Source organism: Calidris pugnax, unplaced genomic scaffold (assembly GCF_001431845.1).
Source record: "Calidris pugnax isolate Ruff unplaced genomic scaffold, ASM143184v1 scaffold36, whole genome shotgun sequence".
NCBI lineage: Eukaryota > Metazoa > Chordata > Aves > Charadriiformes > Scolopacidae > Calidris > Calidris pugnax.
In genome coordinates this window covers 78278-140718 of record NW_015090825.1, presented here as the reverse complement: position 1 = coordinate 140718, position 62441 = coordinate 78278, and the positions used below count along the sequence as shown (strand labels likewise).

At 43.3% G+C, this 62441-nt stretch overlaps 2 protein-coding genes across 6 annotated transcripts; both read left to right on the top strand.

Annotated features, from left to right (window-relative positions):
• Positions 1-24514: 24514 nt before the first annotated feature.
• On the top strand, positions 24515-35288 carry LOC106886895 (C-type lectin domain family 2 member L-like). Of its 5 annotated transcripts, none has more exons than XM_014940168.1 (6): positions 24515-24653; positions 25935-26025; positions 26876-26929; positions 29760-29938; positions 32032-32135; positions 34826-35288. In XM_014940168.1, the coding sequence occupies exons 2-6, from the start codon at positions 25941-25943 to the stop codon at positions 34932-34934; spliced, it is 531 nt and encodes a 176-aa protein (XP_014795654.1). In that variant the 5' UTR covers positions 24515-24653; positions 25935-25940; the 3' UTR covers positions 34935-35288. The 5 variants fall into 5 exon arrangements, with proteins under 5 accessions (XP_014795654.1, XP_014795657.1, XP_014795656.1 ...); XM_014940171.1 differs by having other exon boundaries at positions 24575-24699; XM_014940170.1 differs by lacking the exon at positions 24515-24653 and adding an exon at positions 24723-24824.
• Positions 35289-36969: 1681 nt separating this feature from the next.
• LOC106886818 (killer cell lectin-like receptor subfamily F member 1) lies at positions 36970-54285 on the top strand. The gene is made up of 8 exons (XM_014940052.1): positions 36970-37763; positions 42575-43950; positions 48167-48265; positions 49826-49957; positions 50555-50706; positions 51765-51880; positions 53680-53801; positions 54147-54285. The coding sequence occupies exons 2-8, from the start codon at positions 43887-43889 to the stop codon at positions 54266-54268; spliced, it is 807 nt and encodes a 268-aa protein (XP_014795538.1). The 5' UTR covers positions 36970-37763; positions 42575-43886; the 3' UTR covers positions 54269-54285.
• The last annotated feature ends 8156 nt before the right edge of the window (positions 54286-62441 follow it).

Genomic DNA, 62441 nt, shown 5'->3' with positions numbered 1-62441 from the left:
CTACCATGAAGTGATGAATTTTCTTGGAGTAAAAGCATTGAAGCCCAATACTTCGTCTGGCAGGCGGTTTGGCCAAAGCTGCTGGGTATTCAAACGTGCTCCACTGAAGTGCAGCATGCATCAGCCACAGGGACCTCAATGGTTCACAGCCACCCAACCAGGGTGGCTGTGAGTTGCTGGCTGGTTGAATTTGTGGTGGTGACTTTCTCAGTTGGTTTGGGACCCTTCCCTGCACCTCCCCTGATAAACGCAAACGTATTGGATGAAAATGCAAACATGGCAAAAAATGGCTTACCCAGCAGGATGTCAGGGTCCACCTCGGAGCTGGGGACATTTCACTGCCATGAGGATGACAGTGATGAGCAGAATCATGGCAGTGAAGCACAGGGCAACAGCAACGTAACACCAGGGTGAATTCTTGAAGCAGGTGGCTGCCAAAAGGACAAGGGAGAGGGATCTCACTACAGGCAGCAACAAGTCAACTTGTGTTTTGTTTTATGGGGGGTATGCAAAGTCATATCCTTCAGTAGGAAAGTGTTAGGCTGTGTGCTATAGATCTAGCACCTGTGGAAAGTAAAGAGCAAGTTTATGAGGATGTCCATGGTGTGCTGCAGCTGATGGCAGCTGAAAACATTTCTTCTTTATTTTTTTTTTTCAGCTAAGTGTACCTGTAGAAGCTAAACCTTGCATTGTTTTCTCAACCAAAAAAAAAAAAAAAAAATCCTGAAAACTGAAGAGCCGTGAGTCCTAACATTTTGGTTAGTAAGCAAAAAAAAAAAAAAAAATCTTTATATGTCTATATATGTATATAGGTTTTACATATATAAACCTTTATGTATGTTTATATGTGAAATCACATTTTCAGGGTCACAGAATCACGGAATTGTCAGAGTTGGAAGGGACCTTCTAGAGATCATCCAGTCCAACTCCCCTGCCAAAGCAGGGTTGCCCAGAGCACATCACTCAGGAGCATCCAGGTGGGGCTTGAAGATCTCCAGAGAAGGGGACTCCACACCCTCCCTGGGCAGCCTCTTCCAGGGCTCTGGCACCCTCACCCAAAAGAAGTTCTTCCTCAGAATTGAGTAAAAAAAGACCCCGTATTTGGGTCAGAAGAACTCTTTTCCAGGCCAGTCCCATCATAGCTATTGAGAAAATGCCTAAAAATGTGACCCCTCACCCTCTGTGGGAGTGCACAGCGTTGCCAACACTGCTGTGTCAACACTTTGCTGTGTAGTTTATCTGCAACTCCCCTGTCAGTGCTTCTGGCTCTGGAACATACCCTGCCTTTGCCTTGGAGAACGGCTCGCAATGGTTGTGGTTTCATGGTTTTTTTTTTCTGAGGTTATACAATTGAAGACCCACAAGGAAATCCCAAAGTTCACTTACAGGATTTAAAACAGGCTTGCCCAGGGAGGGTGTGGAGTCCCCTTCCTTGGAGATTTTCAAGACCCGCCTGGATGCTCCTGAGTAACATGCTCTAGCTCTAGGCAATCCTGCTTCAGCAGGGGAGTTGGACTAGATGATCTCTATGGTCCCTTCCAACTCTAGAAATTCAGTGAAATTCAGTGAAAATTCAGTGAAAAAATGTGACCTCTCACCCTCTGTGGGAGTGCACAGCGTTGCCAACACTGCTGTGTCAACACTTTGCTGTGTAGTTTATCTGCAACTCCCCTGTCAGTGCTTCTGGCTCTGGAACATACCCTGCCTTTGCCTTGGAGAACGGCTCGCAATGGTTGTGGTTTCATGGTTTTTTTTTTCTGAGGTTATACAATTGAAGACCCACAAGGAAATCCCAAAGTTCACTTACAGGATTTAAAACAGGCTTTAGAGGTAATTTGAAATTCTAGAGACTCTTTTTTTCCAGATTATCATCCTTTTTAAGCACAACAAAGAAAGACATGTTTAATTAGCCATTCAATCTCTGCCTCTATCATTTTCTGCTCCAACTGTAATCCTGTCCAGGATCTCTGTGTTGTTTTCATCCCTGTGTTATTTTGATCCCCATTCCTTAACACTTTCCAGGCTGATATGTATGGCAAAAACCCCCCCAATCTAAACCAGAATTAGAACAAATGCCTGACTTCTATGTTTTTAAAGAGGTTTCAGTGAAGAATGTGAAGGACCTGAGCTTAGGTATTGCATTTATCCATATATAGCATATATGAATTTTGATATTCCAAGAATAAAATTCTGAAAACCTGGAAATAGGGGCAGCGTAGGCAGAATCAGAGAAAGAAAGGAGGAAGTGAGGATTGGGGTATAAAAAGTAGTCAACAAACAGAGGGGCTGATGGCGATATATCAAAGCTGCATTACTGACAATACTTTCCAGGCTGCATTCCAATCTCCATTTCACTGGCATAAAATCAGAGGGCATTTAAATGAAGCCAGTAAATTTCACTGAATTTCACTGAATTGGTTTTGCCTTTGTAACAGCGGGACCAAGGTCTCCATTTGGCCCACTCCCTTATCTGCCCAACTGCCACTTTTAATCAGAAAGGGTATCTGAAGCTTTCAGTTTCTTTTCCCGTGTGGTAAGGCCAAATTTACCCACCAGTGGAAACATTTGTTCTCACTAGCATTTTCTGCAGCTGATTTTTTTTTTTTTCTATAAATATCCAAATTGTTCATATGCATTGCCTGAGTGCATTGTTTTCTTTCCTTCTCTTCTTCATTTTCACCTTATACAGAGAGTCAAAACTCATTTCCAATATATTATTTCACTTTGCAAAAGAAAATGTACTTTAAGGGTTGGTTACGGATTTTTTTTTTTTTCTATAAATATCCAAATTGTTCATATGCATTGCCCGAGTGCATTGTTTTCTTTCCTTCTCTTCTTCATTTTCACCTCATACAGAGAGTTAAAACTCATTTCCAATATATTATTTCACTTTGCGAAAGAAAATATACTTCAAGGGTTGGTTACACAGTTTGAGCAAATAGTTCAATGTATGTTAAAATTTTCACTTTAGATAGACTTAAATAATCTGAACTTATCAAATAACTGTTCAAAAGCTAACTTTTGCTCCCTAGCCATTACTTTCTAAAAAGAACTGGGTTCCTGTGCTTTAAATACTATTGCTAACTTGCTCATTCACCCTAAATGCATTTGTAAATGAAAAACAGTACACCTAAATTGTCACTGAAAAGAACAGACGAGTTTGCGAGTGTCTCCACTGCAAAATAAATTTTAATTACATGTACTGAGCATCCCCTCAGGGGTGGGGAGCATGGGAAAACGGATCGAAATCACCTGCAGCAAAGGTAGAAAGTGACAGTGTCCCATACCCTGGAAAAGTGTGCTGTTTGGCTGCTGAGATGGTGGGGAGTTGCTGTGTTTTGTGTGATCTGCTCACTAGAGATACGGAGTGGCAGTTTGTCTTGCTACCAGGTTCTGGTCCTCCTGTGGACCACACTGCTGCCACGGTGCACGTTCATTTGCTTCTGCAAGGAACTAACTCAGAAGATAGCTGGTTGTGTTTCAGAGGGGCAATCCCTTCCAGCAGCGCGGACATGGGCAGTGCCAACTTTTACTCCTTCTGCTCGGAAATGTTCTCCAGCAGCATCCCCAGTGGACATTCTTGTGGTCTACTCGAGACCCCTTCCCAGCAGGATATTGCAATGCCATCTGCGACATGCTTTTAAGGAACAGGTACTCTGGTGAAGTGCAACACAGTGGGCAGTGCCAACTTTTACTCCTTCTGCTCGGAAATGTTCTCCAGCAGCATCCCCAGTGGACATTCTTGTGGTCTACTCGAGACCCCTTCCCAGCAGGATATTGCAATGCCATCTGCGACATGCTTTTAAGGAACAGGTACTTTGGTGAAGTGCAACACAGCCTTTTAAATTCAGGCATTTCTGCACCAGGACACCACAAATGACCAGGTCTCAGGGGGCCCCAAGGAGGTAAGCAGCCAGGGACTGTGCTGTGCAGAAGCAGCCAGTTTGCTCTGAGGAGCTGGGACACAAATCCATCTGCACCCGTGGGCCCTGGGGCCACCCTTTGCTCCCAGATGCACAGACATAACCCAAAGGTTCACTAGACTGACCCCAGAGGCAAGGGACACCAATGCTCTGCGTCCTCACAGGCTGAGGGACAAAAAGCTTAGTCTAATGCAAACCTGGGGGCTTGTTACTCTACCTTCACTTTGAAAACCCTGTCACCAGCAGCCCTCAGGCACCCCCAGGGAAAAGGAGCAGTTGGGAAAGGTTTTGAAGGCCTTTTGATTTGCCAAGATCACATCAACATCTCTTTGGGCATCTAGCCCTAAGCGACTCCTCCACTATATGTAAATATGTAATTACTATGGCGTACAAAAAGGATAAAATATAGTGAGAAATAATCATAGAATCATCTAGGTTGGAAGGGACCTTAAAAGTGTCCTGCAGCATTGCAGTACCTGTGTGTGTAGTCTTGGGTGTCCTGTCAGGGCTGTCAGGTTGCTGTTTCACATTCACCTCAGCGTATGTGATTGGATCACCTGTAGGAACAAAAAGTGTTAGAAATAAATAGAGAACATGCCCGAGGCCAGCCCTTAACCACTGTCATGGCATCCAGTAGTCTGCAGCATTAGAACCTTCTCCAAGAAAGCATGAAGAGCAAGAACACGTAAGAGAGGTTGTTTTCATATTTTTTTTCTGATAAGACTTACGTGTCTCTGAATGAATGTGCCAAAAAGAAATTATTAGAAGAATGCATGCAAATAATTGACCTGCTGTGCAGTTTCCCCCAAAATAGAAAAAATGTTATTCAGTTATTAATTTTTAGAAAAAAAATTTAAATACCCAAACCTCTGGGTGACCGTAGGTTATCACACACCAAACTACTGTATTATTAATTCTATTTTTTTATTATTCCATATCTTATGTATACATTCTCTACGCGTAAGTTAATCAATGGCATTTTTTGGGGCTATTTTTTTTTTCTATTTATTTGACAATAAACTTTTTATTATACATGTCTGTTTTCTACTGTTGCTTCTTTGGCAAAGAGGAGCACAGTTTCTATAAGAACGAAGTAACACGTGCACAGAGCAGAGACAAGCTATTTTTCAATCAGTTATGAATTAAACATTAGTTTTAACAAATCAGAGTGAACCACCAAATGTAAAACATTATGCAAAATATAAACATACTATTTTCATTTCATCCACAGGTTTTTCTTCCTCAAGTTCACTCTTCCAAGTATTTAAATGAGGTTTTAATTAATGGTTGGTAGGCAGCACTGCAGACAGAGCATGGATATTTTTTTCAGTACAAACCATTAATTCAACTTACTCTATAAAAATTGGAAGGAAAGCCTGTCTGTGGTTAATTCTCAGCCAGAATACTCCAAAAGCACCTTCCTCTCCAACCTCCACCTCACAGCGGAGTTAGTCACAGAAGAACTTATCTGAATCTTTATTGTCTTGCTGATTTATGACTATTCACATTTGCCAGCAGAAGAGGAGCTCTCCACTCTTACATCAATGCCCTAGGCACATTCTATGATTAAAAAACATTTGCAAGGGAAGCTTTCAATATTCGGTGCAGAGTTGGGATCACTGCTCAAACTGCAGCAGCTTTCCTCTCCATTGAAGGGAGACACTCATTCCTCCGGGCTTGGAAATCCCCGTCTCACAAACCAAATAAATGCAGGAGGGCTTTCTCTCATTGTGAATGTTTGTGCTGTTTGTTGTAATGAGATCTAGAAACCACAAGGAACAATTGCCCTTCCTCCAGTCGCTCCTTTCTTCTCTGTTTCTTCTTGTCACACTCCTTCCTGAATTTTTTTCCCATTTGTCAACTGCATCAGGATAACAACCTTCCCAATTCCATCCGTATTCCCAGATATCTTTTTTAAGGATTTATTTTGCAAAATAAAAGCTCCTCTGCCCTTACTCTTGATTTGACTGCCTTCATGCACATCAGGAAGAAATCTTTGTCAGATGCTCGTGCCTCAGAGCGTACACCTATTCCCTCTGAAAACTACCTGGCATCTCCAGACCGCTTGGAGATACTGGCCCACATAAATTATACTGGACTAAGACATGGCTGCACTGAAAGAACCTATTCCCTATCTGGTGGTCAATCTGTAGAAAACCCTCATATGCCCTGGGAGCCATTAGCATGGTCGTGACGCTCACTGCTACAACCATTAAAACAAATGTTTACACCATCTGTTGCTACAAGATTTTTACAACCAATGGAGAATGTGAGAAACGTTGCTAAGGGTGGGTTTCCCCAAAGGTGTGGGATTGCCTGGCAAACTGCACGTTCCCTGCCTTCCTGGCCTCCACAGGGAAGGAATTCCTGTCTGCTGCACTATCAGGAGGGCTTGAACACTGGGGTGGCTTCACCGACAATCACAGGAGCTGGGCTGGAAAAGGAATTGGCAACAGGATTTTCAGCAGCAGCCATTCATTTTCCTAAGCAAGTGGGTGGTTTGCTGAGATCGCTTTGCTTTGGCACCAAGTTGCTCTCCTTATCTTTGTAGGCCTTGCCTACACTTGTCTGTTATTATGTATGGATGCTTACACTTCTCTGTCATTATGTATGGATGCTTACAGCGACAGATAGTTTCACTATCAACTGTAAAAGCAGCACATCCTTTGGCTATTTAGTAAAAGTAGTGCATCCTTTGGCTATTCAGTTCGGTGGCCAGTGCTAGATCTAAATCTCAAGGAAGGCAAAGATGATGTTGAAGCTCCTGACCTCTATTAAGTAGTCAAGCTGCATCACATAGGCAGTGCTTTCAAATTCATATAGTTAAAGGTATGCCCAGGAGACATCTCACTGCCCAGATGGTGTCTACAGGACTGCTGGCCCAAATCAGCAATATTGTACAATCAGAAAAGCTCATGGGATGAGGTGTAAGTAGAAAGACGACTGAGGGTCTAATGAGGTGGTGAACTGCCCTGTGGCATATTTTTTCTCCTCCATCTTGTGATATTAAATCTGCAGATGAACTGTTGGAGCAGGAGGGAGAAGGAAAGCAGTGGGTGGTGGGACATGCCTGACTGACCCCAGCAGTTTTTGGTAGGTGTGGCAGCGGAAAGAAGGAAGGAAGAAGCTGTATTTTTATATCAACTGTAGCACATCACCTTGTAGGTTGCCCGCTTTGCATGTTTTGCCTCATTTCCCAGGAGCTACTTACACCAAATTTGCTTCCTGACAGTGTATGAAATAAGACAGTTGTTTTCTTTTTTTTCCTTAAGGGACAAACCAAACAGATTTTTCTCTGAAGTGCCGTGGGGAAGACAAGCAAATACGAACTTCAGCGGCGCAAAATGTAGGAGGAGTCCAGCAACATAAAGATGAAAAGCTCTATCCCCCACGAGCAGAAACTCAAGGAAGCAGAAGGGGGCCAAAGGGAGAGGAGAAGCGGGGTGCAGACTAGCCAGGGGACAGGCATGGTGGCCATGGGGAAACAGGTAAGACAGCACAAAGAGTGAAGTCTGTAACTCCAAAAAAAAAGTAAAAATGCTGAGAGAAAGGGCAGTGTGAAACCCCTTTGCTGGCCTAGGCCGTTATTCCTGTCTCACAGGAGCAACTTTAGCCTTTCCAAGTCTTGCTGTATTAGTGTTTTAATGTAAAATATGCATGGAGGAAGTATTTCTTCATGCAGGATATTAGAATCAGCCTGCAGAAGTCACAAGTTTAGGATGTTATTAAAGCATTTTTTAGGACACCAAAAGGGATACAGGATTCATAAACGTGACAAGAATATAGGTATTGCAATTGAAAAGATTTTTAAAAAAGATTATGGAAGGATAAACACCATGCTGTCATGCAAGAAAAATTTTCTGCCTGAAATTTGGTTACTTAATTAGCCTCATAATCGGCCATCAAAATTTTTTAGCCACTGTCTTTCCAAGCACCTCATACTGTCAACTTTCAGAAGTATGTTATCGGGTTGGGGGTCTCTCAGGGTAATTTACAACAGCAATTTCTACACATAATTTACTGAAGTGTATTAGAGGCTTTGTAAAAGCAGTTAAAACTATAAAATATAACTGGAAATTGAAAGGATAGTCTCAAGTGAGGAAACAAAAAAAAATAAATAGGTGGAACATACTTCTGTGCTCTCAAATTCTGAAATATTTTGGACAGACACTTGTACTGGGCATGTGTGTGTGTCTCCAATAAGTACTTATAGTGGTTCTGCACTGGGGTACCAAAGATTGTCCTGGCAATACAGCTCTTCTATGGTGGACTGATCACACAATGTAAGCAGCAAACTGAGTTAACACATGAAAGACAAAGACATCATACCTGCACAGATGCTTTTACACTGTGTCCCAAGGAGCAAATAGAATAAATGTTGCTTTGCTAGCATATTCAGGACACATTTTGCTTTCATACTGTGGCCTCTGAACACTGTAATTTTAAATAATTTCTCCATGTTTAATTGTCTTATAACTAGCGAAGTTCTATTTTTTGATCAGAATCTAAAAAATAAAACTTGATACTTTTGTTTTAAAACATGAATTATTTCCTACTTATATATATTAATGGCTATCTTTTGTATTCATTTCTTGAAAATACATTTTTAAAGAAATGCAGTTTTATAGTTGAAGACATCATAGGTGATACACAAGTCGTAGGACTAAGAGTTTTCAAAATTATAGAAACCTCTGTTGATTCTTGACTTGTATTTTTCTCAACATAGAACATTTACAAAAGAATAATTGAGAGACAGAAAGAGAGAGAGAGAAGAAAGAAATGAAGGGAGAAATAAAGAGAGAAAGAGAAAGGAAAGAAGGATAAACAAACCTATCATTTTAAATTTAAAAATATTTCCGGTGTCTATGAAAATGTATCAAATTAAAATATAAAATGTAAACCTAGTGCAGGAGAGAGAAGTCCATTCAGTGCCATCAGTGCAGTGTAATTGTTATTAATATTTTCAATGTCTGATCGTTTTCTGAAACAATGTCGGTGTTTCAGAAACAGCACATTTTAGTCATACAGCTGAAATCCAGAATGGGATTTTAAAGGTCATTCTTTACTTCTGTTAGAATTCAGGATTCCTTCTATTAATAAACATGAATTTGCCAAGGAAATAAATATATAATAAACAGAAGTGGGTATGAATAGTTATAAAAATGCTTTCAGCATGACTTCAGCTTCTTCCGAATGCTTTGATTTCAGAAAGAAAGTTTTAAGAATGTGTCAGTAAGCAAAGGAAAAGTTAGTAATATTAAGATGACCATTGTTTACCTGTATCTGAAGTTAGTGAAGTAAAATGCACTCTTTCCTTGCGCGACACCTCTGCATAAAGAACCTCACTTGCCATTTTGAAAAGATGCTTTCAGGTCTGCAACCAAAACGGACTCATTGAAGAAGTAGTACCCTGTATTACATCCTTTCTGGCCTCCCCCACCCCATCACACCACATTAGGTCAAAAGAAATGTTTACATGAGTGTAAAACGGAAGGAAACTAGATATTTTTTTTTTTTTTTTAATGTAAATTCTCACCTTGTAGCTTTTGATGAAGATTTCTTAATTCTTAGCCCCTTCTGTTGGTGTATATTCTATTAAAAACAGCATAGCTGTTATTTTATTAAGTTCCTGGTAAAACGTGACCTTAAGTCCACACATAATTTGGAAACCTTATTTGGTAACACACCGAGTATGCACATATCCTTCTCAAACCAATTGGACGCTATTATGTGTTTCAACAGGGAACTCAGATCATGATTATTAAATTATTAGTGTAGAAAGGCTGCCAAGCCTGGCCCAGCCCCAGGAGAGGAAACCTGGCCCAGCCTTGTCCCAGGTAAGGATACCTCGCCCAGCTTTGTGCCAGATAAGGATACCTGGCCCAGCCTTGTCCCAGGTAAGGATACCTCGCCCAGCCTTGTCCCAGGTAAGGATACCTGGCCCAGCCTTGTCCCAGGTAAGGATACCTCGCCCAGCCTTGTCCCAGGTAAGGATACCTGGCCCAGCCTTGTCCCAGGTAAGGATACCTCGCCCAGCCTTGTCCCAGGTAAGGATACCTGGCCCAGCCTTGTCCCAGGTAAGGATACCTCGCCCAGCCTTGTCCCAGGTAAGGATACCTGGCCCAGCCTTGTCCCAGGTAAGGATACCTCGCCCAGCCTTGTGCCAGGTAAGGATACCTCGCCCAGCCTTGTCCCAGGTAAGGATACCTCGCCCAGCCTTGTGCCAGGTAAGGCACACCAGGGAAGGCAGCCAAGCCCCAGCCCAGCCCCAGATAACACAGCCCAGCCCCAGCCCAGCCCCAGATAACACAGCCCAGCTCCAGCCAAGCCCCAGGAGAGGCAGCCCAGCCCTAGGTAAGAAGTCCAGCCCCATATAAGACAGCCCAGCCCAGGTAGGGCAGCCCAACCCAGGCAAGGCAACCCAGACCAGCCAAGCGCCAGGAAAGGCATCCCAGTCCTTCTCAGCCCCAGGTAAGCCAGCCCAGCCCCATATAAGACAGCCCGGTCCCAGGTAAGGTAGCCAAGCCCTGCCCAGCCCCAGGAAATTTCCCCAGTGCACCCTCAGTAAGTTCGCAGACGACACTAAGTTGGGTGGCAGTGGCAACCTGCTGGAGGGTAGAAAGGCTCTGCAGAGGGATCTGGACAGGCTGGCTGGATGGGCCGAGACCAACGGGATGAGGTTCAACAAGGCCAAGTGCCAGGTCCTGCCCTTGGGTCCCACCAACCCCATGCAGGGGGCAGCGTGACGAGCTGCCTGGCAGAAAAGGACCTGGGGGTGTTGGTCGCCTGTCAGCTGAAGATGAGCCAGCAGTGTGCCCAGGTGGCCAAGAAAGCCAAGGAGACCTTATAGATCACTACAACTCACTGAAAAGAGGATGTAGCTGGGGGGGGGTCGGTCTCTTCTCCCAGGTCACAGGCAACAGGACAAGAGGAAATGGCCTCAAGTTACACCAGGGGAGGTTCAGGCTGGATATTAGGAAAAATTTTTTCACCAAAAGGGTTCTCAGCCATTGGAATGGGCTGCCCAGGGAGGTGGTTGAGGCACCATCCCTGGAGGTGTTCAAAAGACAGGTTGATGTAGTGCTGGGAGATATGGTTTAGTGATGGTGTTGCTTTTTTTTTTGTGGTGTGGGTGTTTATTTTTGTCAAAATTAGGTTGATGGTTGGACAAGATGGTCTTTAAGGTCCCTTCCAACCTAGAAGATTCTGTGTGATTCTGTGTGAAAGGCTGCCCAGCGTAGACCCAGGTCAGTTAGCCCAGTCTCAGGTAAGGGAACCCAACACTGCCCAACCCAAGGAAAGGCAGCCCAGCACTGCCCAGTCCCAAATAATGCAGCCCAGCATGGCCCAGCCCCAGGTAATGCTGACCTGCCCAGGTAGTAACCCTGCTAGTTATAGCAGCCCAGAAGAAGAAGAAGAAGACTTAGAAGTCTTCTTGACTTGGCTAAGAAGACTTAGCAGTAAACTTTTCCTAACTGATGCCAACACAGCATTGTAGAGATACTGGGATATAACAGCATGTAACTGGAGTATGAGCTTAATCAGTTTAAACTGATCCTGTTTGGGGGGCAGGAACGTGGGGGAAGCAGGAAGCCATTATGGTGGACAGACTTGCAACAGCCATATCCTATGACTAGTGATGATGGTGGCAGAGAGAGGGGAGGGTGTCGATGATCACAGTACGTATCTCAAGATCTTTGGCTAAACAGACCATGAAGGTGGTGTTGGGTGACAGGACTTTGGCGAGGCACACCAAGCAGAATGCTGGCAAAGCTCAGAGGGAGGAGGTGTCTTGCTCCGGTCAGCTCTCTCCCATGGGGACCAACTACCTAAGAGTGACCTGTTTGATTTCTTGAGTTTCTGCATATGAACCTGCTCTGTCCCAGGACCTGAAGCTTCACTATAACCCCTACTTAAAGGAAATCCCCTCGCTTAGGCTGAAAGAAACAGCTCGGTGTACCCCCCCGCCTTGAAATAGGTAATAGTGGGTTGTTGTTCCTGCGCTGGGGCAGAGTAGGAACTGGACAATCCATGGAAATACCTTCTCAACCTTTTCTTCTCACGATTTTTTAGATAGCTTTTTTCACGGTTTTGAACTCTTCATTACGGAGAATAAATTCATATCTTTTATATCCAAAACTTTCTTTTAAGCAACCCGTGTGAGATGGCAGATACAAACTTGATATGCCTGGGAAATAAACCCTGTATTTTCAGGAGGGTGGAGGCCCTGTCATCTGATCATTAGTCACCATCATCTCCCTTAAGGATTATATGTTTTCCTAGAAGGGGAACAGGAAAATACTTTTATTATTGCTTCTGACCAATATTCATCTTAAGAATGCATTCAAAAGTACTGGACACATTATAGACTGCAATTCGATTTTTGTCTCACACATGTACTTAGACTAAGACCAAGTGATACTGTACTGCAACACATTCAGGTAAAAGTAATTATTTTCATAGTAATCAGAGGCAAGAGAAGTGTTAGTGCATAGATCTTTATCTGTTCATTGCCTTAGCAGCTCCTGTTGACTTTTTGTAAGAGCAAAGAGTGTGGAGAGTATGCTTTGAGTGGATTCCAAATCTCCTTGGGAGGCTAGAGACACAACACTGTTTCCTTCTGTAGTTATCAGGCCAAAGCTTCAGGCAAGATTTCCTGTGACAGCCTTGTTTCAAACAGTTGGAGATCTGCCAGAGTAGAGCCGTCTGCACGTATTGCACGGTGTGTATCATAAATGGCACTCATAAACGAGGATGTGACACTGAAATGAAATTAATAATTAGCTACCTATTGCCAACAAGTAATGCGGTATTTTATGCACAATGTTTAAAGAAAAGCCTTGGTTTTAAAGGTTTTATGATGCATTAAAAAACTCAGAGCTGTTGTGAAACCCCATCAGAAGCCGTGGTACTTCAGGCAAAATTCCTCGAAAAATATACTAATGAAATTTTAAATACAGCATACTGAAAGCTCTAATACTGCTGTGTTATTCTTGCAGGAAACATCATAGCAGTTTATTCTTATTCTTATTCTTATTCTTATTCCATGCTGTCTTAGTTTAGATACAGGTTTAAAAGGGCAAACTGTTGAATTCTGATCTGTCCCTGGCTCAGCTCACCTAAACTACCATTTACAAGCTTGGATAACTTATTTTTAATTGCATAATTTTGAATGAGTATTATTTGCATATTAAGGAATTAGAAGAGATAAAAATTGTGATTCTACAATGAATAAAGCCCCCTATTGTTTCAGGGGTTGCTGCCCTTCTGCTTCAATCGATTAAAGCCTGAACAGCTCCAGTAGCTTAGAAGAAAGCACTAAGATAAGGATGGTAGTTATTCCATAAATAGATGCCAGGAAACACCAGAAGTGAACCTGCTGAGAACGACAGGTATTCCTACTTTGCCCTGTAGTTTCCTTCCTCTGCTAATGCTGGCCCAGACAGATATTTTCCTGTGGTATATGGAAAAACATACACAAAAGAGTTAAAGACACTGAGCAATCCCTTTCCTCCCTCTGTCCTCTGCTCTGAGGCCCGCCCTGGATGTGACATCCTTGGTCTGAACAGGTCCTTTCAGGAGCCCAAGTCACGGAGGGGGAAAACCTCATCTGACTGACTTGCACCTCCATTCTGCTTTGGTTGTCCAAGACAGACCCAGCAAAGCAGCCTTTCTGCATTAGTGCAACATCTCATCTCCTGGGACACAGCAAGGGGCACAGCAAGTGCTGTGTGAACCATAGCTGGTGATCAGCATCCAGCGCTTTTTAACGTCTTTGTTGGAGACATGGACAGTGGGATTGAGTGCACCCTCAGCAAGTTTGCCAACGACACCAAGCTGTGTGGCGCGGCCGACACGCTGGAGGGAAGGGATGCCGTCCAGAGGGACCTGGACGGACTTGAGAGGTGGGCCCGTGCAAACCTCATGAAGTTCAACCAAGCCAAGTGCAAGGTCCTGCACCTGGGACGTGGCAACCTCAGGCACAAGTACAGGCTGGGCGGAGAATGGCTGGAGAGCAGCCCTGAGGAGAAGGACTTGGGGGTGTTGGTGGATGAGAAGCTCAACATGAGCTGGCAGTGCACACTGGCAGCCCAGAAAGCCAACCCCATCCTGGGCTGCATCAAAAGAAGCGTGGCCAGCAGGGCCAGGGAGGGGATTCTACCTGTCTGCTCTGTGCTCTTGAGACCCCACCTGAAGTACTATGTCCAGCTTTGGAGTCCTCAACATAGAAAGGACATGGACCTGTTGGAACGGGTCCAGCAGAAGGCCATGAAGATGATCAGAGGGCTGGAGCACCTCTCCTACGAGGACAGGCTGAGAGAGCTGGGGTTGTTCAGCCTGGAGAAGAGAAGGCTCCGGGGAGACCTTAGAGCAGCCTTCCAATATCTGAAGGGGCTACAGGAGAGCTGGGGAGGGACTCTGTCAGGAAGGGTAGTGACAGGACAAGGGGTAATGGTTTTAAATAGGAAGAGGGAAGATTTAGGTTAGATACCAGAACGAAATTCTTTGCTGTGAGGGTGGTGAGACACTGGAACAGGTTGCCCAGAGAAGCTGTGGCTGCCCCATCCCTGGAGGGGTTCAAGGCCAGGCTGGATGGGGCTTGGAGCAACCTGGTCTGGTGGGAGGTGTCCCTGCCCATGGCAGGGGGGTTGGAACTCAATGGCATTTGGCACATCCAATGTGTCTGGCACATCCTTTCTCCATCAGTCTCAGCTGGAAGCAGCAAGTCCTTCACTATTTCACAGTCCCCTTCCTGTAATCCTTCCCTGTTGGACTGTGAAAACCTGTTCAATTCCTCTGACCTCCTCATCATCACTGGTGCTTCAGCCTTTTTTCCCTCCCCACAGCCTGGCAGTCTGAAAAAGGAAGCAGAACTGATTGGATGTGGTTGCTAAAGTGGTTAGTGTGAAAATGGCTGTGCAGCAGCAGGGACCAGCCTGTCTGGGGACAATGGAGAGGAGAAGTAGACTTCAACCAGCCTGATTTGGGGAATGGCCACGAGGAGTATGACTCCCCCCTGCCTAGAGGCAGCTGCATCACTGATATCTCCTGCCTTGTGGAGATACTGTGGAGCTTCCAAGGGTTCAAGAGCTGTCCTGGTCCAAAGGGCATCCAACCCAGCGGCTCTGCAGGTGGGACAGGCATGGCTGAAGCCAGGGGTGATTTTGGAGGGTAAAGCTCCACACTGCACATCTGCCTTGTGCATCCTGCTCTCTCCCTGCTTCCTTCTCCCCATTAAGGGCTAAGAAGAAGCAGCAGCAAGAGACGTACATTTTTCTGGGTGGTCTTCTGGCAGACTTCACACCCAATGGGGCATGTCCATGCCACAGCACCTCTCCACTGGGTTAGATTTTCTGCAGCGTGAAGCCAGCGTGAACATTTCTGCATGTGGTTCCCAACTTGAGAGGTATAAAAGCAGGTCCTTGTGCCTCGACCAAGACACAGTTATGCCAGGCGTGGTGAAATAACACAACAAACACCACCCATGCCAGTGCACACCTGCCCTTAACATCATGTGAAATCATGGTGTAACTGTTTTTGCAGGAGCAAAAGATAAATCCTGGGGGGAGGAGGATGGAGAACCTTCAAATTTCTGAAACTTGCAACCTAGCCGAGCTCAAATGGAGACGAATTTTATTTTAGCTTTACTGTTGGAAGAGGACACTGGTTTGCAGGGCAGGAGATTAACTTCCTACAAACTTCTGCTCTTCCCCTGGAGTTCAGCATTGCGCAGAACTTCAAACTGTTGATTATTTCTCACCAGCAGGGTTTACTTGTCTGTCCCAGTCACTTTTCCATCAGTTGCAGAACTAGGGGTAGCATGCACCCATTGGGAATTGACACTGTTAACAGCATCTCCGAGTGTGGTAGGGAATCCCAGGGGAACATCATACTGTAGGAGATGGAAAATGTTATTTGGTGAATTGGGAAACCACTTTTAAAAACTCGTGTAATTTAATTGTTACAACAAAATCTAATTCCTATTGTATTAATCGATCACAGACAAGTATGTTGGATTCTGTGCAGATCATGCAGTGAAAACTGATCTGCCTGCCAAAGAGCTCCCCACACATGAACTTTATAACCTAGAAGAGCAAGAAATAAAGTACCCATCCAGCCCATTTCGATTTTAACCACAATGGTTAAATAATCCAGGAAATGGACCCAGCGATTATATTTATCCAAATATTATTTTCAGCTTCTGTTTTTGTGGGTTACTGCTGCGATTGAAAGCTTAAAATGAAATTCCATTAAGCAACAACTCACCTGTTGGAATTGCATTACAAAATCACTTCTTTTATGACTGTTGCTATGTTCCTCGCCTAACTTTGCTTGGATTGCTCACAACACTGGTGAATATTGTGCAAGTTTTTCTTGGGGAAAAAAAAAAAAAGCAAGCTTCAAATGAGGGGAAGTTCCTGTGGGTTTTAGTTTTCTTAAAGCTATTCATGTTATCTATGAGCAATTATCTGCAATTTAGCTGCCACACGAGACTTTTAATGCAAGCAGGGAAGGTGCAGTCAGTAGCCTGCATCTGCCAAGCATCCAGATCATCAGGGCAGGTGCGAGGTCAAGCTGGAAAACTAATGGTTGGGTCGAGCCGAAATGGTGTCCTGCTGTTGGAAGAGGACACTGGTTTGCAGGGCAGGAGATTAACTTCCTACAAACTTCTGCTCTTCCCCTGGAGTTCAGCATTGCTCAGAACTTCAAACTGTTGATTATTTCTCACCAGCAGGGTTTACTTGTCTGTCCCAGTCACTTTTCCATCAGTTGCAGAACTAGGGGTAGCACGCACCCATTGGGAATTGACACTGTTAACAGCATCTCCGAGTGTGGTAGGGAATCCCAGGGGAACATCATACTGTAGGAGATGGAAAATGTTATTTGGTGAATTGGGAAACCACTTTTAAAAACTCGTGTAATTTAATTGTTACAACAAAATCTAATTCCTATTGTATTAATCGATCACAGACAAGTATGTTGGATTCTGTGCAGATCATGCAGTGAAAACTGATCTGCCTGCCAAAGAGCTCCCCACACATGAACTTTATAACCTAGAAGAGCAAGAAATAAAGTACCCATCCAGCCCATTTCGATTTTAACCACAATGGTTAAATAATCCAGGAAATGGACCCAGCGATTATATTTATCCAAATATTATTTTCAGCTTCTGTTTTTGTGGGTTACTGCTGCGATTGAAAGCTTAAAATGAAATTCCATTAAGCAACAACTCACCTGTTGGAATTGCATTACAAAATCACTTCTTTTATGACTGTTGCTATGTTCCTCGCCTAACTTTGCTTGGGTTGCTCACAACACTGGTGAATATTGTGCAAGTTTTTCTTGGGGAAAAAAAAAAAAAGCAAGCTTCAAATGAGGGGAAGTTCCACTGGTGAATATTGTGCAAGTTTTTCTTGGGAAAAAAAAAAAAAAGAAGCAATCTTCAAATGGGGGGAAGTTCATGTGGGTTTTAGTTTTCTTAAAGCTATTCATGTTATCTATGAGCAATTATCTGCAATTTAGCTGCCACATGAGACTTTTAATGCAGGCAGGGAAGCTGCAGTCAGTAGCCTGCATCTGCCAAGCATCCAGATCATCAGGGCAGGTGCGAGGTCAAGCTGGAAAACTAATGGTTGGGTCGAGCCGAAATGGTGTCCTGAGCCCCTGGGCCGGGTACTGAGAAGAGGGACCACCTGGAGGGTGGCCCTTTAGAGTCAGTCATGATGAATTCACAGACTTTGTCATGATCTTACACAGTTGGTGAATTTCCCTGTCCAAAAATATCCTGTGCCCACCTACCGACAACAAGCGCAAGGAAGCAGGTATCCTAAGCTAAACCAAACAGTCTTGGACCACCACAAACCTAAAGCAGGGGAGCAAGTTCAACCAAAAACAGAGATCCAAAGCATCGCTGGGAGCAACTACTGGAAGTATTTATTGGCATATTTATTATTGGCGTATTATGCTTTTTTGGGGAACTACCATGGATAATGAAGATACACTCCGGTCCAGTTTCTCATCTCACCTATTTCTTTCCCTCCAAACAAGTACAACTTCTGGATAAATCCCAAGTGCATTTATAGCAATTCAAAGTTTTGTCTTCCCATTTCTTTGAAGATCAATATGCCAAATTCTTCGTCTTCCCTGTGAGCTTCTCTGAGCTTAACGTGGTATTCTGTTTTCAAACTAGAACATTTTCCTAGCTTAAAAAGCCTGTCTTCTGGTTCACATCTTTAAAGACATGAACCACCCTTTGTAAATCATGTATCTTGGGAAGCAGTTGTTGTACAGGCATCTGCTAAATCTGAGGGTGAGCAGACAGGATCAAACCACAGATCTTCCAGGTGAGCCTCCCATGCCCCCAGTGCCCATTTTCAGGGCATCATACCAAAAATTTGAACAGATTAATGCAGGGTGCTATGCTATTTAGTTCTAGTGCATCTATCTCATGGGCTGTTAAACTATCCTTGCCTGCACAAGTCACTTGATAAAATAGCTGTGCTGGAGACAATAAAAGCTTTTTTTAAGCCTGCACAGGCAAACAGATGAATACCATAAGTACCTCACTTTAAGCTGCCCTAGAACCCTTTCCATGCGAGATAGACATGTCTCTCCCCTTCTAAATCCAGTTGACTTTGTCAGCCCTCCCAAAATGACAGTTGTGCGTGATTCAGTCTGGAAGCTTTCCTATTGCTGCTATGTATCCAGGGAAGTTTTGTGTAGTAGCAGCCATGTTTCCAGACCAGTCCAGAGGGATAGAGAAGATACCTGTATCTGTCCCGCTCTATATGTGCTTTAACAGCAGTGCCATTCACTGGAGGACCTAGTCATGATCTGCCTTCCCGAGTTACAAAGCTCCCATTTATATCCTTGGACATTACATCCCAATCACGTTTGAAAACCTGGAAAAACAAGGGGATGGAAGTCAAAACACCTTACGAAATTTCATCCATTAACCACAAAGACAAACTGGAAGTTCTCAGAGAACGAATTACTGAGTTCCACAGAGAAGAGGAAAAAACCACATCACCGTGAAAATTGCATTTTAACAAAAAACTTCATGTCCATCTAACAGTGCTTTTAACAGCCTTAAAATAATATGTTTTGCAATTGTGAAGAATTCTCAAGAACAGTATCCATTGCCATGTCCTTCAGCAGTTCAACAATGAAACTGTACTACCAAGAAGCAACTTCTGTTCTTTGCAACCACCGGGGTATCATCGTCTTCCCTCAGCACTGCCACTTCTTGGCCAATTACCTCTTTCTCACGGAGTCACTCCCCATATTGCTTCTCACTGAGAACTTTGGGTCTGACCCTCACCACAGCACAGCTTGCCCCCGTGGACCTTCTACAGCAAGGACTTCCAGTACTCTTGAGAATTCCAGCATCTCGTGGAGAAAGTCTCTGTATCTGCACCGCCAGCTGTTCCCTATTTAGAGCTTTTCTTGGGATTTAAACTGACCAATGGTGCAAACCCAGTTCCTGAGTGAGGAGCACTTTCTGGTAGAGATGAAGGTGGAATCTATATGGACACAGTCTCCGTCATTTGTTACATTGACGTGAAATCTAAAAAGCCAAGAGAAAATAAAAATTAGAGCAGAACTTTGAACTAAATATTAGAACACCTGTTTCTCATTCTTTGCAAAATTGGGTCTTAAAGACTGCAGAGAACAAACTACAAAATGATTTAAGATGAGCCCGGCTTCTCATTGGGAGGATCAGAATTCACATGCACATGAAATGCATGGTGATACCCTGATGCACCCACTATTAAAACAAGTTTCTTTGATCCCCACAGAGGTGTACCACGTGTACTTGTACTTCACAGTCTCCAATGTGTCGTGAGCATAAAAGACAGAACTCTCCAGGGCAGGAGAGAGTGGGTCCCAGTGGGACCCATGACAGCAGTACTTCTCCAGTAGAGAACGCAGCGATTTTGCTGAGTTTCTGTAGAATACACAGGATGTGGCTGCAAAGAAACCCAGTCTCCAGGATGTGGGCAAAAGTGATGCCTTCTGAGGCACAACCCCCCGGCCTCCACCTTCCAATGTGGACTTGAGCACTTCAGTTGGTCTTAGGAGGCCCCGTCTACACTGGCTGAGTGTTGAACTCTGCAAGTCCAACAGGGCAAGCTAATTCAAACAATTTATAATGCCTAACATCAGTTAGTTCTTCCTAATAAGACAAATGCTATCCATCTCATGTAGTGGGATTGTACAGAAACAAGTTACTCTAGGCACAACCCAACAGCTGCTATGCAACCACATGAAATACCAGGCAATGAGGCCCCTTCCTTACTTCTCTGGGGACATCATCAGTTTTAGCAGCATAGTATCAGCATTTTTAGAGCCATATGACAGCCCTCATTTGGTAAGATAAGCCAATTTATCTACAGTGGAATAGGTAACACAGAATAACTTTTCTACTTGGACAAAAAAGCTACTGCATCTCCTCCTGCATAGTGTATTGGAAAGAAAACTCACAAGTTTGTGTCAAATGGCTCTCCATTCACTCAGACAAATTCGTTTCCTTTCCTGTGCAGCCCAATCCAGAAGTCTGTTACCCGTATTCGATGCATTATAAAGTTCTAGACAAAACACAGAATAAAATGACTGTTAGATTTTTTTTTACGATCATGATTGTATAGCTTTTTGTATACAAAACACAGAATAAAATGACTGTTAGATTTATTTTTTTTTTACGATTATGATTGTATAGCTTTTTGTATGAACACTGCACAGGTATAATCTGTTTCACAGAATATACAACGGTGGACTTTTTTTTTCCCCACAATCATGATTGTATAGCTTTTTGTATAAACACTGCACAGGTATAATCTGTTTCACAGAATATACAATGGTGGACTTTTTTTTTTCCACAGGTCAGTGATGTTTTACTGCTAAATTTAATTAGATGAAATACTACAGGAAGCCCTAGGTCCATTATTAACAGTCGGTGAGGTCCCAGCTATTTAGGTGGTAGTCCTGCAGAGTGTTACTGCCCATCCACCTATACCCTGTCCCACCCTGCCATTGAAAACCTCCACATATGTCATTAGACACACCATATCACATGACACACTAGTAAAATAGTTTCACTGTTATCACCAGGAGAATGGCACTGCAGTACAAGGAGATGTATTTAGCAGAGGGACAGTGCCTGACTCTGCACAGGCTGCCTTGACTGTGTTATATCATCATAATTCCTCAGATGTCAGTTATGTTGCGTCGCTATCAAATTGAAGTCACATACTTAAAATCCCCCAAGTTCCCAATTTTCGCACTTTTACTCTTGATGCTAACAGCATAACATAAGTGTGTGAGTCTGCTCCGTTTTCCTGTTCCTTGTATTGGGCCCACCTAAACCCAAACCCCAGGACATTCGAGGGCACACATGCAGTTTACCGTCTGCAGTGTGAATAAAATAAAGACTTTCCTGATTCCTTCCCTATGATCCTATAATCGTTTCTGAAAACGCATTGGCTACAGTGCTATTTTCTTTTATCAGCCACACAGAACACCAAATTGGTGGGACACTACAGAAGCAAAAAGAAGAATGGTCTGAAAACAACAAAAAACACACATAGAAGCTACTACAGGAACCAGATGTTTTCAATACCATGGTCCCAGCATCACAGCTGGTCTCCCCCCTTTGTGGAAACAGAGAAATTGGCTATTTTGCATAGAACTAACAACACATTTCTGTTCCTCAGTTGGCGACTAAACCATTTGTAAAGAAAGCACCCTTTAAAAGAACCAGGTCCTTAAAAGAGTATCGAGGAAATAAAACACATAGGTGTACACCAGTGCTCTGTAAACTCAAAATTAGTTAAGAGGTTATATTTAGTGTGGGAATTGCTGTTGGCTGTATTTTGGGTTCCCTGGAGAGAGAATGGACACCAGGAGGGTGTGAGGGGAGAGGGCAGGACAAATTGTCTAACTTAAAATGCATACCTAAATTGCCCGCTCAAAAAAAAACCCTAATCACAACCTTCTTTATTTGTAACTAGGAGTCATAACTCCACTGTCATATTCTTTCAGGCTTTACTTTTAATTTATACGTAGTTTGGCTTTTTAATTTCTGCCATACCCTCTAAGGTATATAATAGAATTTCTACAGGGGATTTTGGTGAAGAGACCACGTGGCGCTGAAGAACTCTGTAGGTCGTGGTGACTCACAGCAAACAAGTCTGCTGGGCTCCAAGCTATCCCAGGGAACAAGCAACGGGGTAGGGCAGCAGAGATCACACCAAATCCATGGCACAGGACAACTTACAAGCTCTTGACGGCTGTCAACCACCGCAAGGGAAGCTCCATGGTTGGAACAGGACTCCTGACTGGAATTCCAATCCGCTGGGGGCCTGCCTTCTGAATGGTAGTAACACTTCTTCTTGTAGTACAGCCAGTCATCAGGGCACGGCTCCAGCTGTGGTAATTTAGGTGGATCTTGTGTTCAAATGAAGAAATGAAGAGAGTGTTACTTACTCATTGAAAATACAATTGTATACACACTTACATACTCTGGACCTTCCTCCTTTATCTTAAAAATATCTGTGACTCGCACTGAATTAATTCAGCAGGAGATGGGTGATCATAGTACAAGCAAAGGACTGTGCTCAGTCCTAGTTTTCCCAGTTATACCAGCTATGGCATGTCCAGTAATCTCTGATTAGATGCTCACATGCATCCACACTCCAGCATGTTTAGTTTGAGGAAGAGGAGGCTGAGGGGAGACCTCACCACTCCCTACAACCACTTGAAAGGAGATTGTAGAGAGGTTGGTGCTGGTCTCTTCTCACAGGGAATTAGTGGTAGAACACAAGGGAATGGCTTCAAGCTGCAACAGGGTGGGTTTAGACTGGACATTAGGAAAGAGTTTTCACAGAAAGAGTGGTCGGGCACTGGAATAGGCTGCCCAGGGAGGTGGCTGAGCCACCATCCCTGAATGTGTTTAAAAGTTGCTTAGATGTGGTGTTGGGGGATATGGTGTAGGGGAGAACTTTATAAAGTAGGGTTGATGGTTGGACTGGACGATCCCAAGGGTCTTTTCCAGCCTGAATGATTCTATTATTCTGTGATTCTATGTGCAAGTGCAAAGCTCCAGCTACACCAGAGACACCACGGGTGAGAACATCAGGGCAAAAGGCTGCCTTCCACAAGGGGTGCGGAGATAGACACGAGTCATCTACTGTGAAGCAGCTAAAATTTGACCCTAAACATGTTCTGGTTCAATGTGAAAAGAACTTTCTAGGCCAGAACCAAGTGATGCCGTGACAGACGAAATCAGGACTCAATAGCTGGGATGACTATTAAGCAGGTATCCTTTATTGCAGCGCTGGACGCACAGGGGATCGCTCCTCCAAGTGTGCGTGCCAGACGGAGTCAGTTTGACAACATATATGCATACATACATACATGTTCATGTAAGGAGTTTTAACATATTCATTAGTTTCCAGTAATTCATTACCATACGCTACCTCCTTCTTGGAGTTCTCCATTTGTCAGAGATAAGATAACATTGTGCTGGCCCTCATGATTGTTGCCTACGTGCCAGCCTTCCTGTCTTGTTACTTATCGTAGCTCTGCAGGGGTTGCAGGCCCCTCTTTGTGGTCAGTCAGGCTACATTTGCTAAGTCATACTTAGGTAAGCAAACCTTCAAGCCATTCCTGGCCTTATTCTTTAATTTACAAGTTAAAAAAGTCAGTACTACCTCCCTAAGTCTGCTTACGGCTTTGCCATTCCTCAGCCTTTTGCCACGCTGCACTACTAGGAAATCCTTGCAGGCAGTAAAAAAAGTCACTACAATTTAGTTTCACTTTCCCTGGCTGCAACGGCCGCCATGAGGACGTGCGTGCTGAAATACCTCTTAGCCCTCGGCAATCAAGAGACAGCATAACTAGAGGGCGAAGTACTGTACTCCCCTTTCCAGAGCTAAGGATTTTTTTAAATAAATGCACTCACTTAGAGTAATCCACGTTAACAGTGAAATCACAGCAACAGCGATGACAAACTCATGAAAAACTCATGCGGAGGCATTATTATTGCCCAGAGAAGCTGTGGCTGCCCCATCCCTGGAGGGGTTCAAGGCCAGGTTGGAGGGGGCTTGGAGCAACCTGGTCTGGTGGGAGGTGTCCCTGCCAAGGGCAGGGGGTTGGAACTCGATCATTTTTAAGGTCCCTTCCACGATTCTACGGTTCTGTGATTCTAAGCTGTTCCAAACAGGTTGCAACTACCCCTGAAAGGGCTGGGTACCGCCGAGCTTCAGTATTTCTAAAACTCGAGCGGATTTTCAGAGGTATCGAATTGCCGAATCCCCCAGAAATCCCCGCAGGACGCAGCTCCCCCCCTCAGCGCAGGACGGGGAGGGACGGTCCTGGGCCCACCCCATCCCAACCCCTCTCCTCTCGGGCACCGGCCGGGGCCTCGCCGCAGCTCCTGTCCCGTCCCGTGCCCTCCCGTGCGGTCTCTCCCGTCTCACCCGGCCGCGCTCCAGGCCTTTGCTCCGTCGCCGGCCCTCCCTTGGGCCGGAAGGCCCTGGGGGGGCAGCGGGGCCAGCAGCGGGTCGGTGGAGATCCGTCGCCGGAGCCGTCGCAGCCGCCGCAGCATGTCCCGGCGCCAGAGCGGGGAGTAGACCTGGCCGCCGCCGGAGTCCTCCATCGCCGCCGTGGGGCGGAAGCCGCCCCCTTGTGCCTTTCCGTTTCAACCCTCCGTGACGCGGCCCCACGGCGGTAAGGGCCGCGGGTGTGGGGGGCCGGGCAGCGCCCGTCGGAGCCGGTAGGGAGCGGAGTAGGGAAAGGCCAAGCGGGGAGGCGTGGCGGAGGCCGCCGGTTTAGGGCGGACGGGACGGGACGGGACGGGACGGGACGGTTCGGGCGGCGAGGGGCTCCGTTTCCCCGCAGGTAGGCACGGCGGCGACCGGCAGCCGGAGACCCCCCGCCCGCCCCACCGGGAGGAGGCAGGGTGCCGCTCCTGGCATGGCTGAGGCCGGGGACACCCCCGGTCGCCAAAGCCCCAGCCCAAGGAAGGTGGGGATGAAGAGGAGGAAGATGGAGGTGCTGGCAGCTTAGAAAGGCAGCTCCACCTTGGATTGCGTCAAGAGAAGCGTTGGGCGGCAGGGCCAGGGAGGGGATTCTGCCCCTCTGCACCGGGGACGGGACGGGACGGGACGGTTCGGGCGGCGAGGGGCTCCGTTTCCCCGCAGGTAGGCACGGCGGCGACCGGCAGCCGGAGACCCCCCGCCCGCCCCACCGGGAGGAGGCAGGGTGCCGCTCCTGGCATGGCTGAGGCCGGGGACACCCCCGGTCGCCAAAGCCCCAGCCCAAGGAAGGTGGGGATGAAGAGGAGGAAGATGGAGGTGCTGGCAGCTTAGAAAGGCAGCTCCACCTTGGATTGCGTCAAGAGAAGCGTTGGGCGGCAGGGCCAGGGAGGGGATTCTGCCCCTCTGCACCGCTGTGGTGAGATCCCACCTGGAGCACTGTGTCCAGCTCCGGGGCCCCCCAACATAAGAAGGACATGGACCTGTTGGAACGGGTCCAGCGGAGGGCCACGAAGATGATCAGAGGGCTGGAGCACCTCTGCTGTGAGGACAGGCTGAGAGAGCTGGGGTTGTTCAGCCTGGAGAAGAGAAGGCTCCGGGGAGACCTTAGAGTGGCCTCCCAATATCTGAAGGGAGCCTATAAGAAAGCTGGAGAGGGACCTTTTACAAGGGCATGTAGTGACAGGACAAGGGGTAATGGTTTTAAATGGGAGGAGGGGAGATTTAGATCAGATACCAGAACGAAATTCTTTGCTGTGAGGGTGGTGAGACACTGGAACATGTTGCCCAGAGAAGCTGTGGCTGCCCCATCCCTGGAGGGGTTCAAGGCCAGGCTGGATGGGGCTTTGAGCAACCTGGTCTGGTGGGAGGTGTCCCTGCCCAGGGCAGGGGGGTTGGAACTTGATGATCTTTAAGGTCCCTTCCAACCCAAACCATTCTATGATTAAGCATAACTTCTTTCTTTGTTTCCCAGCTGTAGATGAATTCTGAAGCTGGACAGGAGGATGAACAGGCTGAGACTGCCCAGATGATACAAGCCCCTCCAGGAAACCTTGCCATCAAATGTAAGACTTTTTTCTTTAGTGTTAGGCAAGACAGCTTCCTGCAGGAAGCTAAAGTCAAGCTCCAAATGTAGTTCCAGGTCCCCTGGCTTGCACAAGACAAAAGCTGGGAGTTCACTTCTGGGCAAAGCTGTAGTCATAAAAATGAAGCTCACTGTTATGCTTGAACCAAGTGTGAACTGTTTATGCTTGATCCTTTTGTGAGAAGGTAGGCATTTTTCCATGTGGTAGTTTACCTGTACGAAATACTCATGGATAAGATGTAGAAAGTGAAGCCAAACTTCATTAGAGAAAATATCGTATGCCTTTGCAACAGATGTGCTTGCACATCTGCATTGAAACGGGTGTGTGAAGGAGGGCTTGGGACACAGAGAAAACACATTTGATTCAAGACTGCAGGCATACTCTGAACCTCAGCCTTTAATTTTTGGATTGTGTGAGAGCATTCTCCTGTTTTCCAAACATGGATGTAGCTTACTTGGAGTCAGTGGTGGCCTGCGAGTTCTCAGCCTCCAGAGGTTATTGCTAGGAGGTCTACAGGACATAGAGGAGATGATAAACTTGGGACTGGGTCCTTGCTATACAGGGGCGTGCACATCTGTGGAAAGCTTTAGAGTGTGTACAGATCAAAGAAAAAAAAAAAAGCCAGTTCGGTGGTAGTTGGCCATTTTATTGAACTGTCCAGATATATAAATGTCAATTCAAGGTACCCTGTTAGACTTCAGTAGTGCTTTATATATACATCCTTGGAGCTTAAATGAAACTAAATGCTGCTGTCTCACTTAATACTGAAATATAGTCTCAACCTAAGTGCTCATATTTACAAAACTATTTATGATCTTCTTTTTCACAGGCTGTTGTTGGTGCCTACTTTTTTTGGGTGTATTTCTGGTGCTGCTTGTCATAGGTAAGATTTTGGAATGTTTTCCGCTTGAGAGATGTTTCCTCTGACTCCCGGGCTCCAGGGTCACAGCGGTCAAGCGCACCCACATGAGTACTGCAGAGTCACAAAACCTGGGTCATTATTTCAGTTGTTTTGATGTCAATTTAAGGTTGAATAACCTCCAGGCAGAATTTAAAAGATGATTCAGCTGTGTACTTTTTTTTTTCCTTTTGGCTGCATCCTTATTACTCTTAGGAGTGTAGTTTCTTGCCTGGCCCTACATGTGCTGTGTGCATGTCTTGTCTGTGCTTATCACCTGTAGCTTACCAGAGTACACCAGCTAGAGCACTCAGTGAGGATTGCATGTCCAGGCATATACTCCATACACTTATTGTGTGGGCTGCTCGTATATCTGATCTGGAGGCCTCCTTTAATTGTCACAGGTTGGAAGGCAACTAGGTAATGCAGCTAGCGTATCTTTTCACAAATTTGGGGGTCATTCTGCCTTTTTGTTTTTAAAAATTCATTTGTGTAGGAGCAAAGCCTGTGCTGCCTGCAGTATTACAGAGGGACCAAAACAGGTTGGATTGATGGGCCAAGGCCAATGGGATGAGGTTCAATAAGGCCTAGTGCCGGGTCCTGCATTTTGGTCACAACAACCACAGGTAACGCTACAGTCTCAGGGAAGAGTGGCTGGAAAGCTGCCCAGCAGAAAAGGACCTGGGGGTGTTGGTGGACAGCCGGCTGAACATGAGCCAGCAGTGTGCCCAGGTGGCCAAGAAGGCCAACGGCATCCTGGCCTGTGTCAGGACCAGCGTGGCCAGCAGGAGTAGGGCAGTGATGGTGCCTCTGTACTGGGCACTGGTGAGGCCTCACCTCGAGTGCTGGGTTCAGTTCTGGGCCCCCCCACTACAAGAAGAACATTGAGGTGCTGGAGCGTGTCCAGAGGAGAGCCACCAAGCTGGTGAGGGGTCTGGAGAACAAGTCATAAGAGGAGAGACTGAGGGAACTGGGCACGTTTAGTTTGGAGAAGAGGAGGCGGAGGGGAGACCTCATTGCCCTCTACAACTACCTGAAAGAAGGTTGTAGAGAGGTGGGTGTTGGCCTTTTCTCCCAAGGGAATAATGACAGGAGCAGAGGAAATGGTCTGAAGTTGGGGCAGGGGAGGTTTAGATTAGGTGTCAGGAAGAATGACTTTCCTGAGAGGGTGGTCAGGCACTGGAACAGCCTGCCCAGGGAGGTGGTGGAGTCACCATCCCTGGAGGTATTTAAGAAACCTGTAGACATGGCACTTCAGGGCATGCTCTAGTGCCTGAGATTGTTGGGTTTTGTCTGTGGCTGGGTGTGGTGTGGGTTGTTGTTTGTTTGTTTGGGTTTTTTGTTTGTTTTGTTTTTGTTTTTGGATTTTTTTTGTGTGTGTGGCTGGACTCAATGATCTCAGAGGTCCCTTCCAACCATGAAGATCCTGTGATTACCTCAGGTATCCAAGTCACTGGTTGCCTGTGTATCTCAATGGAGCCTCCACGGCCCCGTCTGCACAGGGAGCTCTTGAATCTCTGCATTAAATATGTCTTTGGTCTGTCCCATGCAACAGCATGAGGCGTAGTAGTGAGGTCCTCTGCGCGTTATGTGGAAACAAGTGGAGAACAACAGTGACATCTGTCCCTGTTTATTTTCCTTTGCTTTGTTAGACTTTTCTTTCCATGGCATCAGTCACATTTTATTGCGAGGGGGTAAGGGCAGCGCTCACAGGTGACTTGCTAAGGGGTCTCCAATTATATATAGCAAAGAGAGTAGCTGATTGGAAAGGGAAAGAGAGCAAGCGTGACAACAGCAGGCTGCAGGGTCTGGGAGGTCAATTATCTCCCTGCAAGCCCCTCTACTTGCATAATGGCCAGATACTTTAATTTCAATTATTAGCCATCTCCAATCTTAAGCAGTGGAAAAACGCACTTGGGTGCAGAAGGTCTGGATTTGGTCCCAGCAGGATGACCCAGGAAATACACCTTATACACTGGGTGAGCCTCTAGGTGTGTTACAGAAGACACCATGCTGCACAGAAAAGGTCACAGTAACCATTCACTAACAATCAGGGCAGGTTAATTTTGTTGAGAAAACAGAAACAAAAGTAAATGCAAGTTAATTATCTTCATTGGATGAACTTAAACTCAGCACTGAAATGAAACATGCCAGTGAGTCCTATCACCCTCACAGAACTACTGTGACGGAAAAGAAGATGAAGAGAGGGCATCAAAACGTGCTGGGGAACAACTCCAATGAACCGTTCTCCAAACTATTATGTCCAAATAATAATAATTTTCATTTTTTCATTAACAGACAAATTTCATTAGCGTCCTATGAACACCTCAACACCTAATTTACTTGCCTTCAGACAGATTTATCAAACACTTAAAGGTCTGATGCAAAATCAAAGCAACTTGTCTTCATGAATTACCTCGCCAGTTGTAGGTATTCAGTCAACTTCATTACTTAAAATGAATTTGATCAATAAATTAACAGTATGAGTTTTATTACCCTATTACTGGATTTGAAATGTGCTGAGTGTAAATTGTCAATTGTCAATGCCTCTAATTCTCTAATATTTGGGAGTTTTTTTTCCAAGCCCTACTAACTTCCTACTGGTTGTAATAATTGGGTTTCATCCTCCAACTCTCACATTCCTCAGCTGAAGACAGTCCTTGAAAGGCAGAGGTCAGGACCCTCGCCTTACCTTTGGCTTCTCTTCTAGAATCTGGTGTCATATTGGCTTTCAAAAAATCTACATTTTAGGTTGATTTATGCTGATGACTGCTAAGAATTGTGTAAAAATTTTGTCCTCTCTTTTCTTTTGTAGCTGTAAGCTTTATACCTTATTACAGAAAATCTCCTTGTGAACAGTGCCCCAGTGAGTGGATAGGTTACAAAAGGAAATGCTATTTCATCTCAGAGAAGGAAGAAAACTGGACATCGAGTCAGACCTTCTGTGCTAGGAATGAATCCTTGCTAGCTGTTTTTGAAAACCAGGAAGAAATGGTAATGGGGAAAAAAAAATAACAACAACAAAATAGAATACAGTTTCTCTATCTCTCTCTTTCCTTGACAAAGCTTTAATTTTTTTATTTCTTTTTTTTTGTGTGCAATATTTATACCTTAAAACTTTGTAAAATAAGTAAGTTGTGTGAATTCAGGTCATGGGAATACCTGCTTTGCTACTGTAAGTAGCTGGGTGCCTGCAGCAGCTGCACCAGCAGCACCAGCTGCCCCATGCTGCTTTGGTGCCTGGATTTGACTTGAGTGGCCATGAAAAAGCTCTTTGTTGTGAATCATTTTGCCTAGTTTCACTTTTCTGTCCTATGGACCTTCATCTTCAAAGCAGGCATAATCTGGCTCAAGTTTCAATACAGGCAAATAAATGGATACTTTGGTTGCTGTAAGAAACCAAACATTTAAAACCATTTCTCAGCACAGTGGGAAATTATCCATCTTTATCTGCTTGCCTCTGTTTTTAGGTACAGCTTAATGCCTCTTAGAGATGCATGCTTATACCAGTGGTGGCAATATGCCCCCGCTGAAGCTGGTTGGGACATGTTTTCATGCTAAGAAGTTTGTTAAAATACTTTGATTTGTCTGTGTTGTGGTCCAGTTGCCTAGAGTTGGTGAATGCTAGTGACATCTTACTGCTGCATGCCACTAAAACTGTAATAGGCTTTTACAGATTTGCTGTCTTTTGAGTATTGTCAATGAGAAACTAGTTTCATCAAAAAGTTAGCTTTCAGATAGATTAACATTTGCGTTTTCTTGTTCCTGTGACTGTTGAAGAGAGGTCAAAAGGCTGCTTTTCTGGCTGGCTGGTACATATTAGTGGTGTAGCAGATTTTGAAATGGAGGAGACTTCAGTGAAATTACACAGATTAAGTGACATGTGAATTTGACTTGAGCTAATAGATATTTTTACAATGACAAGAATTTCAGCAATGAGAAAGATTCAGGGCCTAGTTCCTCCGGTATGAGTCCCTTACTGAATGTGGCCTCTCATTTTATCCCATCATCAGACCCCTTTCTTTGCCAATAATGCCAACCATGTTTACGAGTTTGCCCCCTCTCCACAAGCCCCTTCAGCATCACAGCCCTGTGAGTGATCAACTCGTAGCAAATTTGTAGATGCCTCTTTCCTTTACTTGCCTAAAAGCTTCGCTTCCATTTTGGTGCCTGTGATACTCAACTGATAATTGGCTGGGCAGAAATTGCTGTTATGTCAACTGGTGCTTAAAAACTATACTTCCAAACTGTAAATACAACTTAGGAAAGAAAAGCACAGAAACATTGACATTGCCCTACAGGGACAGATTAGTGCTCTGTGCTGTGCTCCAGCACTGGATACACACCAGAAGGTACACCAAAAACTGCAGAAATGGCACTGAGACCGTACGGAGACAGTTTCTTCTGAACTGTATTGAATTGAAGTTGCGCAGGGAGGATGGAGGAAGGTAAAGGTTCACTCTTTCTGTGTCCATTGGAGTCCTTGCTGAAAGCTAATATATCCGTTTTAAGTTCACTGAGTGTTAATGATAGCTTGTTGCAGGGAGTTCTGTAATATTAACCCATTGCAAATGCCCCTTCTGTTACCTTCCATCATTCTTTGCTGTGGTTGATACAGGCTGTTGCAAACTTCTGGAGCAGTGAACTGTCTTATACTCAAATTTTTATCTGTACATCCACAGATAAAAAACTTTAAATTACTTAAATAATCATTGGGAAGGGGAGGAGTTCCCATATGCCAATCTGAAATGCAGGAAACACCTGTATGTACCAGCCTAGTTAGACCAAGCTGCATATGTAGGGAGTGATAAACATATATAGACAGACACAACCAATACATGGTGTTTTGGTATTTTTGTGTGTAGGGAACAGTAATAATTTTCAAGTGAATTGAAAAATTTAACTGAAATTTATGATACTGTAAGAGACAATTCAAAGACAGAATTAGGCTCTTCATCTGCCAATGAAATGTTTATGAAAGTGTTCTAGATGACAGAATGATGAGCTAGTACTCCTCCAAATTCACAGGAGGAATTTGCTTATCATTTTGAGAGCTCATGTTAAAAAAAATGCCTTTTTTTTTTTAGCATTCTTTAGCTAAGCATTTGAAAATAGATGACTTCTGGATTGGATTGCGCAAGAAAGGTGAAAGCTTCTTCTGGGAGAATGGTGTTGCCTTCAAGGTGGACTCGTAAGTGCCTTGTGATTGCCGAACGTGTACTTAAAGAAATGTACAATTAGGGTTTACAGCACAATGTTATTGATATCAGGATTCTTTTTTTTTTTCTGTGAGTTATAATTATGACTTTGAAAATGAACTCTTTGCAGTTATAACTGATCTAATTCCAATAGCATCTAGGTAGAGAAGTCCCTGGTTCAAGAAGGGCTTTTTTGCTACCTCAACACATGAAGATAATCATAAAATCGTAGAATCATGGAATCATAGAGTGGTTCAGGTTGGAAGGGATCGTAAAGATCATCCAAGTCGAACCAAGGGACACCTCCCATGAGACCAGGTTGCTCAAAACCCCATCCAGCCTGGCCTTGAACCCCTCCAGGGATGGGGCATCAACAGCTCCCCTAGGCAACCTGTTCCAGTGCCTCACCACCCTCACAGGAAAGACTTTCTTCCTAATATCTCATCTAAATCTCCCCTCCTTCAGTTTAAAAACATTATCCGTCATCTTATCACCCCATTCCCTGATAAAGACTACCTCCCCATCTCTCCTGGAGACTCCCTTCAGACATGGGAAGGCTGAAAAAAAAGTCTCCTTGGAGCCTTCTTTTCTCCAGGCTAAACAACCCCAACTCTTGATCTGTCCTCATAGGAATGGTGCTCTACCCCTCTGATCGTCTTTGTGGCCCTCCTCTGGACTCCCCGCAATAGGGATCGTCTTTGTGGCCCTCCTCTGGACTCCCTGCATGTCCTGTCTGTGTTGAGGACTCCAGAGCTGGACACAGTGTTCCAGGTGGGGTCTCACCAGCACAGAGTAGAGGGGCAGAATCACCTCCTTGGACCTGCTGGCCACACTTCTCTTGATGCAGCCCAGGATGGGGTTGACCTTCTGGGCTGCCAGTGTACGTTGCCTGCTCACATCAACCTTCTTATCCACCAACACCCCCAAGCCCTTCTCCTTGAGGCTGCTCTCAATGTTATTGGTCATCCCTATTTACCTTAATTTATACATAGTATAGACATATATACTACATAGTATAGACAATTCAGTCTCTTTTCATATTAATTTCCATTGTGATCCTATGTGCTCATTTTCCTGAATGAATCTGGCAGATAGTCATACATTTACCTTAATTTATACATAGTATAGACATATATACTACATAGTATAGACAATTCAGTCTCTTTTCATATTAATTTCCATTGTGATCCTATGTGCTCATATTCCTGAAATACCCAATATCTGGCAGATAGTCATACGTTTTTTAGGAATGAAAGATAATGAAGTGACAGGTATGAGGGAATAATCATCTTGAGATGGATTAAGGAGCTTCATAAGAAAAATCATATCTGCTTCAGGGAGTTTGTCACAACCTGCAGACAACCCAGATTTTCCCCCTATTTATGTGTGGGCTACAGCAGTTCTGCATCAGGCCCATCAAACAGCAGTTCCCTTTGTCTTACTCTCCAGAGCATTTATAACCTCAGTAATTCTAGGATATATCATATTCCCTTTGTCTTACTCTCCAGAGCATTTATGGCCTCAGTAATTCTAGGCAGGATATATCATAAGCAGTTTCTTTTCTCTACTTCTGTTATTGTATGATACTTGGTATGGACCCTTCATAGAAACAGATAGTCATAGAATCATAGAATTGTTTTGGTTGGAAGAGAGCTTTAAGATGGTCAAATACTGTTAACCTAGCCAAGTTACCACATCCCTCAGCACTCTATCTACACATCCTTTAAATACCTCCAGGCATGGTGACTCAGCCACTTCCCTGGGCAGCCTGTTCCAATGCTTGATAACCTTTCATGTGGAGAATTTTTTCCTAATGTCCAATGTAAACCTCCCCTGGTGCAACTTGAGACTTTTTCCTCTTGTCCTATTATTTGGGAAACCAACCCTTGCCTCGCTACAACCTCCTTCCAGGTAGTTGTGGAGAGAGATAAGGTCTCCCTTCAGCCCCCTGTTCTCCAGGCTAAACATCCACTTAGGGTTAGGGTGTGGGTTAGGGTTAAGGTAAGGGATAGGGTCATTAGGTTTAGGGCAATTAGGGTTAGGATTTGTTAGGATTAGGGTTTCCTCAGCCGCTCTTAGGGTTAGGATTTGTTAGGATTAGGGTTTCTTCAGCCGCTCTAGACTCCTCACCAGCCCCATTGCCCTTCTCTGGACTGTCTCCAGCACCTCAATGTCTTTCTTGTAGCAAGGGGCCCAAAACTGAACAGAATATTCGAGGTGGGGCTCCCCAGTGCTGAGCAGAGGGGGATGGTCACTTCCCTAGTCCTGCTGGCCACACTTTTTCTGACACAAGCTGTGCAACGTTGCTAACAGGCTTTTCTAGTGTGATTTATCACTGATCTTGCTTTCAGCGGGGGATGGTCACTTCCCTAGTCCTGCTGGCCTCACTTTTTCTGACACGAGCTGTGCAATGTTGCTAACAGGCTTTTCTAATGTGATTTATCACTGACCTTGCTTTCAGCAGTTGAAACTACTGCATGAGAAGGGACCAAAGTAAACTTGAAACTACTTCAGGAGACATTTAGTTTTACAGCAGGCTAAAATAGTTGAAACTACTGCATGAGAAGGGACCAAAGTCAACTTGAAACTACTTCAGCAGAGGTTTAGTTTTACAGCAGGCAAAATATGTAGCTCAGTAGTAGAAATTATTTAGTAATCACTGTTTTCTTACGTTTTTTTTTAGGTTCCAGATGCGGAATCACTCTGAGTGTGCCTACTTGGATGCCTTCATCATTTCTACATCAGCCTGCTCTTTGCCCAGGCACTGGATCTGTTTCCAGTTTTCTAAATGAGTGACTTAGGTTTTCATTTGATACTGACAGTTAAGACATACACATTATACAGACAGTTTGGATAGATGGCAGGCCTGCTACAGCCACACTATCTCAGACCATGTGGAAGCCTAAATCGGAGAGAAGTTTTCCTGTGGGCTTTCATATTAATATTTACTGAGTTTGTTCATGCTACGATTTTAGCTTGTTCAAAGAAGGAACAGACACCCCCCATGCCTGCATAGAGAGGTGTCCTGGGTTGAGAGACACAGGACTAACTTTTCTTCTAATGCCGGTGAAAATTGCACTTTTAGAAGACTCTAGTGCCTGAATATGTGAAAATATTTACTTTATAGCCAGCCAGGCTCTGTGGGATTCAAGGTCTTAGTGTTTTTGAGCCTTGCCAGGTGCAGGGACAAGGAGGAGCAAGGCCTGGGCATTTGACCCAGGCTGGCCAACAGGATTATTTCATACCATGAACGTCACATTCAACATGAATTAGAAAAGTTTGCTGCGTAGCTCTCTCTCCCTTGATGGTGGCGAGTCCAGACACCTCCTTGCCCCGGTGTCGGAGCCCTGAGGCCTTGCCTTCCTCCTGAAGCCATTGCGCTGGCAGTGTCCGCCATTTGCTGTCCCTGCTGGGAGTGCACAGCTTCTACTGATATAACTGGCTGGGTATAATTCTCGTATGTCTTATATCAGTATCGGGATTAACACTGGTTCTTTAGCATTATTGTTAGTTATTTAGTCTTAGTCTAGTACATTTATTTCTATTTCTATTTATTTCTATTTCTATTTATTTCTATTTCAACCCTTGTGTTTTCTTGTGTTCCCCAATTCCCCTTTCCGGGTGGGGAGGGATCATTGGGTGATAGAATACTTGTCTAAATGACAATAGATTGTTTTGGGTTTTCTCAAACCATAACAAGAGGAAACCTAGGCATAAGACTTAGGTCACATGCCTACTTTTACTGGTACTTCTAATGTTCAGTGAGATAAAATTAAGTTCTGAGAAGTTCTCCTGTCTCACTGAAAACCTGATAGTAACTACTACGTTTAGTTTATCTGGCAACTGCTTATGTCACAGGCAATAATTCTGTTTCCAGTAGCCCTAACTGAAAACTTTCTAGGAAGTGAGGTTATAGGGACCCATCAGACCTAGAGATTTTAGGGTTCAGAAACTGCAGTGACTGTAGCAGCCAGCAAAGCTGCGCACAACTTCTGAGGTTTGATGTTCTTAAACTTGCCCAAGGTGAACATCACAGCCCTCAGGACAAGGCAGGTCTCCAGGACTCAGCCTCCGTTGTTCAGAGAAGAGAAAAAAAGAGGTGGTGCAGTAGGAACTGCCTCATGCATGGCACCACAGCAGCCGGGCAGCAAGGCTGTCTCCTTGAACTACACAACGGTGTGCTGGCTGCTGAGGTGGGGCTCTGACAGAAGCATCTGGGGGAGCTTTTCCCCCCTGTGTCAGGGCTGAGGGTTATTTCCACCACAGAGACCTTTCATTCTTGTTGACCCCAGTAACCTGGGGTAGTCCCTGGAGGGACTGCTGATAGTCCCCCTGGTAGGGGGCATAACATTTAGTGCAGGAACAATCACATGTGGGAGAACCATGCCGGGGGTCTGATTCTCCAATTTCCCATCCCCTTTGTAGGGATTCCTGCTGTAAAAGAGACACCACTCACTGGAAATGAATTTCAGGTTAAAGAACTTGCTCTGACTGTGATGTTGATGATCAGAGGGCTGGAGCACCTCTGCTATGAGGACAGGCTGAGAGAGCTGGCGTTGTTCAGCCTGGAGAAGAGAAGGCTCCAGGGAGACCTCAGAGCAGCCTCCTAATATCTGCAGGGAGCTACAGGAGAGCTGGGGAGGGACTCTGTCAGGAAGGGTAGTGACAGGACAAGGGGTAACGGTTTTAAATGGAAGAGGGGAGATTTAGATTAGATACCAGAAAGAAATTCTTTGCTGTGAGGGTGGTGAGACACTGGAACACGTTGCCCAGAGAAGCTGTGGCTGCCCCATCCCTGGAGGGGTTCAAGGCCAGGCTGGATGGGGCTTTGAGCAACCTGGTCTGGGGGGAGGTGTCCCTGCCCATGGCAGGGGGGTTGGGACTGGATGATCTTTAAGGGCCCTTCCAACTCTAACCATTTTACGATTCTATGATTCTATGGTGGGTGCTGCAGACGGAAAGCCGCAGCATAGAGAAGAGATGGGTGGTTTATCAAGACCGTAGACATTTCTAACTGCAACTTCCAAGGTTTCATTTCCGACTTTGTGCCAATGCATCTGTCAGCCAGCCTTGATACAGCTGGAATGCGGTGGATGTGACAGGCAGTGTTCATCTCAGCACTGGCAGGGCAGGGAACGGAAACTGCCCGTGTGTAGACACTACCTCCACTTCCTGCAGCAACCATTTTCATATTACTCATAGACTTAAAGGTTGCTGAAACCACAGTGGTAATTGCTGGTAGCTCAAATCCAGGTCATCTAAAAGCTTCCTGAGACACTGTTCGCACTTTTTTTTTCTTACAATCATCCACCAGTAAGATCAAGGCTAGTAATTGTGGAGCTATTTCGCAGGAAGAAACAGCTTTACAAGGAGTCGCTTAAGAAGCTCCAGGCTGCTTTGCAGAAGGCAAAATTAAGACGGAAATCAACAGAAACAATCCAAAGGCAGAGTAAGGGATTTGTGGAAAATGAGGGCATCATGCTCTGGCTTCTTTTGACTTGATGAGATCTGCATGTGATCGTAGCACTAGCAGATAAGAATGGTTTTGAACCTGTGAACACAAGGCCAGAAAAGCATTCGTAACCCAGCAAGAGCGGTTCCAGGAGCTACTAATGTAAAAGGTTTGCAAAATTTGTTTGTTCGGTTTTTTTCTGACTGTACGAGAGGATCTGCATTCTATTAAAGCATCTTTACTGCCCTTTGATCTCTGTCATAAAATCTCTAGGTAGTTTCCTGCTTCTTGGGGCTTTGGAGCTTTAGCAACCTGTTGTAGTGGGAGGTGTTCCTGCCCGTGGCAGGGAGGTTGGGACCCAATGGTCTTTAAGGTCCCTTCCAACCCAAACCATTGTATGATTCTGTGACTCACCTCCAGTACTGTGCCCAGTTTTGGGCCCCTCACCACAAAAAAGACATTGAGGTGCTGGAGCGGGTCCAGAGAAGGGCAACGAAGCTGGTGAGGGGTCTGGAGAGTAAGTCTTATGAGGAGAGGCTGAGGGAGCTGGGGGTGTTCAGTCTGAAGAAGAGGAGGCTGAGGGGAGACCTTATCGCGCTCTATAACTACCTGAACGGGGGTGTGTGGAGAGGCAGGGGTTGGTCTTGTCTCCCAAGTCACAGGAGATAGGACAAGGGGAAATGGCCTCAAGTTGCGCCAGGGGAGGTTTAGATTGGATATTAGGAAAAATTTCTTCACAGAAAGGGTTATCCAGCATTGGAATAGTCTGCCCAGGGAAGTGGTTGAGGCACCATCCGTGGAGGTGTTCAAAAGACGGGTAGACATGGTCCTCAGGAATATGGTTTGGTAATTTTTATTTCCTATTTCTTATTTATTTTTTTGTCAGAGTTATGTTGATGGTTGGGCTAGATGATCTTTAAGGTCCCTTCCAACCTAGATGATTCTATGATTCTATAACTGACAGCTTATGCATGCTGACAGTGGTGCTGTGAAGCCAAAATGTGAATTCTTATTTTAAATGTCCTTTTCATTTTCCTTAAGTCAGATTGGTCAGATCTAGAAGCACTTATTTTCCACCCTCAGGTATTTCTTAATATAATTGCTGAATTTCAGAGACCAAATGCAAACAATATAAGCCCATGAACAAACATATCATTTACATTTATAATGGAAAATGACTGTAAATCTCAGCAGAGGATTTGTGAATTCCTATGTGAAGCTTAGTGGGTGAGAAGCTCGACATGAGCTGACAATGTGTGCTCGGGGCCCAGAAAGCCAACCGTATCCTATGCTGAATGAAGAGAAGCATGGTTGAGGGAGGTGATTCTGCCTCTCTGCTCTCATGAGGACTCCACCAGGAATCCTCTGTCCAGCTCTGGGGCTCTCAACATAAGAAGGACATGGACTTGTTGGAGTGAGCCCAGAGGAGGGCCAAGAAGATGATCAGAGGGCTGGAGCACCTCTCCTACAAGGACAGGCTGAGAGAGCTGGGGTTGTTCAGCCTGGAGAAGAGAAGGGTCCAGGGAGACTTATAGCGGCCTTCCCATAGTTAAAGGGGGCCTACAGGATGGGGGCTGGTTGTGACAGTATGAGGGGTAATGTATTTAAACTAAAAGGGGGAGATTTAGACTAGATAGAAGGAGGAAATTTTTCACTCTGAGGATGGTGAGACATTGGAACAGGTTGCTCAGAGAGGTTAGGGGTGGACCTGCTAGAGGCAACTACTGAAGAGAAAGATCTAGGGGTCCTGGTGGACAGTAAAATGACAATGAGTAAACAGTGTGCTCTTGCGGCCAGGAGGGCCAATGGTATCTTGGGTTGCATAGGGAAGAGTGTAGCCAGCAGGTCAAGGGAAGTCATTCTCCCCCTCTGCTCTGCACTGGTGAGGCCACAACTGGAATACTGCGTCCAGTTCTGGGCTCCCCAGTTCAAGAGGGACAGGGAACTACTAGAAAGAGTCCAGCATAGGGCTACAAAGATGATTCAAGGATTGGAGCATCTCCCTTATGAGGAGAGACTGAGAGAGCTGGGACTCTTTAGTCTGGAGAAGAGAAGGCTGAGGGGAGACCTTATCAACGCCTACAAGTATCTCAAGGGAGGGTTGAAGGAGGAGGGAGCCAGACTCTTTTCAGTGGTTCCCAGTGAGAGGACGAGGGGCAACGGGCACAAGTTGGAACATAAGAGGTTCCACTCAAATATGAGGAGAAACTTCTTCACGGTGAGGGTGACGGAACCCTGGAACAGGCTGCCCAGGGAGGTTGTGGAGTCCCCTTCTTTGGAGATTTTCAAAACCCGCCTGGATGCAGTCCTGAGTAACATGCTCTAGCTCTAGGCAATCCTGCTTCAGCAGGGGAGTTGGACTAGATGATCTCTATGGTCCCTTCCAACTCTAAAAATTCAGTGAAATTCAGTGAAATTCAGTGGTAGATACTCCATTCCTGGAAGCATCCAAGACTAGGCTGGACAGGGCTCTGAGCAACCTGGTCTAGTTAGAGATGTCCCTGCTCATTGCAGGGGAGGCTGGACTAGATGACCTGTTAAGTTCCCTTCCAGCCCAAACTATTCTGTGATTCTATGATTGTATGTGCATCTGCTTGTCTCCCTGGAAGGGCTGAGACACCTGGGTCTGTTTAGCCTGGAGAAGACTGAGAGGGGATTTTATCGTTGTTTATAAATATCTAAAGGGCAGGTGTCAAGAGGAATGGGCTGGAGTCTTCTCAGTGACACCCAGCAACAGGAGAAGGAGCAATGGGCACAAACTGGAACACAGGAAATTCCATCTGAACATGAGGAAAAACTTCACTTTGAGGGCGACAGAGCCCTGGAACAGGCTGTCCAGAGAGGTGGTGGAGTCTCCTTCTCTGGAGATATAAAAAATCTGCCTGGATGCATTCCTGTCCAACCTGCTCTAGGTGAACCTGCTTTGGCAGGGGGTTGGATTAGATGACCTCTGAAAGTCCCTTCCAACCCCCATCATTCTGTCATTCTGTGATTCTGTGACACTCTCTGGGAGCTGCCATCTAGGCAACTCATGTCCCTGTTCTTCTTGGCTGTCGGTTGTCTCAGTTTCAGAGTAATCCCTCTGACTGCAGCCTGCCATTCCTCTTTCTGGAAGTCCATGGATAATTTGAGCAAAAAAAAAATAAAATCAGTTAGCTCTAGCAATTAACTACATGATTTACACATACCTTTTTTCTTTATTAAAAATACATAAACCATGTGATAAATGGAACAAGAAAGGGCTAAGAAGGCAGACAAGAAGCCATGAAGTCTTGGAAGACTGCTACAGTATTTGCTAATAGGACAGCCCAATTAATATCAATACCATTAATGTAATTAATATAATTAACATAATATATATATTATACAGCTGTAGTGTCATGCAAACTGATTTAATCAACCTTTTATTTGGAAAGAAGGCTTAAATTAACACCCTGGCCTGACAGAGAGTATTCAATTAAGTTTTCATATGTCATTTCCCTCAAAAAGAGAAGGGATTTTAAAATCACATTCTCCTTTTGAAGGCATAGTGGGCTAAGGAAAAGCACATAATGGATGATGTTTAAAAATTGTGTGCTTTCATTATGAAAAAAAATATCCTGTATTAAGAGTTGTGGACTCAAGAACACCTTACAGAAGCCAGTACCTTGGAGTGCATGCACAAAAAGAAAAGTGACCAAAAAAAAAAAGACCAATGATTGTGACTCCAAAAGTCTGAACTGGGACATTGTTTCATTGTTTTTCAGATGGAGATGAGAATACTACTATGGGTGTAGTATTCATTTCATTTTAGAAGACATTGGAGCCTTTTACAAATGCAGAAAATGAGACAAAAACCTGAAAGTTGGTACAATGTCCATTGTTATAGTGAAAGCTATTTTAGATTATTGGAAGAAGTCATGTCTTTTCAAGTCAAAACTGATCACCACTAAAATCTCATGCTATGGAGATTTTCCTTTCTAGAGAGAAAATAATTGAATTTTTGGAGTTTGGAATTCTTCTCCAAGAAATTCCCTTGGATATGAGAGACATGATTTCCCTCTAAATACCTTTCACTAGTGAAATACTTAGTCACGTGATGACAATTCTGTTCCTTACTTGAATTTGGGGGTTTGGGTCATTTTTTTTTTCCAGTATAAAGATCAGGTTTACCGATTGGAAATATTCCAGGTCTACGTTGAGACCCTTGAGAAGTAGACTCGCATTCTGACACCAAGAACTTCCTAAGCACGTTGCATACCACTCCTAGCAGATTGGCTGTTTGTTTGCTGAGTTCCTTTAGAAGTCTTGAATGAATAGCACCTGACCGTAGCCATTTGGCATCTCTGTGCTATGAGATAACTATCCATAGTGTACGGGACTATCCGTTTACCCTTCTTGTGTCCTCCATGCTCCTCCATTTTCCTTTTGTAGCCATCTCTTTGGCAAATCTTTTTGTAGAAGTAGCTAAATAGGCTTTGACATGGTAAGATCACCATCATGATACTCACTGTTCCCAGACAACGTACACAAAATTAATAGCAATGGCATCCTTGGTAGAATGATGTAAAAACCCCAGATCCCTGAAAATACTGTAACAAGAAAGGTTGCTCAAAGATTAACATTTTGCCACCACATAGAATTTACTATGCATGTTAATCGGCTGTATCAGTTATTGGATGTGTACTGCATCAATTGCTTGGTAAATTTGGGGGGTCGGGTGGGGAATTATTGTTTGAGCTTGTAGCTTTAAAGAGTGTTTTTCCTTTTATTTGGGGGGTCGGGTGGGGAATTATTGTTTTTAGCTTGTAGCTTGAAAGAGTGTTTTTCCTTTCCTTGGGAATCTTTAAAAGTAGATGTATGAATATATTTTCACTTCTACTCCAAACTTTTAAAAACTAATTTAAAAGTGTGAAGGGGATTTAGTACAAGTGAAAGACTATAATATTCAGTTTATTTACTAGATACATGATTTTTAAAAACTGATTTGTTCTTATGCAGGAGGATAATCCACCTAGAAATTAATTTCTGTCATTATTCCCATGGATGGCCTTTTGCTAATTTTTCTGAGAGCTTCCTAAGGCAACAACAGGATCCACTGCCTTTGATTTACTACAGCTTTACACAGCTTAGCAAATCACACAAGAGAAAAAGAAGAAAGAAAAATCGTACAGAAAATAATATAGAGTGGTAGGTTGACCTTGAATAATTTCTGTCTATCCCTCTGGATGCATTTATATTCCTCCAAACTGAGATAAGTGTTTAGGACACTAAGCATTTAATTGCATACTAAAGATAATGACGTGATGGTCTATGTCTCCTGTGCTGAATCACCACTAGGCACTATAGGGACACACTAAAGGCGAAGTCAGGATGTAGTCCTGGCCCAAAGAAAACCTTGATGAAACCTGCTGGATTTGACAGCTGCCAGAAATCATTATAACCATTTCAGAGAAAACAACTTGTAACTTTCTACTGAATCCTCAATTTCCATAAAGAAATATTCCTGACTAGCACTTAAAAGATCACCAAGAACTTGCTAGAATCCCCAACTTACATTGTTTGGAAAAGACCTTGCATAGTAATTTAAAAGTAAACGACTCTTTGCTGATACAAAAAGCTCAGGCTTGTCCTTTTTGAAGTGCAACAGAAATGTTGCAACCTGTAAGGTTTGAAGGGATCTGATTCAGTTGTTCCATGTCACACAATTCTCTGTTTAAAGAAAGGCATTAAGTTGTTCAAATCTATGAACGGTTGCTCAAGTGGACAGGCACAAAGCAGAACCAAAGATAAATACATGTATTTAAATGCCCTTTCCAGCTATTTAATGACACGTATGCACACAATCTTCCTTTGGTAAAGCAAGAAGAAATTCCCAGCACTTGGGAAAAAAAAAAAAAAGATTACACAGCTGATTTTAATGTAAAGTAAATGAAAAAAGTCCCTCAATCCAGTCCTTGGGGGGCTCAAATCTATTCTCTGTGCAGGAGTGTGTGTGGATTGAAAGACTGCATTTGAGGACTGTGATATTTCACTGGAGAAAATGCAGTGTTAGAGGAGTCTGTTAGAAAGGTCTGGAGCTTGTCAGAGAAAGATGGAGGAAATGAAAAAGAGTTTACTCGTTTGTTGTTCCTTTTCATCGTCTTGCTGCTGCATGGCTTCAGCTAAAAGCACGTATGGCCATCCCCTGCCCAGATACCCTGTCAAAAGCCCTTCCTGTTTATCGCACTCGCTTGAAGCATTGCCCGTAGCCTGGTTTGACACTAACAGTTGAACAGTCTTCAGTAGGAAGAACTGATAAAAAGACCTTGAGATGGAGAATGAAGAGGGTTACACATCGCTTCGTTTCAAAACGAGGAAGAGGAGCTCTAACGCAGGTGAGCATGTAAGCATTTGTGCTATGCCTTCAGATTTGTTCTGTAATTAACAAATCTCTCTAGCTATATTTGAGTTCTCATAAAAAAACCCCACAAATCTGCCACGATTTTAATTGGTATTAGTAAATTTGCCAAAGAGATATGGCAGTATGCAGAGAAATAGGATGATAAAATGCAGTACTGATGGTACCACCACGCTTGGAGTCCCTGTGCTGACAGTCGCAGTACAAAATGGAGACTCAGCTATAGAAACATATGAGGAAAACATTAGTTTTCAGTACGTTTGGCAGTGGTTAATGGCTCATGAGCTATTTTAAGTTTTCTACAGGGTTTTTGGTTGGGTTTTTTTGTTTGTTTGGGTGGGTTTTTTTTGGTTCAGTTTGTTTTGCTTTCAGGAATCACAGCTAAAAAGAATTTAAGAATAATTTAAATGCAAATGATGAGACAGTAACTTACTGTCCAGTAAGCTTTTTCAACAACTTCTGGGGATTTTGTCAAAAGTGTCAGAAGCAGCAAGGAAGAAAGTACAAAGATATAGGCTGGAAGGTTTTCAAGTTCACCCTTGCTAACCTTTATTTCTTTTAAGTGTCCCAGGGAAGAGCTTCTCAGATCATAAATACCCAGTCCTCAGAGCAATTAGACATCCAGTTTCCAAACAGTTAATTAGCTGTGATGATCAGTTCCTGAGAAAATCTGGCTGCACGTTTATGTAGGAACAATTTTTAACAGAAAAAAAGAAAGAGCAACTTTGCTTACTCATTATGGCGGGATAAATTTTGTGCAATTTTATTGATGTAAATTGTGCCTGTTTGTCTATTATGACAACAAATTAGCTGAAAGCCCATTCCCAACTGCAGTAAAAGCACAGAACCAGCAAAATTGAGGAAAAAAAAAAAATCAGAAAATTGATCATACAAGCTATTATTTATTTAATTAAGAATGTTTAATGGTCTTTTGTCAGAGTGCACAAAAATATTGCTGTAACGGAGTAGTATGAAAGTTTCCATTTAAAAGAAGCAGAAAGTCAGACAAAGCATGCCGGGCACATACACAGATCAGGACGCGACCACGAACACGCAGAGCACAGAGTGACAAAACCAGGTTCAAAATGCTCCATCTTCATTGTCTACCTGCACGACGGGGCAGCACGGCACGACAGGGCAGCAGGAAGGTTTCGAGTAAGCAGCTAATTGGTCACAAACTTGAATATAAGAAGTTCCACCTAAACATGAGGAGGAACTTCTTTCCTGTGAGGGTGGCAGAGCCCTGGAAGAGGCTGCCCAGGGAGGTGGTGGAGTCTCCTTCTCTGGAGACATTCAAAGCCACCTGGACACGTTCCTGTGCAACCTGCTCTGGGTGGACCTGCTTTGGCAGGGGGGGTGGACTAGATGATCTCCAGAGGTCCCTTCCAACCCCGTATCATTCTGTGATTCTGTAAAGAGAGCAGTGCTTTCATTTGACTTGTTAAACAGGGCACTGCAAGCTGAGTCTCTACTTCTAGTGAGAGCTGTGTGAGCTCACTTTAGACCAGACACAGACTTAGCATAGGGAATACAGAAGTGTATTCACTGGAGTGGTTAGAAATGGTCGCAGTGCCTCAGTGGTGTGCTCTGCTGCCGTATCTGTGCCAGTTCACGTATCACAGGAGGAAGACCACAATGCAGCGCTGCCCTTCCTCCTCGCAGAGCCATCCGGCCTTGGCTGGTGGTGCCAGCTACAGAGGTGATGTGAGAAGCTGGGCAGCCTCCGAGCTGAGAGCCCCTGCTGCTTTCTCAGCCCTGACGTGTTGGTGCCAACAGAGCTCGCCCTGGGCAGCTGGGCACTGAGCTGAGTACTCACACAAATCACCTGCAGCCTAGCCACTGTGCAAATCATGGCACAGTTAGGATCAGACCCCAGATAGCCTGTCAAAAATCACTGCATAGCACCGAAAGGAAGAAGGAAAATGTACACAGGTGCTTAACCATAATATGTTGCCTCGCTAGCGAAAAGTACTGCGTTCTGTTTCCATGTATCTGCCATCTAGATACCCTGGCAATATAAAACCAGCGGGGATTAGCTGTTTGAACATTTAAAGATGATTAGTCCCAGATACAGTGTTTCCAAGTAAGTATGATGAAACACAATCATACTTTGACACAATAGCTGAGGGGAAAAGACGTTTGACCTCCATGACAAGCAAAATGATAGCTAGACATTTAGTGAAAGTGTTAGGGAATGAGACTATCATGTAGCACAAAGTTCAGGTTATATCATGATTTGAAATACAGCTCTGTGCATGACATTTTTGAAATAGCAGTGCAGAAGCAAAGAACTTTTCAAACAGCTGATTCGCATCTGATCTGGACCACCAGCATTTGAAATGTAATGGCTTTTAAATTATACTTCCTGATCTTATTTAAAAGTTAGAGAACAAGTTCTCTACAAGGTATAACATTTTGGCACCCTGTTTTCTGTTCCACGAATGGCTATTTCCATGAAATGGAAATTCTGTTATTCTCTGACTTTATTCCTGGGTCCTAACTCATGGAAGGTTCACATGTAAAATCTTTTTTTCCCATGAAGCTAAGTTTGGCCAAAAAGAACAGTGTGTTATGGCTCGGTCTTTCTAGAAGAACACACACAAAGTACTTCCTGAAAACACTAATATTAGAAAGTTAGGAAGAAAAAATTACATGACATTTCCTGCATAGCCAGGCATCTTCTAACTGTTCTTCTTCCTGTTGCAAGGAATCCTTTGAGGTATCATAGAACACTTTTTATGCCTCAGTTATTTTAAAGAGCTTTGCAGTATTGTAGCTTACATTAACTAGCTAGCCCTTCCAAGAGCATGCTGACAACCTGGTGGAATGAGTCCAGCAAAGGGCTCCTGAGACAGTGAGAAGTGACACAGGAGGAGAGGCTGAGTCAATTGACTTTGTGCAGCCCTAAGAAGAGAAAGCTGAAGGGAGTTTTACCTTTCTCTTTAACTACTGAATGGAAGTGTGTAGAGAAGATGGAACCAAACTCTTCTTGAAGGTGCACACTGAAAGACACAAGTTGAAAAATGGAAAATTGCAATTTCATGCAAAAAATTTTTTTCTTACCATGGCAGTGGTCAAACACTAGAGCAGGAGCCTGGAAAGGTTGTGGAATCTCCATCCTTGGAGAAATTTAGAAATTGACTGGACAAAGCCTTGAGAAACCAGTTGTAACCTGACCCACCTTAACCAGGACTCCGGACTAGATGGCCTCCTTACATAGCTCTGTGATTCTATGTCAAGATATGTAGAAATCTATAAGTAAAATGAGTGAGCAAACAGAAGCACTGGGTTTGACTAGGAACTGGTGTAACAGTCCTATAAGAATAAATTTTAAGATTGTTGGGTAATATTGAGAAAGAATATTCATCATGATTGTGCATTTCCTGTTTTTTCTGATCTTATTTAAAAGTAATTTTCTTTGAGTTGCAAGGGAAATCATTTTTGCTTCTCTATTCACTGACTTTAATCGAGCATCCAGCCTGCAAAGAAGCCCTGCTACATAATTTCTCAAACATTTTGTAGTAATTTTCTAGGTGGGATTGGCTCAACATCAGCCACTCCATTAAAAAAAAAAAAAAAAACATATCCAAATTATAATGTGGACTTTTCTAAGGCATCCAGTGTACAGGTGATAAAACTAATTAGTGGGTCCTAGAGTTACAGAGCTTAATTTTCATAGAATCTACTGGTCCTTTCTTGGTTGATAGAGTTGGTATGCATAGCCCTAGAACTTCATTTTTGTTCTTACATGTTATATACATCTTTTTCTCTGCAATGGTAAGAAACTTCAATTCTTCATTTGTCACAAAATTGTTGAGGTTTTCTTTAGCAATGTTTGTTAAATGCTTGCTGTGACATCTAACAGTCATCATGATACCTGCAATTAACACCTCCCTGCTATGAAGAAGCAGAAAGTGTTCAGTAGCCACACAAAACCCCAAATGAACTGGCAATCAGTGAAGATAGTATGAGAAAAAGTCAAGCCCCAACAAGTTTTCATAAGTGAAAGCTTATTAGAAGCAAGAACTGCTTGATATGCAGGAGGCAACAAGAAGGGAAAAAGCAACTGTGACAAAGCATGCAGCAAAGTGACAGTGATGGACGTTCTGTCTGAAAGATACCTAGAGAAACCCAGATTTATGTCCTGGGTAGCAATTAACACTGTTTTTATAAACCCTTCTTATTTCTTGCAGAACTTTCCTCTAATTCTTCAGGCTTGCGGTACTTTGCTGCTCTCTCAGGATTTCTGAACGTTGTATTTTTGGGAGCTGTGATCGCATTAATTCAGCAATGTGAGTGACCAAGTGAAATGTTTTGCTCTAATTCCTGTGAAATTGACAGGTATAAGTTCTTAACTTAAACAAGTTTTGCAAACAAACTGTTTTGATAAGGCCTTTATGCTATTGTGTTTCCGGTGAAGGTGGGAGGGAGTCACCAGTATTTTGGGGCTGTGGATCTACAGAAGGTCAGTGGCTTTCAGAGCATTGTTGCATGTTTGGGGTGTATGAAGAGGGCTGGAGTGTTTCTCACTTTCCAGTCCCCCAATCTGAGAGTCCCTCCTATTCCTTTCCAAAACTGAACAAACCACCAAGGTTTCTAGCCAAAGAATCCATCCATCCATCCATCCATCTATCCATCCATCCATCCATCCATCCATCCATCCATCCATCCATCCATCCATCCAACAGTCTGAAAAAAACTTTTAGTAATGAAACAAAACTTACTCCAGGTATAAGGTTCAACTGGAACCCCTGCTATGTCTTCCTCCCCTCATCTTCACATCTAATCTTCACCTTCTGATGCCCTGGTTTGCTTACCTTAAGTCTCAGCCAGTCCTCCCTGGTGTGTACAACAGGAATGTGAGCTGGACTTCAGGGATGGGTGAGACAGGAGGCTGGAAGATGGTACGCTGTGTTGGAAAAGACCTCTCTAAAACAGAAATAAGATATGTGTGCCTCTGAGTTTATAAAAGTGGCCTTTGCATTGCCCACAGAACTTGTGCATAAGCACTGGGTCACTGCCAGCATTGATCATGTGCACACAGAGCTTACCCATCCAGCAGAGATGTGTACCATTATCCCTGAGCACCTCAACTCAGAGATCAGAGAGAAATGGTTGCAATTGCCCTGGCAAAGCAAGTCAAACAAGTTTTTAGGCTGCCATCAACAAGCATGTGAATATTGATCAAGGAGTCTGATTTTAGTCTCTTCCTTTAGAGTATCTTGGCCTGGTAGTCCCAATGTTCAACCTGCTTCTGGACATCAAAATCACTTCACACATCCAAATCGCTTGAGAACACAGGAGTGAATGAGAATTCAGCCGTACTTCTGGGCATGAGTGTCCTGCAGAGTCAGCTATTCTCCCATCCTCTGGATGTGACTCCTGCCCTCTCACATCAACCCATTATTTCCTGAAATATGCTCAATACAAATTTCAGGACCTGGAAAATCAAAGGCAGAGCCATGCTATTTGAAAGACAACTGTTGCATACCATGTTGTCAAAAGCATGATGGTAGTGGACCCTACAGTTTGCGAAGCCGGTCACCTCATTAAACATGTATATGATTTGGATGTTCAGCTCTCCGACAACTGTTGCATACCATGTTGTCAAAAGCGTGATGGTAATGGACCCTACACTGTCTTTGTGAAGCTGGTCACCTCATGCATTTGTTTAATGTATATGATTTGGATGTTCAACTCTCAACCTACCATTTACAGGAGAGCTGGAAGGACAAATGAGCAATATGAGTTTCCACTTAAAGTTCCTATTATTATCTATTGAAAAACACTGCGTGGTTTCTATACAGTGCACTTGTGAGCTTTGCATTAAAATGTTGGAGATTCTTGTCTAGGTGACCTGCTATCAAGTAGCATGTGGAAGCCCAGAGGAAATCTTTCTGAAAGTGACAGTATCTTAAAGGAAGATCTTCGTGAAAAGAGCTTACTGACTACATTGAAGGAAAGCTTATGTGTGCATACAAATGGTAAGGAAATAAAGTCTCACTTGTAGCATAAATGGTTTGAAGCTCTTGAAAAGATTAATACAAAACCAAACAACTCCACAAAGGAATTGACCTTTGGATTCTGGAATACGCATGCATATATTGATGAAGAAGTATAAAGTGATCTAGTTTGGAGTTCCATCCTTGAAAATTTTAGTTTAAGTCAAAAATAGAAGTGGAGAAGTGTTACTGAAGGTCTTGGTTATTTCTCTATAGATGCCATTTAATTGTACTGCTCCCAGTGGAGCTGGGATTTTACCCTATGGCTTTTACCCCAACTATTATGTAAAATATTTAATACAATTATCTAGAGTTCTGAAATATTTAAAGGCACAGAGTTACCTCTAATCAAAGAATTACTGTCCTTATTACCACTGTGACTATCCCTACTGCCACGCAAAGCAGGGACAATGTGCTTTCTTAAAATAAGTTATACCATCACAATTTCTTCCCTGCCCCTGGTTTAAAGCTTCTTTGCTGTCTTATTCAAAAGCCATGGAAAAAGAAGGAGTCAATAATTATGATATCAGTTGTAAAAAAAAAAGTGACAAAAGTCCTTTCACTCCGAACTCTTCACAGACCCCAGATGTGAACTCTGCCCTATTGGCTGGAAGCTTCATTATGGGAGATGTTATTTCTACTCAGAAACTCGTGACACCTGGGACAATAGTAGAAAATATTGCTCAGGAAAAAAATCTGAGCTCCTGGTTATAGAGGATGAGACTGAAATGGTAAGATTGTAAGATGCCCTGTGGTTTAAATATTCTTTTTACTTGTACCTTGTGAATTCAGATATCAAAGTATAGCTTTCCACGTATTTTTAGAAGCCATTTCTAATACAGATGCGCTCATAACAGGCGTTGTCAGTGGAAGGAGCTCTGATAGTTGGCTTCTGCATGTTAAGAAACATTTGTGTTAACCAGAAGACCAATAGCCTACATTCAATGATATGCCTAGAGATTATCCCCAGCAAGAAGCAACTGGTATCTAAAGGATTACAGAATCACAGAATCACATGGGGTTGGAAGGGACCTCTGGAGATCACCCAGTCCAACCCCCTGCCAAAGCAGGTCCACCCAGAGCAGGTCACACAGGAACGTGTCCAGGCGGGTTTGGAATGTCTCCAGAGAAGGAGACTCCACCACCTCCCTGGACAGCCTCTTCCAGGGCTCTGCCACCCTCACAGGAAAGAAGTTCCTCCTCATGTTGAGGTGGAACTTCTTATATTCAAGTTTGTGCCCATTTCCTCTTGTCCTGTCCCTGGGCACCACTGAAAAAAAAAAAAAATCTTGCATGTTTTATTCCAAAACAATCTTCTTGCATGTTTTATTCGACAACAAACTTCTTCAGAACTAAGCTGTCATAAAGGCTCTTGCTTTTCTTTGGGGGATGAAACTGTTCCCCTGTACTTTTTTCCCTGTACTTCCCCTCCCTTCCTTGTAGTGGGGAAAAAGAGGAAATAGCTTCAGGTCCTGTAATTCAGATCAGCCTGATCCTCATCTATAATGTGCTAGTGAAATGGGCCAGGCACCAGCAAGGAGCCCAAGGTTACGTCCTTGGTTGCTCCACTTACTGTCATTAGCTATAGAACTGGGTGTAGTTGAGAATCTGAACTAATTGCCATGCGGTTTGTTGTTTTTTATTTTTTTATTTTTAATTTCTTGATAACATTGTCTGGAATCTTTGGGCATGAAAGGTTTTAAAATAGTAATTACCACCATACATTACTGGTGCTGGAGTTGTATGAAGTGTCACTATTATGAGAGTTCAAAGACGTATCTCTCTGTAGGATTTCTTAAACAAGCAGAAGGATAAAAACATTGGCTTTGTTTGGACTGGATTAAGCTTTGATGAGGAGGAAAGAAGATGGGTATGGCTCAGTGATCCCAAACATCCAGGGCACAGGTAGGTTCATTCCAGTGTCAATCTGTGTTGGCTTCCATGACGTGTTCCCCTCTTGCTGTGCCTGGGCTCTTCAGCCATTAGACCATGAGAAAGCAGCAGTCAGATATGAGGGCCTGCACTCCAGTTCAACAGTTCAGCCTATTCTGATTTTTCTCAGTACAGAATTCTGATCAAAACACACAGCTGAAAAGAAATTCTTGGCAGCTCTCAGGAGAGGAACTGACGTAATTAGGAGGTGGTTATGCTGTGCAAGCTTTTCACTTCCAGTTGCGTAACAAGTTAGGGAAACAGAGAAAGGGTGATGCTCACTAAACGAATAAAACCTGTCTGTATGTCAGAGAATCAAAAGAACGACAGCATAAAAAAAAGTCCAGTCTTTGTGGTTTCTTTCTTTGTATATACAAACAATTCTTTTTCAATGATCTTCATCTCTGCATGTTGTTTGGCTCTTGCAGTTTTACCGTAAAAGGAAGGAAGAAAGAAGAAAAATGTGCCGTCTATAAGCTGACAGAAATGCATGCTGAGAAACACAGGAACGTGTCCAGGCGGGTTTGGAATGTCTCCAGAGAAGGAGACTCCACCACCTCCCTGGACAGCCTCTTCCAGGGCTCTGCCACCCTCACAGGAAAGAAGTTCCTCCTCATGTTGAGGTGGAACTTCTTATATTCAAGTTTGTGCCCATTTCCTCTTGTCCTGTCCCTGGGCACCACTGAAAAAAAAAAAAAATCTTGCATGTTTTATTCCAAAACAATCTTCTTGCATGTTTTATTCGACAACAAACTTCTTCAGAACTAAGCTGTCATAAAGGCTCTTGCTTTTCTTTGGGGGATGAAACTGTTCCCCTGTACTTTTTTCCCTGTACTTCCCCTCCCTTCCTTGTAGTGGGGAAAAAGAGGAAATAGCTTCAGGTCCTGTAATTCAGATCAGCCTGATCCTCATCTATAATGTGCTAGTGAAATGGGCCAGGCACCAGCAAGGAGCCCAAGGTTACGTCCTTGGTTGCTCCACTTACTGTCATTAGCTATAGAACTGGGTGTAGTTGAGAATCTGAACTAATTGCCATGCGGTTTGTTGTTTTTTATTTTTTTATTTTTAATTTCTTGATAACATTGTCTGGAATCTTTGGGCATGAAAGGTTTTAAAATAGTAATTACCACCATACATTACTGGTGCTGGAGTTGTATGAAGTGTCACTATTATGAGAGTTCAAAGACGTATCTCTCTGTAGGATTTCTTAAACAAGCAGAAGGATAAAAACATTGGCTTTGTTTGGACTGGATTAAGCTTTGATGAGGAGGAAAGAAGATGGGTATGGCTCAGTGATCCCAAACATCCAGGGCACAGGTAGGTTCATTCCAGTGTCAATCTGTGTTGGCTTCCATGACGTGTTCCCCTCTTGCTGTGCCTGGGCTCTTCAGCCATTAGACCATGAGAAAGCAGCAGTCAGATATGAGGGCCTGCACTCCAGTTCAACAGTTCAGCCTATTCTGATTTTTCTCAGTACAGAATTCTGATCAAAACACACAGCTGAAAAGAAATTCTTGGCAGCTCTCAGGAGAGGAACTGACGTAATTAGGAGGTGGTTATGCTGTGCAAGCTTTTCACTTCCAGTTGCGTAACAAGTTAGGGAAACAGAGAAAGGGTGATGCTCACTAAACGAATAAAACCTGTCTGTATGTCAGAGAATCAAAAGAACGACAGCATAAAAAAAAGTCCAGTCTTTGTGGTTTCTTTCTTTGTATATACAAACAATTCTTTTTCAATGATCTTCATCTCTGCATGTTGTTTGGCTCTTGCAGTTTTACCGTAAAAGGAAGGAAGAAAGAAGAAAAATGTGCCGTCTATAAGCTGACAGAAATGCATGCTGAGAACTGCCACTCCCTGTACAAGTGGATTTGCAAGAAGAGTGCAGTCCTTCTGGGTATCTAAGATATTGTAAAGTGTAACCGGAAGGGGTTGTTGAGGGGTTTTGGAAGGTTTACACCACTTTACCTTTACCTTGGGCAGAACATCTGATGTAAAATAACGGGGGAATTGTTGACCTGACTTACGATGAATGTATAAAAATGAAGGTATAAAATCCCTATGTCTTTGTGCACGCTGATGCATTGCCTCTTAGACTTATTAGAATAAGCAACCTGATAATTTTAAGCATCTCATAGTTTCTAAGAGTTGTGTAAAACACAGGTAAAATGAGGCTTTTTTTACCAGCCTGGCAACTAGATCATACAGCAGGCAAAAAAGTTGTCATTGCTACTTATTTCAGGTTACATGGTGATAATTGGTGCTATGCACTTAAACAGGCCTGTAAACCCCACCACTGGAGGTCCAATATGGGAAGACAGCACAGCTCTACGCAAGAGAAAATCAAGATCCTGTATTTTTTAAAAAAGCTTAATTTCATGTACATCATTCAGTGTTACAGATTTTGGCACATATTAAAAAAAAAAAACCATAAATACCTCTTTGATTTGGATGTGAGATCTACTTGCCTGATACAATGCCTTTGTTTACGAAGAACGACAGCATAAAAAAAAGTCCAGTCTTTGTGGTTTCTTTCTTTGTATATACAAACAATTCTTTTTCAATGATCTTCATCTCTGCGTGTTGTTTGGCTCTTGCAGTTTTACCGTAAAAGGAAGGAAGAAAGAAGAAAAATGTGCCGTCTATAAGCTGACAGAAATGCATGCTGAGAACTGCCACTCCCTGTACAAGTGGATTTGCAAGAAGAGTGCAGTCCTTCTGGGTATCTAAGATATTGTAAAGTGTAACCGGAAGGGGTTGTTGAGGGGTTTTGGAAGGTTTACACCACTTTACCTTTACCTTGGGCAGAACATCTGATGTAAAATAACGGGGGAATTGTTGACCTGACTTACGATGAATGTATAAAAATGAAGGTATAAAATCCCTATGTCTTTGTGCACGCTGATGCATTGCCTCTTAGACTTATTAGAATAAGCAACCTGATAATTTTAAGCATCTCATAGTTTCTAAGAGTTGTGTAAAACACAGGTAAAATGAGGCTTTTTTTTACCAGCCTGGCAACTAGATCATACAGCAGGCAAAAAAGTTGTCATTGCTACTTATTTCAGGTTACATGGTGATAATTGGTGCTATGCACTTAAACAGGCCTGTAAACCCCACCACTGGAGGTCCAATATGGGAAGACAGCACAGCTCTACGCAAGAGAAAATCAAGATCCTGTATTTTTTAAAAAAGCTTAATTTCATATACATCATTCAGTGTTACAGAATTTGGCACTTATTAAAAAAACACATAAATAGCTCTTTGATTTGGATGTGAGATCTAGTTGCCTGATACAATGTCTTTGTTCATACATGTTAGAAATGGCAAAATCATATTTATGGGGCTACAGGGCTATGATCCTTCCATTTGTTCGTCCACTTCACAGACACTTTTTACAAGTCAAAAATGGATGTTGCAACCCTACTCCATCTCGAGGATGCTGATCAGGACGAGGCAGCAGATCTCAGACACATTTGGTTTTTTCTGTCTGATCTTACCTTGAGATAACTTGTACAGTCTGACAGTAATATGTACTTCTTCATTGTTATCAGTAACCATAGCATACTTAACATTTTATTTCTATAGCTAAGAAAAATAAGGATAATGATTAAAATGATGATTCTAGGATGTAAAGCCAAGTTCCAAACTCTTCTAGTTGAGGAAGATCACTCTGAGAGGCAATTCCACTGCATTTTGGACTGTGGTAGTAATGTAGTTTACTTGGTGATTTGTTTGGTGGATCTAGAATTTCTGTCTATTGTTTGAAAACTGTTGAAAATTGCTTGGTAATTCCTAAAGACATGTGAGCCTAACATTGCATACAATTGCAGTGATTCCTGTGAGCTCAGTGTTGCTTCTGTAGGCATGATGTAATTAAAACCACATCCTTTAGTAGACGTTACTTTACTTGTGAGAGGCAATTCCACTGCATTTTGGACTGTGGTAGGAATGTAGTTTACTTGGTGATTTGTTTGGTGCACAGCAGCCTCTCCTTTGTGGATTCTAGAATTTCTGTCTATTGTTTGAAAACTGTTGAAAATTGCTTGGTAATTCCTAAAGACATGTGAGTCTAACATTGCATACGATTGCAGTGATTCCTGTGAGCTCAGTGTTGCTTCTGTGGGCATGATGTAATTAAAACCACATCCTTCAGCAGACGTTACTTTACTTACACATCTATTATCAGATAAATTGTACACAATGAGGTAATTTGCAATAATGAATGTGATGAATGCACAATTGCAATGGTGTGATGCATTCCTAACATTATCTGGCTAACTCCTTGATAGCAAAAAGTCTTTTTCATAAAATTGGTACATGGGTGTATGTCATACTTGTAAGTAGTTCTTTGTGTCTCTGTAACTGAGGAAATTCTGGTTTTCCACCTAGCCCAGAAGCATCCACTTTTAAATAGCTGTTTTACGTCTCTGGCATCATATATAACACCACACAAATATGCAGTCTTCTCAGTCCCAATGTTGCAAATGTTCCCATAATAGCATACATTCTTCTAAAATAAAACTTACCGCTGTAATTATCTCTGTACTTAATTGATTAAGCTTTGCTTTCTGTAGCACTTAAACTATTATGTTTTATAAATACATAGCATCACATCTATGTATGTTTATGTTGCATCCACAAACATCACACATTAATGATCATGTTATTAATGAGAGGCATGTATGTCCTCACTGAGATAAATGGGGTTTCTCTTGCTTGGAGATGAGAACACTTTACAACTGGTCCCATTTTCCCCCATTATTCATAAATGAATGTGATTGTCTTGGTTTTAACTTCAGCAGTGGGAATTGACTAAAAAAACCCCAGTATTATATCTTTTCCATTTAATATATACATATAGAACAATAAAAAGAAAGTAAAATCAACTAAACCAAATCAATGTAAACTGATACCCTTAGGGTTGAAATGGACTATTTGTTCTTCTGTACTCTCTTTTTTATCCTTCCTTGCTTTTCCATATGCAAGGTCCATACAACATTGGGCATTCCTACTACATCCTGCGCCACGTTTACCTTCCTTCTCCAGTTCCACTGCTGCAGTCTGCTGTTAGCAAATGTTAAAGGCTGGATAATTCCAGTGTGCTATTATCCCTTTTTCTCATTTCTTATAACTCTCCTTCTTGCTGGATCCCTTTTGCTAAGTCTGTCCAAGCAATAGTGGATCTTGCTGCTCAGTCTGAGCAATGGTTGGTTCCTCAAGATAAATTCTTATTTGTCAAGCATGGGGCTTTTCTTTAGTTTAAGTACCCCTTCAATGCAATTATCATCATTTAAGGTCCTTATCATTTGTAGTATTATACTAATCTGTTCTGAGTCTGATGCGATAGTGATTGGCGGTGTTGTCTTTGACCATATCCCTGGCCCTCCGTGCTTTTACAATGCCTTCAAAAACTAAAGGTTCTCTTAGTTTTTCAGCTGGTTCTCTACTGTGGAGCTCTTTTTGCACTGAGGCTGATGGTAGTGGATAACTGTACTCCTCCAGACTCTTCTTAGCACAACAGATCATTCCTTGTTGTGGGTGGATCCTAACGTTGTCTAAGCCCCACTTAAGATCCTTTTCCTGCTTTATAGCTGTGTTTAGTGCCCTGGGGCTAGGCTATACACAACAACTGTTAGAATGCAACCTGGTCATAATTTGGGGCTTGTCTGCCTCTATTGTTTAGAAGACTACAAGCAGAGGCTGTCAACTTTTTCCATGTCAAATATATTTCTACTGTTACATTTGACTTGTGCTAACCTATATAATACAGGGTGATGTATCCACTTGTAATGATAATTTACTACTTCAAAGTTTGCATCTATATCAGTTATTCCATCAGTCTACCCAGAAGCTGTAGCAGATGCTCAAGAGGACTTCTCCTAATCAGTCATGGTTAAATTAGTATTAGCAACTAACATAAGAAGCCATTTAATACACAGGTTTTTTGTTTAAAAGATCTACTTTTGGGGCCAAGACTCTTGGGTATTCTGGGATCTAATGAGCAGTAATCATTATTTCTTGCCTACAAACTCAGTCTGACTCCAGGTGTGTATTTCTTTTCCCTTTTGTTTGCCCATCTTCTGTTTTTTCAGTAACCCAGGTAGTGATGGGTGGTACAGGGTTCACTTTGAGCACTGGAAGCACCTCAGCATCAGAAGCATGTGGACTTTTAGCCTTATACTTCTCTGTGGAAGGGTCACTATCTTGATCAAACCATTATCCGCTATCTCCTAAGTTGGCATCATCATGGAGGTGTTTTGGTAAGAGCTGCATCCATGCCTTGCTTTGCACATAATGTTGCTCTACAGCTTCAATCCATTCTAGAGTTTTACTTTCTCAGTGTTTTAACTCAGTAGGCTCCTATCTCAGCTTTTAATTTCTTGCCTTTGCTTTTGAAGTCTGAATTTCCTGATCTAACCTATGTGTCACTGACCACATTGCCCATATGCTCTCTCACTTGGTCTCATTACTGGCAAGTTTTGGCCGTAACACTTTGAAGTTTGCAAACTCTTGGTCAGTATGTGTGTTATGCTAATTGGGCTCTGAGTGCTTGAGCAACCTTGTTCTCCAATTCCAACAGTTTCTATGAAATGTAGATAGGTGTATAAGCGAGATGCTTGCCAGGACCACGGGAACACACATTAGCTGCATTCTGGGTCTTCTGTGATCACAAGAAACTGCCATCCACAGAAGGATTTTCGCAGAAAAGCTGCTCACAGTCTCTGTTACACTCAGAGACTTATTACGGTCCAAAAGGAAATGCACACCTCATACACATCATCAAGACGTCATTGCTTGGCTAGCTAAAGTTGTAAAAGTCTCATCAGAATATAGCAAACAAATTATTAATCTGGTTACAATAATACTGCACAGTCCAAGTTATCAGAAAAAGTCTCGTTAATAATACATTAAAATTGCTGACGCCTGCTTCCTAGTAGAGTTTTGTTCATCGTTGCGATGCCCCACAAGTCCTATGTCTATGGTACCTCTCTTCCACAAGAAGAATAGGGGTGTATGGAGTGATCGATTGGTGTCCACCAACTGGTTTCTCAGGAGGGATATGTTGTTGATGGAGATAAGTTTTTTCCTCCTCATTCTTGGTTCAAACTGGAGTTCTATTTTCCTTGGTTGCTAACGTAGTCTGCTAAGTTTCTCTTTTTTTCACTGGCTCCCAAGTAAAGTCTGACAGTCTTTATTTGACTGTCTTAGTTAAAGATACACAATATCCTCTGGAGCCTCAGCTCATGGGGTTAATACTTCTTACCACATTACAGTGTAGGTCAGCTACACTTTTACTGTATGTGGTATTCCTGGAGCTAACTGAAAATAAGTTGTGCAATTGTTCCCTGGCTGCTAGAAGACTACCATTTGACTGTCTTAGTTAAAGATACACAATATCCTCTGGAGCCTCAGCTCATGGGGTTAATACTTCTTACCACATAATACTGCACAGTCCAAGTTATCAGAAAAAGTTTCGTTAATAATACATTAAAATTGCTGATGCCTGCTTCCAGGTAGAGTTTTGTTCATCGTTGCAATGCCCCACAAGTCCTATGTCTATGGTACCTCTCTTCCACAAGAAGAATAGGGGTGTATGGAGTGATCGATTGGTGTCCACCAACTGGTTTCTCAGGAGGGGTATGTTGTTGATGGAGATAAGTTTTTTCCTCCTCATTCTTGGTTCAAACTGGAGTTCTGTTTTCCTTGGTTGCTAACGTAGTCTGCTAAGTTTCTCTTTTTTCCACTGGCTTCCAAGTGAAGTCTGACAGTCTTTATTTGACTGTCTTAGTTAAAGATACACAATATCCTCTTGAGCCTCAGCTTATGGGGTTAATACTTCTTACTAAACTACAGTGTAGGTCAGCTACACTTTTACTGTATGTGGTATTCCCAGAGCTAACTAAAAACAAGTTGTGCAATTGTTCCTTGGCTGCTAGAAGACTGCTGTCACAGCTAAAACAAGCCAAAATCAGCTCAGGCTAAGACAAGTGTGGACAAAAGGATGGATCAAAGTCTGTTGCTTTCCTTAGCAATACAAAGACTGTATTTACTGGGCTACAGGGCTGGCTTCTGGTTCTTCTTCCATGTTGCCTCATAGCCTTCCTGCAGAAGGGTAACCATGCCTTTCCTATGGATGTAATCTGAATATTGTATGGGTATCAATAGAAAATGGTTTATTCGAAGACACACTGAGAATTGTAATCTAAATGCTTGGTCTTGCTATTTCTACATCACGTGCCTTAACCTCTTGAGTACCTCTCAAGTTGTTTTTTTTTTGTCAAATACGAATTCATCACTATTTGTAAGTGTAGTGTCAACGGACTGCTATACTTGCAAAGTGAAAGAAACAGTTGTATGAGGATATCCAGCCAAGCCTGGAGAGCTCGGCAGCTTCTTTGCTTTCACTGCTGTGCTTATTTTGTTGGGTCCAGCAGGCACACAGATGTACAGTGAAACATGCTGAGTAAATGTGCTGTGGCCAGAAGGAAATACTATGCTGCCTGTTGACAGAAAAGGTGCAAAATAAACAAGCTAAGTAATAGAAAAATGAAATATTATCAACTCAGGATATGGTTTGCTTCTATTATAGACTTTTGATCACATTATGTGCACAGCATTTCAAGCAGAAACGCAACCAGTTTGGCTGTGGCTACTAAACCAGAAGAATACGAAACAGATTTCCCATACACATGGGGTAATTGAAATCCCTCTGACCACTAGATTTTTATGCTGAAACCCCAAAGGCAGGCTAAGGAGTCCTGACTCTTTAGGATTTTAGCATTGTGAGCTGCACTTCCATGTGCTTTCTCCCCAGTCATCAATTTCTATGATGTCTAGAAGCCGTGCAGTCAGCCTTCCAGTTCATAGAAAACTGCTAGTTTATTGGCTTGCTGGGTTTGTTCCCCTGCAAAGTTTTACATGGTGTTTTTGTAGGGAGCTAACTTTGCACAGAAGACCAATCAAGGTCTAGGCTTTACTACTGAAACTTCTCCAGGGGCTGAGTTCAGCCTCTCCTCCCGGTCCTATGCTGCCCCAGCCACTGCAGTTCTGCTGACTTTGACTCCCTACAACTGAAAATTGGGCCACTACCTCTACTGAATGTGGTAAGGTCATGCATTCTATTCCTCCTTTTCAAGGCTTTTTTGATTGCTATTTATATTCTGGGGTTTAAACTGTTTCCTTCTGTTAGACAAAAATACATTTACTTAAACTTTATACAGCATATTATGAAAAATATAAAAGGCATGGGCTTCTTAATGGATTCCTAGATAGTCCTTATAAAAAATTCTATGAAGTATCCACTTTTACTTGAGAGTCACTCAAGCGAAAGGCTGAGAACAAACCCCTTAGCTTCATGTAAATTGGCCCCAGGATGAACAAGGACTGGTGCTCCACAGAGCTGTAATGGAAGCAATTGGCTTTTGAATCTTGAAATTACGTGTTCAAGAAAAATTCTTTCATGGTTGTGTTTCTGCCTCCTAGGGAAAAATGTGAAGATGTCACATACCTGTAGTTGTAAAGACACAACGCTAGAGAGCACTGGAAGTTTTGCAGAAGGAAGTGCTCGTTGTACTCTCATTTGTTCCCTAAACTGGGCTGAAAAACACATAGTACGTAAAGGCTGGAGAGTCCCAAAAGGAACCTTGACAGCTATGCTCTGTTTTGCCAGTGCAGCCTTTCCTCATGCATTTAGCTGTCCTTGCCATGGGGGCACACAGCTTACTCACTGCTCAGCACGTTTTACTGCGTGTTTTCTGTGTTCAGACATCTAGTCACAGGCTTTTCCTGTGTTCTGGTAGCTGTTCTAGGCTTAATACTACTATGTGTCACATGTGTATATATGTGTTATATATGTATACATCCTTTTATACTATTTCTAAGGGATTTTAAAACACTAATAGCCCGTTTCCTGGTTTGCTGGTGCATAACTATCCTACCATGGTGAGATCTCGGTCAGATCTCATTTCAGTTCCTTAATGGTGGCAGCGTATCCAGAGACACTTGCAGAGGGGGAAACAAGCCATCTGTCCTGTCTTTGAATTTATATTATAAGCTGAATCTGTCTTTGTAGTTGATGATGGAAAGAGAGGCATATTTCAGGGGGTTTCTTATCTCAGCCACAAAGTTAGAACGTGGTACCTCTCCTCCTGGGCTGCCGAGCTGCTGTCATTTAACTGCAGGAGGTGTTAACAGTTACTCCAACCAAGGCTTAGCTCAGGTCAGTAGGTTTAGGTGAGATGCTCCTGCACAGCTTTACTCATTGCTGCAGTCTGGAGAAGGTTACCATATACACCACTGACACAATACGTACATCAGGATTCAACGACTCTGTTGCTGCTCATAGATACATTTGTCCCTATTATCTGCAAATCTTAGGAATGTTAGCTTAAATGTGGCAAACCTAAAATGTTTGTAAAGCTGCTCAATGGATATTAATTCCTGTATCTTCTGGGAGAATTGTAAGCTGTCTGTGATCTAGCCATCTTTTGACCGTTCAATCCACACAACTTACGGATGATCGGACTTTTACAAC

Coding starts and splice junctions, on each gene's coding strand:
- LOC106886895 (XM_014940168.1), top strand. CDS start 25,941: ATGAATTCTGAAGCTGGACAGGAGGATGAACAGGCTGAGACTGCCCAG. Junction 26,026..26,875: donor AGGAAACCTTGCCATCAAAT/GTAAGACTTTTT, acceptor TCTTTTTCACAG/GCTGTTGTTGGTGCCTACTT. Junction 32,136..34,825: donor GTTGCCTTCAAGGTGGACTC/GTAAGTGCCTTG, acceptor GTTTTTTTTTAG/GTTCCAGATGCGGAATCACT.
- LOC106886818 (XM_014940052.1), top strand. CDS start 43,887: ATGGAGAATGAAGAGGGTTACACATCGCTTCGTTTCAAAACGAGGAAG. Junction 49,958..50,554: donor CTTATGTGTGCATACAAATG/GTAAGGAAATAA, acceptor AACTCTTCACAG/ACCCCAGATGTGAACTCTGC. Junction 53,802..54,146: donor GAAGAGTGCAGTCCTTCTGG/GTATCTAAGATA, acceptor TACTTATTTCAG/GTTACATGGTGATAATTGGT.